Source organism: Thunnus maccoyii, chromosome 12, assembly GCF_910596095.1.
Source record: "Thunnus maccoyii chromosome 12, fThuMac1.1, whole genome shotgun sequence".
Lineage (NCBI taxonomy): Eukaryota > Metazoa > Chordata > Actinopteri > Scombriformes > Scombridae > Thunnus > Thunnus maccoyii.
Genome location: NC_056544.1, coordinates 30,414,365 through 30,483,761, shown reverse-complemented (window position 1 = coordinate 30,483,761; position 69,397 = coordinate 30,414,365). Strand labels below are relative to the sequence as shown.

Below are 69,397 nucleotides of genomic sequence, written 5' to 3'. Positions count from 1 at the left end.
GCTTAATTTTATAAGCTGTAAAGCAAAAAGAAAAAAAAGATAACGCACAGGCGTTTTTGTGTCTTCATACTTACAGACTTGACAAGTTCTTTTTAAGAAAATAGAGGGTCTCTAAAGAGAGAGGTTGGGACATTCAACTTCTCTAATCAGTTTCTTTGAAGGTGATACAACCTATACAGTTGGCTTCATAATTACGTCACCGTACTGTGAGTTCTGAGTTACTGTAATTACCAGTTTTAAACTTGTAAGTAGGATTCACATCAACATCTAACTTGTAGTTACGATGGGGACACATGTTTCAATGAAATATGTTTCCATGACACTCTGAACACGTAACACTTTTATCAGAGAGGTGTTGGGCTGGTTTTGAATACAGGATATGTTTCTCAGTATTTAAAAACATCTGGAGAATCTTTTTTAAAAAGTGATTAGTTTTTATAGTGCAGACCATATTGAACAAAATATTGATAATGAAAGCAGTAAGACCACCTGTATTCTGACTGTTCATGATCATGGTCTCAGATTTAAGCCATCCATACAAAAGCAACACCAAGAGTTGTTCAGCAGATTTCGCCATTTCACTGCATCAAATGCTGCAAAACTGAAACATTTTCAACACAATTGCTTCATATTGTTTCAGTACCTCAGAAAATACACTTTGACATTACTTTTAGTATTTTTGCACTGTTGTGTTGGTACTTTAACTGAGATAAAACATGTGACTTCTTCACCTCTCAGAGGAGCTAAATGTGTCTAAAGACACAAACTTTTTTTTGTCTAAGAGATAATTTAGAGGTGCTTTCTCAAAAACTTTTCTGTCCATCTGGCTCAAGAATTTAACATCTGCAGCACAATAAGATGTTTTTTCAAGTTATTGGTTCTTATTTCCTCAGTCAAACAAAGATGGTCACAAATAGTGACACATCTCCTCACTCTGCTTTAAGGACAGATACACACATGAACACCTTGTAGTAACTAAGACAGGTTCACAGTTTTTGTGTGTCTTTCTAGTGTGTCTTAAACCAACAGTCAGGAGCCCAAATGAACAGTGAAACATGTTTTTCTTGCTGTAATCATTCCTCCTGTTCATACTGACCATTAGAAGATCCCTTCATAATGCACTTACAATGGAAGTGATGGGGGACAAAATCCACATTTGTTGTGCTGTTTCCAAACTGTCAGGTTACATTTCACGGAAATAAGTTTAAAATAATGAACAAGACATCTGGACTTTCTCTATTTAATATAATGATGCAGCAAAAAAAACACATGCAGTCTTAGTCAGTGTAAACATTGACATTTTAACAATGTAAAGTCAATGTAAATGTGTCAGGGTTAGCTCAGTAGTTAATTTGCACCTGCAGTCCTGACACGACTAAAACATGACAAACAGATAAAACACTTCATACATAATAAAGCTGCAATCAATATAAGAGGAAAAGAAAAACTGAAGAAAATGTATCACAACTCTTTGTCCTTAAACAATCTTCAACAATCAATATAATCAAACAGAACTGAGTCAATCTATAAAAACATCATTCATGAGTACATATCATATATAGTTACGTATATAGCTTCATGCACAATATATATGTGATACTGTCAGATTAAGAACTAGTTTAAATCAATAACAATTTAATGTTACAGAAGATGTCAAAGCAAGTAGGAGATTTAATATTTCAAATGTGAAGCATGAGAAAAATGCAGGTGTAGTTTTGATTGTTCATCTGGTGTTGTGTATATATGTGAGATGTATCATTGTATCAGAGTACGTCCACACTGCAGCGGGTACATTTGAAGACGCATCTTTTTCAAATATTACCTGAAATACAAACTGTATCATATTTGATTCATAAATTTTCAACATGATATTAGGACAAAATAAAGTACATAGGCTAATGTTTTTATGCTGCTTCAATCCATTTAATTCTCATCTTAGTGAGTAAGTAAGTAAGTAAAAGTAAGTAAAAATAAAGAAATTGCAAAATAAGTAGCTTGGTAAGTCACGTGAGCTGCAGCTCAGAGGCAGACATCTTGAATTTGGTAAAAAAGGGATCTCTACATCCTGCATTGCTCTGATGATCCACTAGAGGGCAGCTAACATGAGCCTGATTGTAAACAATACATCTTTCAGGTAATCATTGATCTTGTTGATGATGTAGAGGTCTCTGAAACTCATGTATCAAATATGATACAAATGGCTTTATAGGCTTAATTATTTGATGTAATCCTTATTTATTTTCATGGCCTCTGGAGGAGTGTCTCTCCTCTCTCTACTTTAACCATGACCTCTACTTTTTCTCTCATGGCCATCAGAGACTGAACTCGTTGATTCCATCCTGGTTTGGCCTCAGATTTCTCTCCCTCAATAAGCATGTCAATGTACTCTGGAGTGGAGAGAGGATTTGGCTTCAGGGCTATCTCTTTAAGTCTATTTAAACACTTTGCAGACCTCTCCATTAATGTCACCACCTCCACCTGGACACGATCATATTCAGCCTTCAGTTTTTCAAACAAAGCCTGAACAGGCATCTCAGCCTCTGTGACTTTTAGGTACTTTTCTTTCAGCTCTTTCACTGTTCGTTTTTCTTTAACCTCCTTATAGTCCCATCTGTACTTCTGATTAAAATGTACATTCCAATAACATTTGCCGGGGCACTGAGTACAGTATCCACCTGATCCCATTGATGAACAGTGTTTCTTCTCTGCATCATCTGCATAGGCACAAGGATAGTGGCAGGTATAGTGACACTGCTGACAATTGGTGATGTAATTTCTAGTATCAGAAATATCTACTTGAACAGGCTTTTTGATGGTGACTTCAAACGCAAAATTCTCATTTCTGCTGATCGCTGCCTCATGCTCTTTCAGTTTTTCAGTCGTCTCTTTTATCTCCTCAAGCTTGGCTAACCCAAGTTTAACCTGCTTCTGCAAATTTTCAACTGAATTCTCAAGCGGCTCTCTTTCTCTGAGGACCTCCTTCGTCATTTTCAAGCTTTTAGTGTCTATGTCATTCAACGCAACAAAAAACCTCTTCATACTTCTTGTTCCCATGTCCCAAAACATCTGATCAAAGCCTCCATCTTCATCATCTTCGTCTGTGTTTTTAGCTGCAGATGATTTGTTGTCTGCAAATAACGCTGAGTTATTGAATTTGAAGTGAACTGGCAGCCCGTCTTTTGTTTTAGGACATGGGACACCTGAAGCATTTATTGCCTCTAGAACTGGTGGGTGTTGGCCGTCTGCGAATGTCACCAGAACCCTGATGTTTTCTGCCACATCTTTCCCAAAGATTGAAAGCACAGAATCAAACACATACTTCTGTGATAGTGTGAGTTGTGCTAAACCAGCTTGAGCTACAAAACAGACAGCATCAATTTCACTGACACCAAGTGTAGCAGAAAAGAGATTATGTAGCTGCTCTGTGATCTCTCTGTCTCTTTCTATGCCTCTTGCATCTCCAAAGCCTGGAGTGTCCACAATGGTCAGAGAGAAGGGGATTTTAAACCCCTCTTGGTGGTTGATTTTGTACACAGTGACTTCAGAGGTCTGGCTTTCAGCTTGTGATTTTGACTGATCCTCATCAATTAATTTAAATCTGAAATTGTCCTTCCACTCTACACCAACAACATAGTTGATCATTCCATTGATGAGAGTGGACTTTCCTGATCCGGTTGCTCCAAAAAGCATTATATTGCGATTCTGTCTCATGCTTTCTTTGCCGAAGTTATACCTCCGGCAACCATCTATGTTCATATCTTCTTCTTTCAGAGGAAGTTTATAAAGTGAGGGGGATCCAGAATTTATGCTTTCGCTTCCATGTTTGAGGATTTCCGCGAGTCGTGTAAATTTTGTTGTGCAGACATTCACAGCGATGCTTTCTTTGCTTCTGCCACCTCCACCACAATCACACCTGATCCTGACAGCATATTCTGTCTCTGACTGTAGTCCTGAAATTATCCCCTTTTCAGCTCTTGACACCATTTGGTTCCACTGGAGATCTTCATCTTTCACCCCTTTCTCTTTTTGAGCGTACTCCACAATGTAGCTCAAAATTTGGACATCTTGTCCAATCTCAGCAGGTTTCTCCCAGCTAACTGATATCTCACTTGAGTTTGTTTCAAATTGAGGTTTTCCAGGAGGGCTGCAAGGTAAGGTTTTAATGGAGCTGCTGATTTCACTGGCTGGCCCAAAATCATTTGCATAGTGACAATTATCATGGTAGGAATGTTGACACAGCTGACAATTGGTGATGTAATTTCCAGTACCAGAAATATCTACCTGAACAGGCCTTCTGACGGTGAATTCAAACTCAAAATTCTCATTTCTGCTGATCGCTGCCTCATGCTCTTTCAGTTTTTCAGTCATCTCTTTTATTTCCTCAAGTTTGGCTAACCCAAGTTTAACCTGCTTCTGCAATATTTCAACTGAATTCTCAAGCTGCTTTCTTTCTCTGAGGACCTCCTTTGTCATTGTCAAGCTTTTGGTGTCTATGAAATTCAGAGCAATAAAAAAACTCTTCATACTTTTCATTCCCATGTCCCAAAACATCTGATCAAAGCTTTCATCTTCATCATCTCCATCTGTGCTATTTTCTGCAGATGATTTGCTGTCTGCAAATAACACTGAATTATTGAATTTGAAGTGAACTGGCAGCCCGTCTTTTGTTTTAGGACATGGGACACCTGAAGCATTGATTGCCTCTAGAACTGGTGGACGTTGGCCGTCTGCGAATGTCACCAGAACCCTGATGTTTTCTGCCACATCTTTGCCAAAGATTGAAAGCACAGAATCAAACATATACTTCTGTGATGGTGTGAGTCGTGTTAACGCAGCTGAAACTACAAAACACACAGCATCAATTTCACTGACACCAAACTCAGAGGAGAAGAGATTACGCAGCTGCTCTGTGATCTCTTTGTCTCTTTCGATTTGTCTTGTATCCCCTAAGCCTGGAGTGTCCACAATGGTCAGAGAGAAGGGGGTTTTAAACCCGTATTGGTGGTTGATTTTGTACACAGTGACTTCAGAGGTCTGGCTTTCAGCTTGTGATTTTGACTGATCCTCATCAATTAATTTAAATCTGAAATTGTCCTTCCACTCTACACCAACAATGTAGTTGATCATTCCATTGATGAGAGTGGACTTTCCTGAGCCGGTCGCTCCAAAAAACATTATAGTGCGATTTTGTCTCATGCTTTCTTTGCCGAAGTTATACCTCCGGCAACCATCTATGTTCATATCTTCTTCTTTCAGAGGCAGTTTGTAAAGTGAGGGGGATTCAGAATTTATGCTTTCACTTGTGTTCACTTTTGTTGTGCACACATTCACAGTGATGCTTTCTTTGCTAATGCCAGATATACCACAGTCACATCTGACCCTGACAGCATATTCTCTCTTTGAATGAAGCCCTGAAATTATCCCCTTTTCAGCTCTTGACTTCATGTGGTTCCACTGAAGATCTTCTTCTTTCATGTCTTTGTCTGTTTGAGCGTACTCCACGATGTAGTTCAAAATGTGGACACCTTGTCCAATCTCTGCAGGTTTCTCCCAGCTAACTGATATCTCACTTGAGTTTGTTTCAACTTGAGGTTTTCCAGGAGGGCTACAAGGTAAGGTTTTAATGGGACTGCTGACTTCACTGGCTGGCCCAACACCTACTGAGGTCACTGCTCTGCATCTGAATATATACCCTGTGTTAGGAGTCAGACCGCTCATGGTGACTTCTTCAGCTTTTGGTGCTGGTTTTTGTTGCCATCCATCCTCTCCACTGACACAGTACTCTACAGAGTAGGAGGTGATGTTCTCTGCTCCAAATCTTGGTGGACAAATCTTCAGTGTCACACTGTTGTGGGTTACATCACCTGCTGTCACTGTTTCAGGCTTTGAGGGCGGCTCAAAGTTCTCACTGACAGAAAAGCCGTCTTTATAAAGGTAAATGCTTGAACCTTTCTGTGTCTCATTTGTTAAACCTACTGTCAGGAACTTTATGTTCTCCTTCTCCTTGTTGGCCTCTGCAAAATCACTGAAAAGCTTTGCTTTGTCCCTCATTCTATCTGATACTTCTGGTGAGGCGTACCATTGTTCCCTCTCTATGTCATGACAATGTGGATCTTGGAGGTCGTCTGGTTTGGGTGTTTCTTTTAAGTTGTTTGATAAAGCTGAGAGGTACGGTTCAGCACTTCCCAGTGAGGTGAAAACAAAACACACAGCATGTTCTGCACTGACAATGTCCTCATCAAGCCCATTTTGAGATGGGACGATCTTGGTGTTTTTCATCATTTCAGTGTAAGATTTTAAGATGCAGATTTCTCTCTCTTTACAGTCCATCCACTCATGGAGGTTTTTGCTGTTGAAAGGAGAAGAATGTCTCCTCTTCAGGATATCTGCAAGCACAGCCTCCTCTTCCCCTCCTCCCCGGATTGATGGAAGTTTCTTTGCTAAGATTTGCTGGAATTCCAGTTTGAACTCAGAGCAAAATTTTGCAAAATCTTTAAGTTTTTTACCAATCTGTGGGAACTGCTGTGCAGTGGTGGTTCTTATTGTGTCATTGCACCTATTTCCCAGCTCAGTGAAATCCTCCAGGACACTCTGGGATTCCTGCACTAATCTTATACTTATCTGATGGACAAGTTTAGCAGCAGAAGAATCTAAACTCACAAGTGGCATCAGCCAGACCTTTATTGGTACAGCATTTTCTCCATTTGTTCCCAGCAATTGTGGCAGGCTTTGGTAGACTTGTACGGCATCCTGAAAGGATGTTGGAGTTTTCTCCAGTAAAAGGTCTCCATGGAATATGCAGGAGAACTTCTCCACCCTTTCAAAGTCCTTGTCATCCATTTGAGGGAAACCTTCCCCCTCTAGTGTGAGGCAGGGGATTTTCTTGATCATCACCTTCATGTTGCCCTGAATGCCTTCATAACTTTCTTCATCAGACACCTCACAGTCAAAGACAAAGAAGGCTTGTGCCCCATAAAGGATAGCTGTGACTACATGTGTTGCTATTCCTTTATCAAAGACATACGGATGCTTCACATTGTCTCTTCCAAGATGATTCATTGACAGTTCCTTAATCTTTGTGTTTGCTTGGTACTTCAGTGTTACTCTGGCCTGATTTTTGGATGTTTTACTATCATTCAGGTATTTGGCAGATCCTCCAACCTCTACCAGTCCACTAAAGAAACTTGCCTTGAGGGATGCTTCTACATGTAATGCTGAAAATTTATCTGCAATTGATTCAGATGCAACTATGTCAAAATTTTTGTAGTGCTGTGCTCTTTCTTGTATATTCTTTACCAGGTCATCATGGTCCCACAATGCCATGCCTGCAAAAGAAGGGGCAAAAATCAAGATCAGCTTCCTTTAATGAATGAATGAATGTTCTGCCATTTCATGTCCCATCCCTTATGGAATTATAAGACACCTTTAACAGACATACAACAGAGAAGTGGTCACTGCTGATCATGAATCAGTCTAGGTGATCTAATAATAAAAAGCAATAATTGTTCATGCCTTATGTTTTATTCCTGAACTCTCATGCATTCACTAAATAAGTCAATAATTTAAAGGTCTCTTTTTCAAACAACCATCTCAGATCATGGTTGATGACTAGACAATGTGAGTATCTCATATCCAGCAACTCACTTTTATCCTTTATGACACTAAAAAAAAGACAAAAAATTCATCATTTTCTATTTCTTGTAGATCACACACAGGGAAAAATCAACTGTTTTCCTCCAAGGCAGTTTACCAACCCATTTCAATGTTCAGAGTGTTTTGGTTGTTCGTGGTTTTGGTTGTTGGGTAGTATACATTAAGTATTTCTACATGTGAATTCTTACCAGGGATGAGTGAGTCATTGCGGCAGTCATACAGCATCCCGAGGCTAAAAGGCCGGCCGAGTGCTGCCACCTCCATTGTCCCAGCGGCGCCGGAGTCCATTGCTTAGTGTGAACTGGAAAAAATGGACAAGAGCTTGTTAGTTCTCCCTGTTATCTGTCACCTTGTAATGTGGCTGCAACACGAAGGTACTGCAGAATCTATCAACACTAAATAAAATAATAACCATAAACATACACTTATGGGATAAATATTCTTTGAGATATCACAAATACAGAGGGTCTTAGGACTTTCTAAGATTTACAAAAATCCACAGAGATACAGTGGTATGGAAGGCTTCCTAAATGGGTCAGTGGTAACACAAAAGAAAGAAAATGGAGGGGAGCTGTTTGTTACAGAAAATGGAGAAAATGTAATTGGCTCAATGTGTGTGTAAATCCAGACTAGCTGCCCATCACTTTTTGTGTTCCTTGTGCCTTTAAGTTCCTGCATATGTGCTCATGTTGAACAGATAAACTGCTCTGAATCTAATATCTCTAAAAGTATTAATTGGATTGCCATCAAGTTTTGTACAGAAATATGTGCTCCACAGAGGATGATCCTGAGTCCCCTGACTTTTCCTCTAGCACCATAAGAATTGTTGGATGGGTTGTCAAGAAATTAGTTTCACACATTCATGTTCCCCTCAGGATGTAATAACTTTGATCCTGACTTTTCATCTAGTGCCATCATCTGGTAAAAATTTTAATGCGTTTAATACTTTGGTTTATGACAAAATACATGCAAAACTAATGACACTTCCACCAGCAGTTTATTTATTCAAGTGCAGGCCTTAATAGAAGACAGAGAGCAACATAACACTGAAAAATGCCCATCATACTCTAGTATCCCAGAGCACAAGGTGACTTTATCAAATGTCTTGTTTGTCCAACAAACAGTCTAAAACTCAACGATATTCAGCAGCAATCTACCAACACAAGCCATCTGGTGGAAAGTGTTACTTCTTTTTAAGTAAATCTTGTTTATAAAATAAAAAATAACATTATTATCATCATCAGCGATCACTCAAAGTCGAGTATGATGGTCCTCCTAGGGGGTCCTTATTGTGGATCTTCAAATGACTAAAGAGGCCAATTCTGGAACCACAAACTTTCTTGTGGTGTGGGAATTGATGTGAGGTGCTGGCAGTGGAATGTGAGAGAGCCTTTTTGGTGGGGACTCTCTCTTTTCATTGCTGCTGCTTGACTCTGGCAGGTCCTCATGGAAAGTGGCTCCTTCATGTAAACTAGGTCTTCCCAGTTAGAGCTGTTTATGTGGAATTTTTTGAGGTTGTCCTGATGTTGTCCTTGAAACACTTTTTCTGACCTCCAGGTGCTGATTAACGAGCATTGAGTTCTGAGTAGAGGACGTGTTTTGGGAGACATGTATCAGGCATTCATATTAGATGGCCTGTCCATCTTAGCTGGTGTTTAATGATGGTAGTGGCAATGCTGTTGATGTCTGCTCCCTCAAGAACACCAATGTTAGTGTGCTTCTCTTTCCAGTCCAGGTCTCTGCACCATATAAAAGTGTGGACAAGATAACTGCCTTATAGACCAGCAGCTTGGTCTTTGAAAGCAGGTCAGAGATTTGAAAGACTTCTGCAGAGCTTTGCAAAAGTCCCACTGGCACAGCAAATACGATGGTGTGCATCGCTGTCGATGTCTGCCCCTGAGGAGAGGTGACTTCTGTGGTAGGGGAACTGGTCCACATTTTCAAGGCTTACAATAACAATTGTTATTGTTACCAGGGGTGTGGAGGTGGCCGGTGGGGGCTGATGGAGAACCTTGGTCTTTTTTATGTTCATGGTCAAACCAAGGAGTGTGTACATCCTGGCAAAAGCATCAAGCTCACTGAGGATCTTTTTCTGTGTGGGCAACAATGGCTTTATTATTTGTGTATTGCAGCTCCACGATGGATTGAGAAAGATCTTGGAATTGGCCTTGAAACTGTTTAAGTTTAGCAGCTTGCCCTCTGTTCTATAGATGATCTGGACACCAGGGGGTAAACTGTGACCAATTAGGTGGAGAATGGCATCCTTGTTTTACACCAGTTTCTGCCTTGAAAGATTCAGTCTCACTGCCATTGGAGAACTGTTGCTGACATGTCATTGTGAAGAAGCCTCAGAATGCTAACGACATCCACACTTTGATAGGATTGTCTAGAGGCCAGGTGGTTCACAGAGTCAAATGCTTTGGTAAGGTCGATAAAGGCCATGTATAACGGTTGTTTTTGTTCCTTGCATTTTTCTTGTAACTGACTGGCTGTGAAGATCATGTCAGGTGTGCCATAGGCAGGATGGAAACCACACTGGGATTTGTGAAAGAAAATTGAATAGTAAGTTATCATTTTATAAATCTTTTGTATATATGTTACAAACTATAGGGTCAATGTTTGTTATCAGCTGAATGTGATGTAATGCCATTGTCCTTTTGGGGATACATGCTGGTGAAGAAGTCTAGTTGAACTCTTGAACTTGTTTCTATCTGAAGACTGCTTGCTGGCCTCTGGGGTTAGCTAGAGATGTCTTTGTCTGTTTCAGAGACTGTGTGGATCATGAGGTACCTAGACAAGCTAAAGTTGAAGGATGTCCATGTTTGAAGTTATTGATTGACCATGAGGTCTCTGTTAAATTGTATGACTATACTTGTTTGTAAGGAGGTGTAACAGTTTGTGGAAGTGTCCATTTAGGGACCAGACTGTTTTTAGCTTTGCTTCTGGAGAGGTATAAAGCTGTCTAGTTTGGGTTTACAATCTTTAGAGAAAGGACTGGCTTTAGGGAAAGGACCAGTTGAACAACATGATTTCTCTCCAAAAATACAAGATGATTGTATTTTTGTTTGTGTTTGGACATTTGTATAATTGTTACTGATGATGTGATGGATTGTACAGTTGTACAGTGTCTACAACTGCTTCAACAAGTAATAATGTTTAATGCTTTCTTTATGTCTCCATGTGCCTCTTTATGAAAGAAACTTTCCCCAACAGATTCAAGGAGGATTTTTTCAGATAGTGGGAGTAGTTTTTTTAAGAGAATGCGGGCAATAATCCTCCTAGTTGTGGTCTTGTTTTGGGATGTCTGACAGGATGTTGTCTAGACTGGCGAAGAATGCTTCGTTGATGTCCTTTTGTGAGTCCAGAGTGGGAGCATATGCACTCACAACAGTGGCCATCTGGTTGCTGTCCAACTTTAGCTGAACAGTCATTAGGTGTTTGATGATCCCCTGGGGCAATTCCGTAAGATAGCTGATCAGATTATTTCTGATGGCAAAGCGAACCCCATGTATCTTGGATTCAACAGCAGACTTTCCTTTCCAGAAGAAGGTGTATCCTTCCTTTTCCTCCCCCAGTTGTCATTCTTCTGCCAATCTGGTCTCAGATAGGGCTGCAATGTCAATGTTAAACCTCCATAATTCCCTTGTTACAAAGGCTGTTCATCTCTCTGGCCATTAGCTCCTTATTTCCATGCAGTAAATCAAACTTTTCATAAAGCGATAACGTGTCTTTCTATCATAGGCAGAGCAGACGGTCACAATAAGCCTGATAGCATCCTGCTACACAACACAAGAGCCACAGACTCTGAACAAAAACCCACAGTAGCTTGCATCCTGCTAAAGTCTCCTTCTAATCTAACTGACAAACATGAACAGACGTCTTGTGCTGCACCTTAACTTGTTCAACGAGTCACCAAACAAACATTCACTGGGGAAAAGTGCACCGCTAACATCAGTTAGAAGACTAGATAGTTGGGATGTGCAGAGAGCCCAGTATTTGTACTTGTATCTATATTTGTTGAGGTAGCAAAATGATTTATATTTGTAATTGTATTCGAATAAAAGTGGAAATAAGTTTAAAAATACAGTTTTTGTTTTTATTACGCTTTTAATTTCAGGAGACTAAAGTGTTAAAATACGAAGGAGGTCCCCGAACCCGAGTCTCCCAGATCATAGACACCCATAACACAGAGACGGCACAGCATGTAACGTGTAGGGAAGAACTTCAAAGGCAATTATTGCTTCGCACTTTTCATGTATTGCCTATTTTTTTACAACCTAACTTTGTGGAAAGGAGAAGGGGAACAAAAGGTTATGGAGAGTCCCTTGAGAGCACTTTGCTTGTGTCAGTAGCTCAGCTTTATCTCTGGGGAACACCCCCCAACTCTGGGAATGATGTCCAAATAAAGAAATGTGTGTCATGTAGCAGGTGGATGTGACTCCTCTAGTTGAGACCTGCTGATAGACGTAACAGAGGAGCAGAGGAGAGAGACTGAGATAGCGATGTAACCGACCTGCGCACTGAAATTTGACGTTTTTTTTTTCTTCCCGAAAACAAATAATTTAAAAAAATATTTGTTCAAAATAAATGTTTGTGAAAAACCCACTATTTGTGCTTTGCCAGATAACGTATTTGGATTTGGGCCCATCCCCACTAGATGGCTAATTAGCTGCTCAGCTGCAGCACATTAAACAGCATCTAAACATACCTGCAAATGTCACTTCAGCTCTGTTAGATGCTGGTTTGTTACAATGTTACAATTTCATTAATCTGACGCCTTTATCCAAAGCGACCTACATCTGAGAGTTAATACAACACAAGCAAGGATCTAGTCAGGAGAAAATTATGCAAGTAAGTGCCAAAAAGCTAAGTGCACAGTAGCAATGCATGGAGTACATAGAAGCAGATTGTGGAGGTGTTTGCGAAAGGGTCTTTAGCCTTTTCTTAAAGATTGAGAGGGACACTGCAGATCGAATGGAGTTTGGTAACTCATTCCACCATCAGGGAGCTACATAAGAGAAGATTCTGACTAGCGACTTAGGGCTCTGTTGTGGTAGTAGTATCAGGTGCCTTTCATTGGCAGAGTGTCATGAGCGGGAAGGAGTGTAGACCTGAATGAGGGAGTTCAGGTAGGTGGGAGCTGTTTTACTTGCTGTTTTGTGAGCGAGCATCAGGGTTTTAAATTTGATGTGGGCAGCAACTGGGAGCCAGTGGAGGGATATGAACAGCAGGGTGACATGTGCTGTTTTGGGCTGGTTGAAGACCAGACACACTGCCGTGTTCTGGATCATCTGCAGAGGTTTGAACGTGCATGGACACCTGTCAGTGAGGAATTGCAGTAGTGAATGTGTGATATTACCAGAGTCTGCACCAGGAGTTGTGCTGCATGCTCAGACAGGTAGGGTCTGATCTTCCTAATGGTGTACAGTACAAATCAACACAACCAAGCAATCAAGGCCATGTGAACCTTATAGGTTAGTCGTTGCTTTTCAGTACCACTGCTAACAACACACTGTCTGTCCATGCCTTGTAGCTACAGCAGTTTGTTTACTTTGTCTCCATTCCATATGGTGTAATACTGGCACTCAGCATGCTAGCTGCTGTCAATCAAACACAGACACCGAAATGCCCTTCCAGCTCATTTTCTTCCTTTGTAATAATAAAAAACTATTAACAATAAAATAAAATAAAAATGTTATGACATTATTGGGATGTGTAAACAGGATTTCATTTGGACATTAGGAGAGAATTCAACTTCGAGTCTCGGAGAGCATTGCAGTAAGTAATATCTTAGATTTTGTTGCAAAGTTCTCTGATAGGATCAATCTTGGATCAATTTAGCAGCTAAGGTGCAGGATTTGTCATTGATGGTCCCGTAATTCTATTTCAAAACCTAATTTGTCTTTATGACCATCGAAGAGATCATGAATATATAGAAAACATTAACACAGTTTGTCATTTACCTTACATGTATTCTGTAGGCACTGCAGAGCAACATGTTACTATGGAAGTTCAAAGTATCCAAAATCTGATGTTCCTTGATGTCTTCTAATTGGTGTTAACAGCAAAAACCTGCATGGAGTCACAAAAACAGGTCCAGGCATCAGATTATCTCTCATTTACATGCTGTTGTTTTTTTTCTGTTGTAAATTAAATCTTGATTAAAAGACAGTAATGTACCCTGGAGTTAGAATATCTTCCAATTTGCCACTGTCTGAAATTGTCAAATATTACTCTGATTACTATGATAGTGTTACATTTACCATTGTTATCACGGAAAACTACACATGTGCTGTGCTAGAATGGAAAACTTGACATGAATCGCAACAGTAACCGAGTAATTGAGTCAATTCTTTTGTAAATAAACACATTTCACATTTTCTCTTTGGGATCCTGAGAACCTGACAGTTTGGAGATGTAAAGGTTGATTTACTTCAGTCCAGCAGCTGATGGTCATGAAGTACAGAAAGAGTCTGTACATATACTAACAACATTTGCAGTCTGCAACATTTCAGCTTCTCCATTAGGATTTGTTGTACATTAACTTCACTGTTTAATGCTATATTACATTAGAACAGCACTGCAAACTGTAAGCTATAAGAAACCTGAGGCATATTAAAAAATAATACTCTATTAATATTTAAGCTGAATTTCAATTAATGACACTTTAAAGTCTTGTCCATTTTAAAGTTGATGATGATGATGAATGAATAGTTTATTTCGGTCCTACATTACAAGGAACAAAACAACAACTTGTGTTGTTATGCAACTGACAAAACATCATCATAAATCCCACAGATCAAAACCCATCCATTTCACACAATAAAATTCACACAGTCAATGACCTAAGAAGGAATAGGCCAAAGCCCACAGCATATTTTTGCCTATCCTATACAATCTATAAAATAACCCAGAATATCAGCATTTGTAACAAGACGCACACGCACACACACACACACACACACACACACACACACACACACACACACACACAATGTATTAAAGGAGTAGAAAGGAGTGTGCTGGTGAGATTAAAAAACTATGGGCCCATAAAGACATGTCACCAAAAATAAATTAAACAATAACATCTAAAATCAAAGTTTATCAATGAAGAAAAAATATATAACACATAAGCAGAGCTTATAAAAAGAAAATAGCTGAAAAGTGTACCAACATGCATACACACACAAGCGGTGTGCTATAATGCTGTTCCTTAATGAAAACTGATCTAAAGATACAATATGTTCCAAATATGGAACCAGATATTTCACTGGATGTTTTAGTTATAATGTGGCAATCATCAGCAGTTTAAAGTGTCATGTGACATGGTCATTATCTGTTGCTGTTTCCAAATCGCCTTATATTTTTGGTTTTGGCAATTTAATTTGGCCTAATTAAACAATATATTACAAGCTACAGTCCTCTGGAAAAGTGGTTTAGGTCTGTTGATATGGAGACTGAGTGTAGTCAGAAAATCAGGTCAGAGAAAATTAAGTCAATGGACTTTATTAAAGGGACATAAACAGCAACATATTTGTGAGCTCCAAATTATTTAAAATAATGAGATGAAATCAGTAACACCATACATGCAGATACAAGTTTCGATCAAGTTTCATGAAATATAAATAATCTTAGTTTTAATCCATTCAAACAATTAAGACATGATCTTTGAATTTTGCATTGCTGTAAATATATATGATCCAGGGTTAAAAACTGTGATACCTGAATAAACATGGATTTAAATGTACACTGTCTGAAGAGAAGATGAATATCAGTTTCATCTCTGCGTCCAGCATTGGTTTAGCCTAGCTTAGCACTAAGACTGGATCCAGGGGGAAACTGCTAGCCCAGCCCCATCAAAGGAGGACAAATCTACCTTCCAACAACTCCTAAAATGTCTGATTTATATATTGGAACTTTTTATATGACAGGAATTAGGATGAAGCTCAAACTTGGCAACCCCTCTGAGGACAGAACTGTTGAGACGCCGCATGCAGTCACATCACCCAGCAGTTGTTGGCCAACGAATAACATCAAGGTTAACAGCTGCTAAAACCATAATGCCTCCTTTTCACATGTCTATTTCTACAACCATTCAATAAACAAGATGGAACATGTTAATAGTACAACTTTGGAGTTGTTATTTACATTAAGAAAAACAAACTACAAGTGTGCAGATTCTACATCATTAAGACACAATGACTTAAAAAAGTAAAACTTACATAATGTACATAAGATAATAAGTAAGCAGGAAAAAAGAAAATTGTCACAAACATAATTGAATGAGAATAAAAATACAAATTCAAAGTATGAATCACAATATCAATGTAAGAGCATTGTTGCAAAAGACAAAACAAAACAAAACAAAGAAAACCAAAACGTACAGTTAAAATGAATTAACGCCTTTAATTAAGTTCCTAAAAATATAGTGTTGAGCTTCATTTCACGTATTTCTGTGAGATCAGGTTGTGTACGTCAGGATTTATTTGTGACTGAGTGATTGATGATGATTTAAGTCTGTTTTCATGCACTTTGTCGCATTTTGCTCTTATCATTGACTTTACTGCCTCAGCCAAGTGTATTTTTCAGCATTTCCACTCACAAACTGAAGTGTACCTAATGCAACTTGATACCATCGACAAAAAAATATAAAAAATTGAAAGGAATTTGGCTTTTATGTGTTTTATGTGTTATGTGTCATTTGGTAGTATTACATGTTTCAATTGTGTTGACATTTTTGTGATTTTTGTGACAAATCCTGTCTTTAAGTGACAAGAGCAAGAGCTGTATACATTTAGGTTATTTATAGGGTGTATGTATTGTGACATCTGTGGCTGCCCCAACACCTGCTGAGGTCACTGCTCTGCATCTGAATATATACTGTATGGCAGGCTTCAGACTGTTCACTTTAACTTCTGCATTTTTCGCGTCTTCTCCAGCTGTTGATGCTCTTGTTTGTTGCCATTCAGCCTCTCCACTGACACAGTACTCAACAGAGTATGAGATGATGTTCTCTGCTCCATATTTGGGTGGAGAAATTTTCAGTGTCACGCTGTCCTGAGTTATTTCACTTGGTGTTTCTACTTCAGGCTTTGACGGTGGCTCAAAGTCCTCATTGACAGGAAAACCTTCTTTATAAAGGTAGATGCGTGGACCTTTCTGTGCCTCATTTGGTAAACCCACTGTTAGGAACTTAATGGTGTTGTCCTCCTTGTTGGCTTCTGCAAAATCACTGAAGAGCTTTGCTTTACGCCTCACTTCATCATCCATCACTTCATCACCTCTTGAAAAGAACCATTCCTTTTCTGCGTTTTCAGTTTGTGGTTGTTGAGTATAATCTGGGTTGTTTGACAAAGCTGAGAGGTACGGTTCAGCACTTCCCAATAAGGTGAACACAAAACACACAGCATGTTCTGCACCGACAATTTCCTTATACAGGTCATTTTCAGATGGAACGATCTTGGTGTTTTTCATCATGTTGGTGAAAGACATGAAGTTGTAGATTTCTTTCGCTTTACAATCCATCCACTTGTTCAGGTTTGTGTTTTTGAAGAGAGAAGATTGACTTTTTCTCAGGATCTCTGAGAGCGCATCCTCATCTTCCTCTCCTCCCCGGATTGATGGAAGTTTCTTTGCCAAGTCTCGTTGGAATTCCATCTTGAAATCAAAGCAAAGTTCTTTAAACATTTTAAGATTTTTGCCAACCTCTGGGAACTGCTGTGCAATTGTGCTTTTCAGTGCATCATTGCACCTCATTTCCAGCTCAGACATGTCCTCTAAGAGATTCAGCGTTCTGCGTACTAACGGTGCACTTATCTGTCGTACTAGCTGAGTAGCACCTGAATTTAGGCATGTCAATGGCAACAGCCAGACCTTCAGTGGTACAACATTTTCTCTATTTGCATCCAGAAGTTTTGGCAGGCTTTGATAGACTTGTACTGCATCCTGAAAAGACATTGGGTTTTTCTCAAGGAAAAAGTCTCCATGGAATTTGCAGGTGAATTTCTCCATACTTGTACTGTCCTTGTCTTCCATATGTAGGTTCCCTTCACCTTCTATCGAAAGGCTGGGAATCTTCTTGATTGTCAACTTCAATTTGCCTTGAATGTCTTGAAGATCCTCCTCTTTAGACACCTCACGGTCGAAGACAAAGAAGGCTTGTGCCCCATAAAGGATAGCTGTGACTACATGTGTTGCTACTCCTTTATCAAAGACATATTGATGCTTCACATTGCCTCTTCCAAGATGATTCATCGAAAGTTCCTGGAACTTTGTGGTAGCTTCATACTTCAGTGTTACTCTGACTTGATTTTTGGATGTCTTATGATTCTTCAGGTATTTGGCAGATCCTTCAACCTCTACCAGTCCAGTCATGAAACTTGCCTTCAGGGATGCATCAACATTAAGTGCTGAAGATTTGCCCTCAGTTGATTCAGATGTAACTACCTCAAAGTCATTGTGGAAGTGAGGTCTTTCTCCTATATGTTCTAACAGATCATTGTGGTCCCACAATGATATGCCTGCAAGAAAAGAGAAAATCTTATCTTTCTTTCTTAACTGTAGACAATGAGAAAATCTTTTACATGCCAATGAGCCAAAAATGTGAAGATAACTTGTACTACTATAACAATCTAATCTGGTTCATACAGGCAGCAATTTAGTTGATAGTCACTATGAACTTATTTAGATGCTAATTGTAATGTTTGGAAATAAGAAGTGATAATTTGTGAAGCATACAAATAATAGGTAATAACTTATTAACCTGCATCATCATCCTGATGAGTTATCATCAGAGCTCTATAAAGTTTTTGTGTTACAGCTTGACGAGCTAGAGGGCAACTGCCACTTAGAACCAGAGCCGAAGCCCAGCCTGCTATTTGGAGAGAGACACACTGAGAGCAGGCTGAGCAGGCAGAGAGTGGGAGAGTTTCTGCCAAAAACAAGCACCAATACCCAGGGAGACATGAGAGCAGCTGCTCACTAACAGCTCTGTGTGTTTACAGCAGAGAGAAGGAGGGAGGACAGACGTCTCACTCCACTACTCTGTGCCGCTACTCTGCTGCTGCTGCTGCTGCTGCTACAGTTACGGAGCAGACACTTTCAGTTTATAATTGTCCAACTAAGTATTGATAACAAGCTTGGTATTTTACAAATTAGAGTTTTTTTATTTGATGAACGTGGGCACTAATACACAAAAATAAACTAAATGGGTTGTAGGAACATCCACATTTATTAATAAACCTTGTGATAGGGACACCACCTCCCAGGTTATTTTTCTTAATTGTGCTGGGAGGAAACACAGACACAGTTTTTTTATCAATCTCACATCTGAAGTAGTGTGTCATGATACAGGGATCTAATTCTCTGCTTTAAATTGAAGCCACAGACAATGCCCTGCTGATAAATCCATATTTATTTAACTGAAATGGTTAACAAGTGAATAAATGAAGTATCACTGCAAACAGCTAAATGAATAGTCAACTAGAATGAGGGTAATATGTTCTAAACAGTGTATTATAAGTTGTAATTATTCCATGGTCTGGGTGAATACTGTTTTCTGATTGGCCGGCAGGTGTCCATTATAACCGTTTAATGCACACGTTGTTCAGCTCAAGTTTAATCACCTTCTAAATTCATCCGCTACCCAACCCACAACCATAGCCACATTAAAGAGCACAGCTGTCAAGTTTTGAAGAATGGGACGCAGCAGAGGGAAAAGAAATGGAGACGAAAAAAGAAACCAAGCAAAAAATGGCAAAAGGGACTGACACCTAAAGAGCTTAAATTGATAGAGGAAGAGAACGATGAGATTAATACAGAAAAGGCAACAAAATAGGCAGTTAATATACTGAGAGACTTTCTCTACCAAAAACAAAGAAACACTGATTTTGAGACATATGCTGCGGTTATGCTTAATGACACCTTAAATGAATTTTATGCCTCAGTCCAGGCTGGTGGCCAGTACACTGTGGCAAGTTGCTTCATTACCTTTCGAATTTGAGTGCAAAACTTTCACCAAAAATGTGCGAATGCTTTTACTTTACATTGTTGGCAAATGACCATGGTATAAGCAGGATAATCAGCTTGATAATCAACTTCACATTGGGTGGTTCTTGGCCTCCATATTGTGCCATAAAACCATTTAACGCACACCAACTCATTGATTATACCTTACATGACTAATGATGAAATGTCAATGATAATGTCACTGAAAGTTAGATGAGGCTGAGGTAATTTAACGGACCAACTTCTCTAAGAATAAAACTGGAGAGGTCAATTCAAAAGACACAAACTAGTAGTACCAAAAGTTGTGACTTATGACTTAAATATTCAAAGTTTCAAAGTACATTTAGTATCTTTACATGTCAGTTCTTACCAGGGACGAGTGAGTCATTGCGGCAGTCATACAGCATCCCAATGTTAAAAGGCCGTCCAAGCGCAGCAACACTTATCGTCTTGTTGTGTTCAAAGTCCATGGCTTATTCGTAACTGGAGAAAACTGACAACAAAGAGTTAATGTTTTACTGTCTGGTGTATCACCTTGTAACATTGCTGCAACACAGAGGAGCTCCAGTGAGGTCAAGAGTAAATCAAAACATTTTCTTACTCCAGTGAGTTAAAATAAATCTCTCGCCTTTTATTATGTGTTTCCTTAACCCACCAGAAAAAGAAAAAAATGTCTCGAAATTATGATAAGTGACATTTTCAACTTTAATAGTTTGTGCAGTGACCACTGAGCTACCGTGGGGTATGTCATAAAATATTTATGAAAACAACTACAATATCTGCCTGCAATGAAATCACAATGGGAGCCAATTGATCAAAGAACTAATATTTAAACCTCATATAGTGAAAACATTTTAATCAATCAATCAATCACTATTTGTCTATATTTCTGTCTAAAAGTCTATGCTGAAAATGACCCTCCTACTGGACTTCAGCTCAGGTGGAAATTGTATTCCACTCAATCCAAAATATTTAAATCTAGTGGTTTATTGAAATGTTTCTCAAATTGTAATCAATCCCTGTTTCCATACCAATGTTTCCCTTGTTGGTTGTATTTATACTGTGGGAAATGACTGAGGTGACTGCTTCCATTCCAAGCAATAGGCAAGTTGGGCATCGACTGTCCCACCTCACAGAAAGACAAGGGTGAAATGTAGTGTTTCAGTGGCCCAATCCAATAAGAATCTGAATGGTTACCCTGCTCACAGCTTATCAAGCAGAGCTTCTGAAATGTAACGCCTTCTGGATAGAGATTCTCCCAGTCTTTATATGTATGTAAATATATGTCTTTACAGATCTCATTCTCTTTCTGTCTAAAGGTGCTGTTCAGGGATAAATAAGTTTATTTATATTGTACCTTGCAAGAGCAGAATATCACAAAGTTTTTCAATATAAAAACAAAGCCACAGGCATACAACACTGACTTAAGAGGAGTAAAAATATAAATTGATAAAGATGACTACACAAAGGAAAGTCTAAACAAGTGGGTCCTGTATGAGTTCTGAAGTTCAGGAGGAGCAAGGAGCAACCAACAAACCCCGATAAGAGGAACTTGGGGACGTACTGGTGACATAGAGCTGCATTATATCTCTCATGTAGACACATACCTGATCATGCAGAGTTTTACAAGTGCTCACAAGAACTGAATTTGATGTGGAACAAGTGAAAAGAAATCAAGATCCATGCCATTTGAGACCTTTTTGATGACCTGGTCAAAGGCTTCGCAGCAGCATTGTAGGATACTTGTTAGTTGTCCAGGCATGTAACAGTGCATTATGTAATAACACCACATGATGTAATAACTTGGAAAAATGTAAAAATGTTCACTTCTTTATGTAATAACACCTGCATTTTGTAATAGTCTCCAGTTTTTATAATACACAGCTTGAATACAGAATATAATAAATTTCCCTGCACTTGGGGTCCACCAGTGTGGACATCTGTCTCTATCTCAGCTTGAGACACAAAGGGCTGGAGTTTAGCAATGTTACTCAGCTAGAAGAAAACAGAAACAGGACTGGACCGAATAACTATTTAATTCAGACTGGGAAAAATATTTAACAGCAATCTGACCCAGACACCTTTAGACTGACACATCACTATCACGTCACTTCAGCTGTCATCAATCAACCACTAGTTGTCACAGTTAGCAAGGCTGTTGTCAGATGTACAAATTCCACTTAATAAAGTAAAATGGCTTTTTCAAAACTAAAAAAGAAATATTGAAAACCATGCATTTAAGGATAAAAGGACTGAGAAATATATGTTAATTTTGCCTGAGGGAAATACAAGACCATTGTGCCTTATTTGCAATGAAACAGTGTCCATAATGAAGAGTGGGAATGCAAAACACCACTACGACACCAAACATGCCTGTTTTAAACAAAACTATCCCAAAAACATGGAGATAAAAACCACAAAACTACATCAGCTGAAGTTGTGATATCAAGACTCCAGCAGAATAATTGTAAGATCAAACATTTTCAACACTGAATGTAGTGAAGAAATCATTAATGAGCACTCACACCAGTGTCTCCTGTTCATCGCACCTTTTATGCTCAAGTTTAGGGATTCCGTTACAGAAAAAAGGTGTCACTTCCCTCATTAATGCACAAATGCTGTTCGTGTGCAGAGTTCTGTTTTTTCTGAGTTTTTGTTCTGAAATATCATCATGTAATGCACCCTTACACATAATTATCAGCAGCAGCTGAGAGACTCAGAGAGGTTGGAAAAGAACCACTCCAAGACTGACCCAGAGTTGGGACTTTGATTAATAGCCAGAGTGGGCCATTGGGACCTGAAATTCATTGGCTGGTGTTTGTATATTTTATGGAGTAATAAAAAATAATAATTTATCTTTCAAATTGAGTACTGCAAAGATTTTTGGTGCCAAATATCAATATAATTGTGTAAAAATAACAAAAAACTCGAGGCTCATGAGATAGTAAATAGCATTTTATTAACCCATGCATACAGTAATAGACATACTGCAGTAGTAATATCCTGAAGATCTGTGGTAACATCATGATCATGATCATGAGCTCTTGTATAATTTCCCTAAGAAAATTCCAGTTTTCTAATACGGTGGAAATTCTATATTAATTACAAAAGCATGGCCTGTAAATTGAGGAAGTGGTTCTTACCTCACAATAATTTCCACCAAACAGGCGGAGGAAAATGCAGAGGAAAATACTTATTCATTTTTAAAAAATGCCTGTAAATTTATGAAGCACCCCTTAGCTCACAATTACACAATAATTTCCACTAAACAAGCAACAATTTTTTAACATTTACTCAACATTTACCTTTAATTACCTTCAATTGTACAGGAATTCTCTCTACACAATTACCAACAGTATACTATTGTGCAAATATAATTTAATTAACCAGGCATGGCCTCTAGATTTCAAAAGTAAAGTAAAAAGAGCTGATAAAGATTTATCATTACTTGTATTATGTAATGCAATGCACTTCACTTTGGAGGACAGGTGGGGATGGACACTAGCACCTCAGCTCTGTGCAGACCAGGATGACTGTAGTTTCTGCACAGGGGGTCTGCCTTAAATAAAAACTAAAAAGTGTAGCTTTTTCCAACCTGCTATATAAATCAGTCATAACCAGTGACAGGGGGTATAAATTTAAGTGAGGCCAGATGCCCTGCATATACTACACATTTTATTTTCACTAAAATAATGAAAAAAAAAAAATAAATAAATACAAATAAATGAGTACTTACTCCAGTGGCACTTGGCTCTGTGAAGGTGCCTCTCTGTGTTTTTGTCACACTGACTGTAGGTGGCAGCAAAAGCTCTATTAATGCCCAGAAGCGCATCAGGTGGTCATACCTAGGATGAAAACCTGCATAATACAATTTAATCACCATTTAATCTTCCTTTCTAACAATGCCTTACACAAGTGTTTATTCATTAATCAAAGTCATTGTCAGTGTAGTCTTGACATCTTACCCTTTGAAAAAGTGAATATCCCCGTCTGAGCCAGCAAAACGGTGGATGCCAAACCACTGCTTCAAAATGAGTTCCTCTACCCGTTTCCTCAGCTTGAGGGGGAGAAAAAAACACTGTGGTGCCTGGATGCCTGGTTACAAAAGCTCAGATGTGCACGACAAGATGCTGTGACAGCTTGTGGAGCCTTCAGGCTTGACGTGAAAGACGCGATGATGTCATTTTTGGCGTGCGCACCCTCGTGCCGGGGACACTGCGTTGAGCATAAACCAAGCTTTATTCTTGAATCAGATTATTCAGATTTATATAATAAATTTCCCAATTTTAGACTGTATTTCATTTATTTAGACACTAGGTTTTTGTACGACTGCTTATGATGAGACGGCATTTAACATTTGAGAGCTTTTTCTGTTAAATGAAAAAAAAAAACATTTTGGTAGAAAACATGTTTATATTTCTGAAAGGAAGATATCATTTATTTTGAAACTCAGATACTGTATCAGCATTAATAAAGAAATGTTTAAAACGATGCTACTGTAGGAGTTCTGACAGCACAGCTTTATGGCTTGTACACAGAGGCTGAAAGAAGGGTCTATCTGCAGTCTTGCAGACTTACACTTAATTTCAATAGTGAGCAAATTACTAGGTAATTAAATGAATATTTCTAAATTATTTTGCACTAAGTGATTGCAAGTTCATTTCAATAGTTGACCTATTACTGGGTAATCATTATGTAATTGTACATGTGTACCTGTAATTTACTGGGTTACCAAACTCCACTGCCAAAAATATAAACAAGCATACTGAAAAATGTATAGCTAATAATAACAGTAATGTATATATTTTACTAATGACCATATTAACATATCTTGAAATATTCTGTCTCAGTTGGCTAAAAGATCAACTGGTCTCTGTGGCCACAGGTCAGACCTCAGATTACACAGTACAAAATCTGAATTGATAAAACAATATTAGTGTACTTACAATGAAAAGGTGCGTGCTCCATCGAGACTGCTGTGTGCTCTGTTGAGGCTGCTGTGCTGGTTCACTATTTATATCCTCTCTGCCATGACAGGTGTGACCAGCCTATGACACCATGTATAAGAAATCAGGCTGATTCTCCTCCAAAACTGCAATGATAAGGTGGAGTTTCTCTTTCAGAAAGGATTGTGGCAGAAGTATGGAGGCCCTGAGGTGCTTAACACTACAACATTGGACAAAACAAATACCAAAATACAAAACACCAACATCATTTTTGCTTTTGTGTTTTCTGTTTTGTTAATGTGTTCTTTGCACTTAGGACCACCGTGCTGAAGAGAATCAGGCTGATTTCCCAGAAAGGGTGTGATAGGCTGGTCACACCATTTCACTGCAGATAAGATTTAAAGACTGAGGCTAGCACAGTAACTTCAACGGAGTGCACAGCAGCCTCAACTGAGCACACACACCTTTTCATGTAAGTACATTAATACTGATGTTTTTCACTTCTGATGTTTAAATCTCATTTATACTGCATGTCTTTTTATATTGCCTTGTCTTTGTCTTATGTCATGTCTTAATGTCTTTTTATCACTGAATCACTTTGAATTGCCCTGTTGTTAAAAGGTGGTATATAAACTTGTCTTGTGTTGCCTTAAAAATAAGGTGGATACATGTTTAACTTTCTAAAAGCAAAGTTAGAAAGTGGCGGTGAATTTCAGTGGCTGGAAAGCAGAACAGTCACAAGAGTAAACTAACATGTTGTTGCCTGTGTCCCCATTTCAGATTGAAAGATGGACCCTGATGCCAAACAGACGGTACAGATGGCGGCGCTCGGCCGACCTTTTAATCTTGGGATGCTATATGACTGCCGGAAAGATTCACTCATCCCTAGTAAGGATTCACATGTATACTAAATGCATCACATTAGACTTTCTGCACAGCACATATTTGGACTTTCCACAATATTAATGTGACTCTATTACTGCAATTTTTGCAGTACAATACAGAAATCATTGATATTGTTAGTTACACCTGTGTTTGACAAAAAAAAATATCCGCTGTGAAAAAATTGATAAAATTAAAAGTTTCCCTGTTTAAAGTCATAAGCCACACCATTTGGTAGTTTGGTTTTATTAGATGAGGTTGTAAGATATCCTTCTCTTGCATTTTTACTACCACACCAGTACAGTGGAGGGGAATGGAAATGTATTTTTGATCCTCAAATAATAAAGAAAAAAAAAATACCTCACCATGACTGCTAAGGATCAAAAACAACCATGTGTTAATCACAAACTGAATGTTGAAAACTACACTGAAAAAATGGTACTTTGGACCAAATTTTAAAAATTACTCTAATTTGTTACAGCCAAATTTATTAGTATATCTTAAATTATATCTGTTATTTCTTTGAAACCTTAAATTTAGATTTAATATCAATCAAAAATATTTCTTATGCCAAAGACAAAAATGTACATTCATGCAATGAAAAACAAAACACAGAAAGACCATACAGCATTTTTTACTTGGTTACAACCTAATTTTTTCATGTTAGAATTACCTAATATTTATGTTTACATCTAAGTATAGTTTTTTTTTTACTTTTGAATAAACTAGTTAAAACAATCTAATTTTGTTAGAGGCAATTTTATTAACTGTTTTTGTTAAATGTTTGATTCAGTACAAACTATGATTTTTAATTATACCTTAATCAATACATTTTATTTAGTCACAAGCCAAAATGTTATGTAATGTAGGTCAATACATTAATATCTTTTGCCTTTTTACAACTTAAATTTTTACCATAAACTAAAAAAGCTAAATTTGCTATAATAGAAAAGTATAATTCTCACTTCGGATAAAACTAAAAAGATGTTGTTATAGTCAATGTTTAATTTAGTTTAGTCACTATAAATAAAAACAGAAATATTCTCTTCAAAACCTTTAAGTTTATTGTGATGTCCTTTTAAAATATACATTGCCTTTTCTGTTACGTACTACAAAAAAAGAAAACCACTCCAAAAAATAAATAGAAACCACAGTGATTTTTGCCGCCAGTAAAACTAGCCAGTATGTGTAGTATAAAAGTAAGTATAAAATTAAGTAAATTATTATAATATGCAACCTTTTTGTAACCTTAACCACATAAATTTAACCACATCCGTCCTTTAAAACTTGAGATATATAATCTAATAGCCTTTAAGTATAACAATAGAGTTTCTAACAGTGTTAAAACTTGGCTATCCTTTGATAAAATGACCAGAATGTATGAATGTCACATTATTTTGGACCATTACAAATGCAGATCAAGAGACCAAAAGAACTAACCAGGGAAAAATACAGTTCAATTGCCGGGGGTGCAATTTATGAACAAAGGTTGGTCTTTTATGCATAAGTCAGTTTAATAAAAAAAACATTACCATTACTAGTACTATTGAATTGCTTTAATATCAGTGCCACAATAATTATACCACAGAAAGAATTCTTAACGCCTGGGCCACACAGCCGTCCTCTACCTGAGCAGATCTAGGCGTCGCTGAACTGTGTCCACACAGACAGCTGCTACTACTGCTGCCAGCACTATCGTTCTACATAGAGTTTGACTTTGATGATGGCCATGAAATAGAGTGTTTCATATCATTTCATTATAAATTTCATCTATATTTAGTTCAGATGGTAAAAGGTTAAGAAGCGTGTGCTCAATTGTGAAAAATATATAAATAATATGTGAGTTGAAAGAGGCCTTCTTTCTGATGGGCATGGTGGGTCTGGTTGGGGCTACTTATGTGTCAGCCACATACATGCCTCACACAGGACAGGTTTTTTTTATTGATTATATTGATTATTCCACCAGTTAAACCCCCGCTGTCACTGATCCAAGTGACCAGATGAAACCAAGTTCCCCAAATGAGCCAAACACACTCTAACAAACAAACCTCCAAATTGTCAGGAGAGAAACTGACAACAAATAAGGAAAGTAACAACACCAAATCTCTGCCTGGAAGCAGGTGAAACAACAGGCAGGTGCCCCGTTTTGAACTACTATCACAGAAAGCAAGCAAGCGAGTCAAGAAAAGAACCTCCATGTGTAGGGTTGTGTGGAGACCTTTAGAGGGGCAGGTGCTCAAAGTTAAAAAGGGGCACGTGGAACAAGATTCTAGAACACCATACACCAACATATTTTATAGCATGACCTGTTGAATTATAGCAACTAATATTCAAACAGAATGTAACAAGGGATCTTACAACAAACTGCATCATACTATATCACTGTTCCCCTCCTGATGAAATCAGAGGGGGATAGTGTAGATCATAAACTGTGAGAACTGAGGTTTTGTCTTTATAAGAGCAAATGAATGGCAGGATTAAGGCTTCAGTATTTTTGTCTGAAAGACTCAGTTTATAATGTTTGACTGAACAGCAAGACGTTTAGCATATACATATTGTTTCTAAACAAAGAATATGCTTTTGATATGGCGACAATCTCTGATCCAGAGCATGACATGTAGCTCTTCAAATCCCACAAAGACATGTTAATAAACTACAAGGCATACAACAACTGGGATGGAAAGGGGAGAATCTTTAAAGGCTGTAAAGTACGGCTTCAAATAATGGAGGCAGAGTTCAAAAGTAGTGCAAGAGACAGTTAGACACAATCATGCAGCTATAAAGTCTTATCTTAAAAGACACCGACAAGTTAGATGCAAGCAGCACATGGCTGCCACTTCAAAATTATTTGAAGTTAGATCTTTTTTTCTGCAAAAGTAAAAAAAATATTCTGAGATCCATATTTAATGGCTCAAAGCAACAAGGTGGATAAATATTAATAAATCCTTCGGCACCGTTTGCGGTATTTCAGAAATTGAAATTGATTGGCTGAAATACCTTATTGGATCTGAAGCACGTGAACACGACAACATTGCTTGGCATGTTCTAAAGACCTGCACTGATATTGTAGCTCCTGTGGTCACTATACTCAACCTCTCTCAACCTCTTTAATGAGAAGTCCGTGATTCCCACTTTGACCATGTCCACTAGTATCTGTGTACCAAATAATGCTTCACCAGGCTTCCTGAACAACTACTGCCCTGTATCCTTTATCTCAATGATCATGAAGTGCTTTGAGAAGCTTAATAAAGACTACATCTGCACCTCCATACTAAACACCACATAGCCACTACAGTTTGCTTGTCAACCAACAGATCTATAGCCAACACTACTACTGTACCACCCACATCCACATTTGGAAAACAGGAGGGGGGACTATATAAGATTGTTGTTCATAGACTTAAGTTCTACTGTCAATGCCATAATCCCCACCAGACTGACTGCTAAACTGGGTATAACCTGGGAATAAACCCCTCCCTCTGTGCCTGGATTTTGGACTTCCTGATGAACAGAACTCTGATTGTCAGAGTGGAAAATCACACCTTTAACTCCCTCATCCTCAGCACAGGTGCCTCCCTTAGTTGTAAAATTTGTCTCCTGCTGTACTCCTTGTACAAAGTAGACTGTGGGGATTGGAACAGTTCCAACTCTATTGTCAAACCAATGATAAGCTGTGATAGGCCGGCAATGATGAGAAGGCCTACCCGGAAGAGGTGGGGGACCTGTCACAATGGTGCAAAGATAACAACCTCTTACAACCTTCTTCGTGTGTTCTGCACCTTTCAGGCCATTTAGTGGCAACACTCAGTACTGGAAATCTTGAAATATTCAATACATTTAGAAGTCAGGACCTGGGCATACTAAGACAAATGTCACAAACACTTTCCAGTACTAGTGTATACATTGATAGGTTAACAGTGTTGAAGGTGTTTTTTTATACTTAAAACCATATCATATAACATTCATCATCATACGGTACCTGTTACTCAGACTACATTTTAACTTACCCTTTTTTTACTTTTATTGAATTAAATTTACAAATAGTTTTATTGAGTGAAATTTCTTTAAAGTAACAGTATTTTTATTTGAGTAAAAATATTCTAGTACTCTTTCCATCCCTGTCTATTGTTGGAATGGTGAGGATCCTTTCTAATCCTATTAGCTGTGGTTCTGTACCTTCTACTATTTAAATCCTGCAGATTGGGGAGTGTGGATCCGTTGGTATGTGCAACCAAGCGAACCACTTTCTCTGTAGGGCTCCACGATCTTGAGTAGAGCAGTTTCCATAGTGATGTCTCCTGTTAGGATGTTTTCCACAGCACAATAGTAGAGGGTCTTTAGGGCCCCCAGAGAGGTTTTTAGCATTGCACTTATTGACCGTTCCCCTATCACTTCCAGGCAGGCCTTATTGATGTGTGCAGTGGAGAACACTTGTGCTGCAGATGAGGGGTTTAGAGGTGTGATATACCCACCCTTTTCACCTGATTTTGACTGTCCAGAAGTCCAGAATCGAGACACGGAGGGAGGAGTTTAATCCTACGTCCATTAGGTTCGGAGTCAGTTTGGTGGAGATTATGTTATTGAAAGCTGAACTGAAGTCTATAAACAGCAATCTACCTGTTCAAGTGGGTGAGGGTAGGGTATAGTACCTGGGAGACAGAGTCATCTGTAGATCTGTCAGTAAGCGGTCAGTAAGCAATTTGGGTTGAGGGTGCTAGTATTTTAAATCCTGCATTGTTTAGATCCATGTTGACGAGCATGAAGTTTTCTTCTTCTCTACCTTTGCTGGCACATTGCTGCATTTCTCAATGCATTACCGCTACCTTTAGATCAGTGGAATAGTGTGAAATGACTGGTAGGACTGTGTACTGCATCACCCGCATGCACATGAGTTCAAAAACAATATTGTTCTTCACATAATATATTTTGTGAACAGATTATCTATACTTATAAAATATTATGTCCAATATCCTGTAGAACTGTTAGAGAAATGAAATGGGATTATAATTATAGAATACATGTCTCTTTCCAGCTTTATAGGAATGATTTAAGGTTTTTTAAATTCTGCTAAACTTTTTTTTATTATTATTTTGTTGAACTCTTCTCTTGCAGGCATGACATTGTGGGACCATGATGATCTGTTGAACCATATAGGAGAAAGACCACAGTGCTTCAATGACTTTGAGATAGTTGCATCTGAATCAATAGAGGACAAATCTTCATCACTAAATGTTGATGCATCGCTGAAGCTAAGTGTATTGTTTGGACTTTTAGAGACTAATGGATCTGCCAAATACCTGGAAGACTGTAAGAAATCCAAAAATCAAGCCAGAGTAACACTGAAATATGAAGCTACCACAAAGTTTCGGGAACTATCGATGAATCATCTTGGAGGAGTCAACATAAAGTATCCTGATGTCTTTGATAAAGGAGTAGCGACACATGTGGTCACAGCTATCCTTTATGGGGCACAGGCCTTCTTTGTCTTTGACCGTGAGGTGTCTCAAGAGGAGAATCATCAAGTTGCTGAGGGCAATTTGAAATCCATGATCAAGATGATTCCCTGTATGAAAGGCGATGAGTCCTTGCAATTGAATGATGAGACACTTGCAAAAGTTGAGAAATTCTCCTGCAAATTCCATGGAGACTTTTTCCTTGATAAAAATCCTGTGTCTTATCAGGATGCAGTGCAAGTCTATCAAAGCCTGCCAAAACTTCTGGGTGCAAAGAGAGAAAAAGTTGTACCACTGAAAGTCTGGCTGTTGCCACTGGCATGCTTAGATTCAGGTGCTACTCAACTAGTACGCCAGATAAGTACACTATTTGTACGCAGAGTGCAGACTGTCATAGAGGACTTCTCTGAGCTGGAAATGAGGTGCAATGATGCAATTAAAACCATGATTGCACAGCAGTTCCCAGAGGTTGGCAAAAAGCTTAAAATGTTTAAAAAAGTATGCTTTGACTTTAAAGAGAAATTCCAGCAAGACTTGGCAAAGAAACTTCCATTAATCCGGGGAGGAGAGGAAGAGGAGGTACTTCCGAATCCTTTCAACATGGACAAACTGATGAAGTGGATGGATTGTGCAGAGAAAGAAATCTACATTTTACAATCTTTCATCAACATGATGAAAAACATCAAGATTGTCCCATCTGAAAATGATCTGCATAAGGAAACTCTCAGTGCAGAGCATGCTGTGTGTTTTGTGTTCACCCCATTAGAGAGTGCTGAACCGTATCTCTCAGCTTTACCAACCTACCTAAATGAAACAGACAAACCAGTTCCTCTTGAAACAAAAGAAGTATTGGATGCAATGAGGCATAAAGCAAAACTCTTTGGGGATTTTTCTGAGGCCAACAAGGAGAACAAAAACATTAAGTTCCTGATAGTGGCTTTACCAAATAAGGCACAGAAAGGTTCAAGCATCCACCTTTATAAAGACAGCTTTCCTGTTACTGAGGATTTTGAGCCACCATCAAAGCCTGAAACAGTAAAAGAAAGGCACATAACTCACAACAGTGTGATGGTCAACATTTGCCCACCCCGATTTGGAGCAAAGAACATCACTTCATACTCTGTTGAGTACTGTGTCAGTGGAGAGGATGAATGGCAGGAAACGAGAGCATCAACAGCGCTATATGTCACAGTGAGCAGTCTGAAGCCAGCCACACAGTACATGTTCAGATGCAGAGCAGTGACTTCAGAGGGTGTTGGGCCAGCAAGAGAAGTTCATCATTCAATTAAAACATTACCTTCTGAGGAGCCAGAGACAGAATATGATGCCAACTGTAATTGTGGTATACCTCTAAAAAGTAAAGAAACCATCACTATTCATGTCTGCACAAAAACATGTGAATTTCCGGAGGCAGCACAGAGTGTCCTGGAGGACTTCACCGAGCTGGAAATGAGATGCAACAATGCAATGACAACCACCATTGCACAGCAGTTCCCACAGATTGGCAAAAAGCTTAAAACTTTTAAAGAACTCTGCTCTGTGTTCAAGCTGGAATTCCAACTAACCGTGGCAGAGAAACTTCCATCAATCTTGAAAGGAGGGGAAGAGGAGGTTGTGCTTGCAGACATCTTGAAAAAGAGACATTCTTCTCCTTTTAACAACACAAACCTGAACAAGTGGATGGATTGTAAAGAGAAGGAAATAAGCATCTTAAAGTTTTTCACCAAAATGATGAACAACACCAAGATCATCCAATCTCAAAATGATCTTCATGAGGAAATTGTCAGTGCAGGACATGCTGTGTGTTTTGTTTTCACCTCATTGGGAAGTGCTGAACCGTACCTCTCAGCTTTATCAAACTACTTAATAGAAACACCCAAACCAGACAACCTTCAAGATACACATTGTCAAGACATAGAGAAGGAACAATGGTATGCCTCACCAGAAGTATCAGATGCAATGAGGAACAAAGCAAAGCTATTCAGTGATTTTGCAGAGGCCAACCAAGAGAAGAACATAAAGTTCCTGACAGTAGGTTTAACAAATGAAACACAGAGAGGTTCAAGCATCTACGTTTATAACGATCCCCTTTCTGTCAATGAGAACTTTGAGCCGCCTTCAAAGCCTGAAACAGTGACAGCAAGTGATGTAACCCACAACAGTGTGACACTGAAGATCTCTCCGCCCAGATTTGGAGCAGAGAACATCACCTCCTACTCTGTAGAGTACTGTGTCAGTGGAGAGGATGGATGGCAACAAATACTAGCACCAAAAACTGAAAAAGTCACAGTAAGTGGCCTGACTCCTAACACAGGGTATATATTGAGATGCAGAGCAGTGACCTCAGTAGGTGTTGGGCCAGCCGTTGAAGTCAGCAGTCCCATTAAAGCCTTACCTTGCAGCCCTTTTGGAAAACCTCAAATTGAAACAAGTGAGGAGGTTCTGAAAGAACAAAAGAACCTTGAAGTCATTGAAAGTTTGCAACCACAAGTTAAAGCTGGATTAGCAAAGCTTGAAGAAATGAAGACAACAAAAGAAGAAAATAAAGACCATGAAACAGTCATGACTTCAAATGAAAACATGATTGAGGTGGATATTATTAAACCAGTCCAAAAACAGCTCACAGAGAAAGGAGAGCTTATTGCCAACTGCCAGAAATGTTCAGTAACATGCTGTGCATCAGTGGATGGAACAGGGATGTGCACTGTCTGCCCTGGAAAATGCATTTGGAGTGTGCATTTCAACCAGATATATAAGTTGGAGTATGTTAAGGTAAAAGAGAAGCAGACACTGCAGGAGTTGAAAGACAAGTACGAAAATGCTACTAAAGAAAAGTTGTCTATTCAAGACTTGATTAAGAGGCAAGAAGGCGAGATTGTTCATCTTCAAGACTGGATAGTGTCCCTCATGGATCAGTCAGCTCACTGTATAACTCGTCTGCAAGAGATCGCCCTCAGGCCCAATCCTCTGACCACTCCAGAGTACATTGATATGCTGATTGAAGGAGAAAAGTCAGAGGCAGAAGAGGGTTACCAGGCCCGAATTCAGTCTCTGGAGGCAATGAAGGACAGGGCAAAAATCATCTCCAAAGTAACCAAACGAGATAAGTTTACAAAAACAGAGGAAGAATTGTCTGAAGAAAAACAGGAGAGGAAAGAAACGAAAGGTTTCCTGAATGAAGTTGAAAATTTCTTTGGACTTTAAGAAAAAACAAGACAAAAGGTCTGCAGCCATGTTAGCAGCATTGTTAGATCATAATGCTTGTTAGAACCTAAACAAAACTGGTGGGTTGATGAAAAATTCAGAATTTAAAAGCATAACTGAGCCATGGTATGGCCATTAGTATGTTAAAATAATTGCAATTAATGTATACATTTTATATTATCATAGCAAAATGCTAACATTTTTAACATTTCAAGTTATCATTGTAAAGTTAGCAAGTTAGCATGATATCTTACATGTTACCACTAACACTTCAGGTTTGCATGCTGATTGGAATTCTGTGTCTCTTGAATGTACCAAATGGTTTTGTAATTGGACAAGAATCACACTGACCTGCATGATATGTTTGCAGGACCTGAATGTTTTGTTAAATATGATAAATTGCTTCTTATCTATGTTTTATGTCATTTAATGACCTCCATCAGCAGGAGCATTGGTGCCCTTAGTTGTTGGCAAACAGATGTTTGGAGGAAAATAACAGTGAAATTATTTAGAATATACTTATAATAATTAGCATAATTGTAATTTTATACTAAAAGGTTATGATTAAAGACATTCTGCAGTCACTGTAACTTTTTTGTATTTAAGATGTCAGTGTAGATAAATGCAGTTATACAATTTCTGTTTATTTTACATGAATAAATTCTTGATTTGGTGTAACTTTTGCACATTAAAGCTGCAATCAGATCAACCTGCAGCACAGATGGCAGAGCTTCATGTGTGCACTTTATGAAGTTTCATTGCTGTGTTTAGATGGTAAAGATAATATTAAGCAGGACAAATGAGCTCCAAGTATCAACATTTCTCAGTAGAGTATGGGAAGCATCTCCAACCACTTGCATCAAGAAACTGTCCATTTCTTGCCGATGGTTAATACGGTTAGGGAGGCACGGAGCTCTTAAAGAATCTGAAAGCAACCATATGTTATGACCCATAGTCATTTGTTGTGGTATTTTATTTCTAACAGATCTCTCTCTTCCTCTTGCTCAGCCTGTATATTCAGTGTTTATATGTGTGATGAGCTGCAGGTGGTGTCCTCTGATTGGATCATTTGAAGGGATTGCTGCTGAGGGACAGCTGACAACAACCTCCCCTTCCCCTCTTCCACTTCAACAATGGAGGCTATTCCTCAGCAGTTTGGATTTGTTTATTGTGAGTGATTGTAAGTAGAAGCAGCATGTGTGTCCAGACTAGGAGCTTCTTGTAGACTTATGTTAAGTCATTTTTTGTTCTAAATTTTTAAAATAAATTTCATGGACACTTTCATTGTAAAATGTAAATATTTAATACCAGTAGTAGCAGTTGGTAGGAATGAGAGGCCTAATTCTTTTGCAATCATTTTTCTCATGTTTTCAGTTAGGAGATTAGGTCAGAGCTTTGTCATTTATTTCAATTTTGGTTTTTGTATGGAAGTTTAGGGTTTTGTCTTAGTAAACTTTGATTTGTTGTTTTGGGCATTGCTCATCTCCAAAACTATGTTAAAAAAACATAAACTGCTACTTTTTGAACTTTGATAACTGCATTGCTGGCCAATCTCTATCATACAGGAGAATACACTGATTGAAAGATATTACAGAGTTTATGATTGTCCTATATTTTAACCCATGACACATTTTGGGGTCTCCTTTCACTGCTTTTTGTTGCCCAGTTGTACCTTCAGTACTAGAAATTACATGCAAATAATCACATTGAAATTTGACCATTTAGATATCAGTTCTAGACTGAAATGTTATGTGATTGATATGTGATAATAAAACAGTTTTGTTGGATATGTGTTGTTTCTCTCTTTTGTCTTTATTTTTAGCTCCTCTTTACCTTAAATGAACCTTACTTTTCTTATTGGCTCAGACTGTTTACTGCAGGTAATGTTGATATTTTCAAGTCAGGTAAAGGTTTCATATAAGTTTAGGTTTCACACAGCACAAGTGTAACTATTTTAGACCTTACATGTAATGTTATGATTGCTTTTTGTGATATATGAAATACTTTTAAGTCTGATTACTTAGGTTCATGCATGGGCATTTGTGTGTCTTCGTACAAACAGGCTCTACAAGTCTTTTTTTTTTTTTTTAAAGGGTCTGTAGAGAGGGGTTGGGACAATTATAAGACAGGCTCACAATTTTTCAAGTCTGTCTTTAAACAACAGTCAGGAGCCCAAATGAATTTTGAAACATGTTTTTCTTGCTGTAATCATTCCTCCTGTTCATACTGACCATTAGAAGATCCCTTCATAATGCACTTACAATGTAAGTGATGGAGGACAAAATCCACAGTCCTCCTTCTGTGCAAAACTGTATATAATAGATCTGAAGATAATTTGCAGCTTCAGGGTCCAAATGAGTCAAATCAAGTAGATATCTTTCAGCGTTACAGTCTTTGTAGTCCTTCTTTTTGTTACTATACTTCCACTGGAGCTCAACAAGGAAACACTGTCCGAGGAAACACAAAGAGGGAATTTGATGCTAAAAGGAAGTGAATCTTTTAGCAGGATCCTTCGCCTGAATACATGGCTGACATTGGCGTGCCTCACCCATGGGATAAAGTTTATTGACAATTTCAATATCTTCTGGAACTGTAAAGCCCACTTTAAACCTGATAGGGTTCATCCCAACATCACTGGATCCAGACTCCTTGGCAACAATCTACGTCATGCCCTTCGGACACTAAACACAAACAAAAATGTATGGATAAGTGCGAGGAACAGTGCACACAACAGACAGCCTGTATATCTCCCCCCTGACCTGATAACTGAAAAGAAATTGCACTGTATGTTTTTAGTTGAGACCTGGCTAAACAGCACTACTGGTGTAGCAACACTGATAGAGGTTTGTCCTCCAAACTATCATTTCTATCAGTCAGTAAGTCAAAACAGGAGAGGAGGAAGAATTGAAGCCATTTTCTCTACACAGTTTGTGTGATGACATTTATGTCATTTGAATATCTTGCTGCGGAACTCAAGGAAAACAGAAATATCAGTACTTATCATTAGATTATATCAGCCACCAGGATATTCTTCACTATTCCTGCAGGGATTCTCAGAGCTGATCTCACTTGGTGTCACTAGATATGATGGTTAATCCTGAATGGAGACCTAAACATTCATATTATTAAAAAGAATGAATCCAAACCTGTGGAGCTTATGAATTTAGTGGACAGCTTTGAACTCACCCAGCATGTAAATTAAGCCAAGTAATAACAAAAGGTTTAAACATTGATAATGTTTCAATATTTGAACTACTTATTTCTGACCATCACTGTGTGTTCTTTGACGTCAATGTAACCCTAACAAAGACTAAAAGCTCATTTTTGGTTCAAAAGAGATTCCTAGATGACAAGACTGGAACAATGTTATCTAATATTATGAGATCAGTTGAGCCATATAGTTATGACTGCACTTTAAATGACATGGTTGAAAATTTCAACAACCTTGTTATCTGCTTTAAATCTGTTGCTCAACTAAAAGTAAAAAAAGAGAACTGACAGAATCTCCTCCTGGTTAAACAATAACAGTGTTAATGAGATCAAGAGAATCTGTCGGGCAGCTGAAAGAAAATGGAAGAAAACTAGACTCACAGTTTACTGTAATATATAAAAAGAAGCCCCTCCTTCCTTAGAATTGACTTTATGGTCCTCATCTTTAAATACAAAGCCCTTAATGGACTAGGACTGCGCTACATCGCTAACTCCCTTGTTAACTGCCTTCTGCCCTCAAGAACCCTGTGATCATCTGCTGCTGGTTTATTGCAGATTCCAGCAACAGCCAAAAGAAAATTGGGGATGCAGCCTTTGTCAGTTATGTCCCCAAACTATGGAACACACAACCGATAGATATCAGAGAAGCCAGCTCACTAAATCTTTTTAAAAGAAAGCTAAAAAACGTATCTCTTCACCTCTGCCTTTAACTAGCTTTTGTCCCAGCTTTGCACTTATGCTCTGCTGCACTTCTTTTAAAATGCCGAATTTTACTTGATTTTATACATTCTATGTATTCTATGTTTTAACTTTGTTTTTATTTTATTAATTTTATTTTATTTTTATTTGTAATCTTATTTTATTATGTATTCTATTTTCGCTTTATTTTATCTAATATCAAAATATTTTATTTTACCTCTTACATACATTTACACGTTTTAATGTTCATTTTATGTCTTTTATGTCTTTCTTGATATGAAGCACTTTGTGCATTATTATTATTGTTATCATTGTTATTATTATTATTATTATTAATATTAATATTATAACAATAATAATAATAATAATAATAATAATAATAATAAGTTGTCAAAAACAAAATTCATTGTGTTTGGTAATTGTAAAATCAATTCTGAAATACACATTACATACTCAGTTTGGAAATGGTCTCTTACAGTAAAGTCATTAGACCAGTCTCAGTCCATGTTCAGAATCACATAATAATATACTATTCATACTAATTATGATGTCAGACCCTGCAAACATGAAAGTGAAGGTAAAAATAACCTTCACTCATGCCCATTTTATAATCCCCCACCACATGCCGCCCCACCCACCACAAGATAAGAGAGATAAGATAAAAACTTTATTGTCCATTCACAAGAAAATGTGTCTTGCATCACAGGCTCCAACAATCATCAGAGTAACATAATACATCATGAAAGAACAACATGACCTTTAGCATACGGTTAGGAATAAGTCAGGATTAAAAGTATGAAATGCATTTTTCCTACCAATTTCCTAGACAGGTAAACTTTATTTAAAATGCATATTTTTTCACACAAGTGATGAGACAATGAGTTCAACTTATATCAGAGCCTTTTTTATGTGAACACAGTTGATTAGAAATTTGGGGATTTTAATTTGCTGTTTGTGTAAACTGGCTTGTTGCAGCAGTAAAGGAAACAATGATTTACAGAAAACATTTAAAGATAACATTTAAAGTTTACGGTTCTCCTTTCCATAAAGGATGTCACTGGGTTTGCAGGGGTTTATTAGGTCAAAAAACATATAGAAGTTTCTCAACCAACAGGAGATCAAGTAGTCTTGAAACTTGAAAAATACAAATCATCTAAATTGTCATTATGAGGTTTTCGCCTGTTTTATTTTACTCTTGATTTCAATTTGTTGCAGCAACAAAAGGTGACAGATGACTAACAGTTTGGAAAGCAGGAGAGTCACAGGAGTGAAATAACCAAAGTCCAAATTAAACAACCACATAGGTCGATCTGAACTCCAGAAGGACTCATTGGAGTGTTTTCACAACAATCCTTTGAAGCATAATATGATGCTCTCCAAAACCATTATGAGTCACTGTTAAAAAATAATGATGTTTTATGATGTGATCACACTGTGGTTAAGGTCTGGTTAGGTTTAGGCACAAAAACCACTTGGTTAGGATTTTGTTAAAGATCGTGATTTTGGTGAAAATGATCATTTGAAATGTGGTTAGTACTTTCTTAAATTTAGGCAAACTTTGTCATCATTGCAACAGTACACATCACAATATGGTTTGACACATGACACTCGCAGTTGGAAACAGGAAGCGAACAGTGGTCTCCTGGTCTCTTTCCACTTTTTGCCTTATCAAGGAAGTCTCCTTATATTGAGACACAGGTCATCTGAACTGTGTCTCTTCTCCAAGTTATGATTACTATGGCTGCTAGATGGGGTCTGCCACTCAAATATAACTATAAGTTGTTTTTGGCTGCTGAATTTACAAGCTATATGTTGTTTTTCTTGGGTGGACAGGCTCCAACTAACATTGTTTTCCCTACTTTAGACTTTGAGATGGATCCTGAAGCCAGTAGAATGGAGTTGGCAGCACTTGGCTGGCATTTCAGCCTCTGCACATATATATTGTTCTCTCCAAGCAGCTCCTCTGCCTTAAAATCGCAGCATTTTGATAAGTTCCAGTTTTGTCTCAGGGTTTTGCATAGTATCAAATCAGTTTAATGAAGTTGTCGAAATCTGAACTGTGACCAACTCATGAAAAGATAAGAGAGATAAGATAAAAACTCTCTTACATGTGCCAACAATGATCAGAGCAGCATAATCAATTGAAACTGTCTTCTTACAAAGAGATATTCCTTTGTTATCTGTTGTTTATTTTAACCACTAACATTTATCATTATCACAGAGGTGGAGTACAACTGATAAGTTTTTCCCACCCTGTACATCATGCAGGTCATTTCTGTGAAATCAGCCTGCTTCTCTTCAGTACTGCCTCCTATTCATGAATGGACACAATTTTTAAAACCAATTTGTTGTAACACACCAGTGATGAGACAATCAGTTTAAATTATATTAGAAGCTTTTTTATGTGAACATAGTTGATTATAAATTTGGGAATTTCAATTTGCTGTTTGTGTAAACTGGCTTGTTGCAGCAGGAAATGAAACAATAATTCACCGAAAATATTTAAAGATAACATTTAAAAGTTTACTTTCGATGAAGCAGAAAAATACAATAGTTTTTATAGTATGTCACTGGGTATGCAGGGGTTTATTAGGCCAAACAACATATACCTTTTTTATATGTTTTGTTTTACTCTTGATTTCAGTGGAGTTTTTCTTTGTTGCAGCAATGAAAGGTGACAGAAAACTGACAGTTTGGAAAGCAGGAGAGTCACAGGAGTGAAATAACCAACAACCAACTCCAAATTAAACGACAACATAGGTCAATTGTACCTGCACTCTGGAACGACACCTTGAAACAGCCATTGAAGGTTTGCAACTGCAAGTGAAATCTGGATTAGCAAAGCTTGAAGAAATGAAGACAACAAAAGAGCATGAAACAGTCATGACTTCAAATGAAAACTTTGAGATTGAGGTGGATATCATTAAGCCAGTCAAAAAACAGCTCACAAAGAAAGGAGAGTTCATTACCAATTGCCAGAAATGTTCAGTAACATGCCACTACCCATGTGCAATAGCAAATGTGGCTGTGCATCAATGGATCGAACACGGATGTGCACTGTCTGTCCTGGAAAATGCATTTGGAGTGTACATTTCAACCAGACATACAAGTGGGAGTATGTTAAAGTCAAAGAGAAGCAGACACTGCAGGAGTTAAAAGACAAGTACGAAAATGCTACGAAAGAAAAGTTGACTATTCAAGACTTGATTGAGAGGCAAGAAGGCGAGATTGATCACCTTCAAGAGAGGATAGTGTCCCTCATGGATAAGTCATCCCAATATATAACTCGTCTGCATGAGAACGTGAAATCAAGGGGGCAAAAACAGGAAGGGGTGCTGCATTCAGACAGAATCAAAAAGGTAAAATCAGCAGGGGTCAAAGGCAGAAAAGACACACAGTTGGCATCTTGTTGATCAAGGAGTTGTTCCCAGACATCACTTGATTATCAAGTCTCTACCCAAATGTGTATTTTCTTCTTCAGGAGGAATTGTCTGAAGAAAAACTGAAGAGGAAAGAAAAGAAAAGTTTACTGATTAAAGTTGCAAATTTCTTTGGACTTTAGGAAAAAACAAGACAATGCAGCCATGTTAGCAGCATTGTGAGGTTGTAATGCTTGTCACAACCAGAACAAAACTGATGGGTTGATGAAAAATTCAAAAGTCAAAAGCACAACTGAGCCAATAGTATGTTAAAATTATTACAATATGTAATGTATGCATTTTATATAATAATACTAACATTTTTAAAATTTCAATTATCATGCTTAAGTCAGCATGTTACATGTTACCACTAACACTTCTGTTAACATTAACAAGCTTTGTTGGCCAAATGGAAATATTGACTAGCTGGTGGAAATTAAATAAATTCTTAAGGGATCATGAATGTATCAAATGTCAGGTCAATCCATCCAACAGTTTTGTAATTGGACAAGAAACACAGTGATCTGCATTATATGTTTGCAGGACCTGAATGTTTTGTTAAATATGATAAATTGCTTCTTATCTATGTTTTATGTCATTTGATGACCTCCATTAGCAGGAGCATTGGTGCCATTAGATGTTGGCAAACAGATGTTTGTTGGTAATAGTGAAACTATTTAGAATATACTTATAATAATTAGAATAATGGTAATTATATGCTAAAATATTATGATTATAGACATTTTGCAGTCACTGTAACTTTTTTGTATTTAAGATGTTGGTGTAGATAAATACAGTTATACAATTGCTGTTTATTTTACATGAATAAATTCTTGATTTGGTGTAACTTTTACACATTAAAGCTGCAATCAGATCAAACTGCAGCACAGATGGCAGAGCTTCATGTTTGCACTTTATGAAGTTTCATTGCTGTGTTTAGATGGTAAAGATAATATTAACCAGAACAAATGAGCTCCAATAATTATCAGTATTTCTCAGTAGAATATGTGGAGCATCTCCAACCACTTGCATCAAGAAACTGTCCATTTCTTGCCAATACAGTTAGTTATGACCCATAGTCATTTGTTGTGGTATTTTATTTATCTCTCTCTCTCTTGCTCAGCTTGTATATTCAGTGTTTATATGTGTGATGAGCTGCGGGTGGTGTCCTATGATTGTATCATTTGAAGGGATTGCTGCTGAGGGACAGCTGACAACAACCTCCCCTTCCACTTCAACAATGGAGGCCGTTCCTTAGCAGTTTGGATTTGTGTTTATTGTGAGTGATTGTAAGAAGAAGCAGCATGGGTGTTCAGACTAGGAGCTTCTTGTAGACTTATGTTAAGTCTTTTTTTGTTCTAAAATTAAAAATAACAAATTTCATGGACTAATTCATTGTAAAATGTAAATATTTAATACTAGCAGTAGCAGTTGCCCTTTTCTTTTGCAATCATTTCTCTCATGTTTTCAGTTAGGAGATGAGGTTAGAGCTTTGTCATCTATTTTAATTTTGTGGTTTTTTTTGTGAAGGAAGTTTAGAGTTATGACTGAGTAAACTTTGATTTGTTGTTTTGGGCATTGCTCATCTCTGAAACGTAAAAAATAACTGCTACTATGCTATGTTATGTCAAGGTTTCCACAGACTGGAAACAAAACAAATACATGTAGAAATCATGCAGTGTTGTTTTAACCACACTCTCCCATAAGTTAAGATAAAGTAAGATAAGATAACACTTTTTTGATTCATGGTGTCACAACAGCAAAGATATATAGCAGATAAAAATTACTATCAGCAACAACAAGATAAAGTGCATTAAATAATAAAAATAGTAATAAAAGTAATAAAAACTGTGCAACACAGTCAGAGCTGTCTGATGGCTGTTGGCACAAAGCGAACCGTTCCGTTTTGTAGCTGGGGGGAGTGTGAGCCTCTGGCTGAAGGTGCCACAGCTCCTCATAGAGGATACAAGAGAATACACTGGTTGAACGATACTACAGATTTTATGATTTTATTTTTTTTGCCCAGTTGTACCTTCGATACTAGAAATGACATGCAAATAATCACATTGACATTTGACTATTAAGATATCAGTAGTAGATTGAAATGTTATGTGATTGAGATGTGATAATAAATCAGTTTTGTTCTTTATTTTTCTTATTGGCTCAGACTTTACTGAGCCAATAAGACTTTACTGCAGGTAATGTTGATATTTTCAGGTCAGGTAAAGGTTTCATATTAGTTTAGGTTTCATACAGCACAAGTGCAACTATTTTAGACCTTGTATTGAATGTTATTATTGCTTTTTGTGTTGTTGAAATACTTTTAAGTCTGCATATTTAGGTTCTTGCTTGTATACTTTGTTTTAAATTACTATTTAGTTATTTGCTTGCAAGCTTAATTTTATAAGCTATTAAATAAACATATACAATTGTCCACATAATAACATCACCATACTGCGAGTTCAGAGTTACTGTTATTACTGGTTTTCAACTTGTAGGTAGAATTCACATCAACATCTAACTTGCAGTCATGATGGAGAAACCAACTCACCACTTAATAATCCAGAAGTGCCTGAAAACTAAACATATGTGACGCCTCATGTTGGCAAACGTCCATCTTTCAAGGTTACTGAACCACCTTTAATGAGTTCTAACTTATTGTCAGTGCACAGTATTTTTAAACCTCACATGACCAACTTTGCATTCATAACTGTCTTGAGTTGTTCAATAACATGAACTCTCACAGGCTGTCAACATGAGAAATATGTACTAACTGTACCATCCATCTCATATAATGTGAAGGCAGCATGAGCCCCAAGTAACAAAGCAGACTAGTAGACACAATATTGACCTTTCAAAGCAAATGTGTTATGGAAACACGTTTCAGTGAAACGTGTTTCCATGACACTCTGAACACGTAACACTTTTATCAGAGAGGTGTTGGGCTGGTTTTGAATACAGGAAGTGCTTCTCAGTATTTAAAAACATCTGAAGAATCTTTTTTAAAAAGTGATCAGTTTTTATAGTGTAGACCACATTGAACAAAAGATTAATAATGAAAGCAGTAAGACCACCTGTATTCTGACTGTTCATGATCATGGTCTCAGATTTAAGCCATCCATACAAAAGCAACACCAAGAGTTGTCAGATTTTGCCATTTCACTGCATCAAATGCTGCAAAACTGGAACTTTTTCAACACAATTGCTTCATATTGTTTCAGTGCTTCAAAAGCTACATTTACACTAAACACTTTTACTTGTAGGATTTATACACTGAAATAAAACATGTGACTTCTTCACCTTTCAGAGGAACTAAATGTGTCTAAAGATGGAAACTTTTGTTTGTCTAAGAGATAACTTACAGGTGCTTTCTCAGAAACTCAAAATACTTTTCTGTCAATCTGGCTCAAGAATTATAACATCTGCAGCACAATAAGATGTTTTTTCAAGTTATTGGTTCTTATTTCCTCAGTCAAACAAAGATGGTCACAAATAGTGACACATCTCCTCACTCTGCTTTAAGGACAGATACACACATGAACACCTTGTAGTAATTATAAGATGGGGGACAAAATCCACAGTCCTCCTTCTGTGCAAAAATATATTTAAAAGTTTATCTGAAGCTAATATGAAGCTTCAGTGTCCAAATGAGTCAAATCAAGATGTTATCTCTCAACATTACAGTTTTTCAACAAAGATCAATGTATTTAAAAGTTTTCTTTGAGCCACAGGCTGTTTATAGTGTTTTCATTGTGTTCTGGTGGTGATGTAACAATTGGTAAAGTTGGTTGGTTGGTAAAGTAATATTGTTGTGCTCTTTACTTTAATATAAATGCATTTAGTACCTATACATGTAAACCCTTAGTGGTAGTATGAAGCTGGTGGTAGCTATGGTGATTTCACCAGCTGGCCCAACACCTACTGAGGTCACTGCTCTGCATCTGAACATAAAATAAAAAAAAAATAGCCCCAAAACTAATGCTAGGCCAAGAGCCAGGAGAAATATAGCTAACTACATTAAACACAGGGAAGCTGATAAGATTAACCAAAACCTGAGAAAAACCACTGCTACGCCAAAGACCAGAAGAAGAGATGCTGCTCCAGACACTATCCTGACAGGGGACTCTATAACCAAGCATGTAAAAATGGCAAGAACTGAAAATCTAACTGTGGATAGTACATCTGTCAGGGAGCTAACAGATGCTGCAAACTATCCTCTCTACACATCCAAGTGATATGAACATTATTATACACACTGGATCCTTTGACATTGCGCAAAGGAATACTGACAAACTCTGACAAATATTTATTGAACTGTCCTTGGCCATGGAAATAGGTGAATCTGCATGCTAAAAAAGCCTCAAGTTCATAGGACAGATTGAAAGTCACCCACTTCCTTTCAGAATTCCAACGATGGCTGTGATCCTCTGCAATGAGCCTCAGCAAGCCTTTTCCTGAGAATACAAAAGCAGAAAATATGTATCATGCTCTTAAAAGTACCTGCACACCAACAGGTGTCAACGTTGTTGCCTGTATTTTTTTCAATGTACACAGAAAGGCAACTTTGCCTCCGACCCTCACAGCAGTGGCAGAGGGGAGCCATGAGGCTGGCGCTCTTAAGGAGTGCAGTTTGCCACTTGAACAGGAACTGAGCATGATGAAACTTTGCCTCTTTTAGTGCAGGGACATTAAGGCTTAAGACTGTCTGAAATTAAGGTTGGGGCCAGAACAAGCTGTTCTTTAAATGTGATCAACAAAATCTTAAAACCATTTGTCAGGCGGATATGTTGGATATATATATACAGTAAATCCCATGGAAAAGTCTGTAGACAGTTGCTTGTTATTACTTTCAAATAATGTTTATATGAAGTAATGATTATTGAAATTATGTTTTTGTATGGATAATTCTACGAATTTACAAAAGAATACTGTATATAACAAGCCTTTATTTAAATTAGGTAATTTTAAAGTATTTCTTCGATGTTTTTAATTTTTTTGTGCAGATTTATACATTTCTTTAACACTCTAGCAATATTTTATATCATAAGGCTCGAAGGGGCCACGGCTGGGGGACCTGCACAGGAGCCTCGAGCCTTACCTGCGTCGTCGTCGTTTCTTCGGCCGTCCGTCTGTAGACTTACATGCAAGTGATTTGACTTTCAAGGGTATTTCATAGCTGTTAATTGAAACTCACTGTAGTCTTCACTGTTAGTAGAAGATGGAGAATTTGGGTCTTGTGAGAAAATTTTAAGGAGACCGATTGTTTGGGGGCCAAGGTCAGATTTGTTGTGTGTGGTGCGTTGTGGGCTGTTGCATGAGTGAGGCTAACCCTCATAGAAGACTGGGCCACGTTCAAGGTCCTGCCATCCTGGACCACCACACCCTGCATGCTGCCCTATAGTCGGGACACAGGGGGGCCGCATACTTACCACCTGACCGCCGCAGGCCATTTGTTAACACCGCTAGGTTGCCCTAGCCTGGCCAGTCAGGTCTGAAGATCCTAGGTCTCGTGACTTTTAAAACTGGGTTGTGGAGCCTATGTCGCCTGTGTTCCATACACCTCACGACCGCGGGAATTGCTGGTATTAAGCTAAAAACTAAGCAAAAGTAGTGGTTTTGAAGGCAATTTCCTGTGCCCCGTACACCGCACGACCCCAGGAAATTCATGCTATCTGAGAGAGCCTAATTTGTAGATTAAGATTTTGTAGAAAACTAATTGTTAAAAAGGCAAGATTCTGTGTTCCATACACCGCATGACCCCAGAATTTGCCATTCTAGACCTATGTTAAGAACTTTAAAATGAAAAAGATACTGTTTAAGAGCAATTTCCTGTGCCCCGTACACTGCACGACCCCAGAATATGCCATTATACTTACCATTATACTGCATTAACGGAAATCAGTGTCATGCTGACATTCAGTTTGTAGGTGCCTTTATAAATAGAGCATAAAACTGTTATTTTCTACTTTTACAGCAAAATACTGTTACAAGCAGTGTAAATTAACAGTAGCTTGTGTATTACTGTTAATTTGAACTTTTCACAAGTGGTATATTTACAGATTTTTACCGTAAACAGAAAAATGTATGACATACTACTCGACACACTATTGTGTGACTACTAACAGTGAGTACTACAGTGAGTTTCAACTAACAACAACAACATCTGAATACTCAACAACAAGTTAAATCACTTGCATGTAAGTGCACAGTCTATTGGCAGAAACAAACACATTACTGTTCTTGGTTTCATTACATAATGTTTGTGTGGTACCTGTGTTAGTGAGGAGCTTGGTGGCCTCCAGTAGCTTCTCTGTGTAGACTCCAGGTTCATAATTATCCATTTCAGAAGTGACCGGGTGGAAAACTCTGGCAGCACGGCCTCGAATAGCCCCAGCAGTGCGATCCAAACCGTCGACATCTTTCTCTTGCAGAGCGATGACACTTATTCACGCCCTCTAGCATGTAGTTCTCTGGGACATAAAACAATGATGCAGTTAGTTGTACATGTGTTTTTAGTCAACCACCTTGTTGCAAACATGTCTGCCTGGATACAAAGGTTAGAAGGTAGTGCAGGAATATATTCATTTTTTTAACCTGAGACATGCTTTAACCAAAGATGTCACTGTTGAGTAGATTTGGTTTGTCAAAGACAAACTTTAACTAACTGACTGCTAACAGTGAGGACTGCGGTGAGTTTAAATTTTAAATATTTTTTTCCACAAACCTTGTTACTTGACATAATTACTCAGACAGTATTTACAACAGTGAATAAACAGCCATTTGAATTGTGACTTCAAATGTTAAGACAAATTATAAATCTTCAAAGTGTTTCTTTCAAACCATGTCTCACTTTATTAACATTATAAATGAATGATGCTAAACATTTGTACACAATTATAAAGTAATAGAACAAAGCATGGAGTTTATTCAGGTAGCTAAACATTCAAAAGTCATTTAAAATGTCAATATTCAAACAAGTAGTGTAGTCTGTCTGAACATTGTACACAAATAAAGACAAAATATATCAACATGCTCCTCTAACTGTTGCATGTCAAAAAATGCTGGGACGATTGAACTGGAAAAATGATATGGTTAAAGAACAATGGGACAGCTTTAGTGGGTGTGTGTCAGTAGCGTAAGAATCTGATAGTTTGGTACAGTACATCTGTAATTGTTGCCATGTACTAATGCTCACCACATTACTATGAGTAATCAAGACTAACTCAGTGAGTAACTGAAAAGTGTGGCTAACAGACTGATTGTGTGGGTGGGTGAGAGGGTTCGCTGCCCCATTCAAGAGTCCATTAGTTTCTTTAGGAGACACACAAGGGTTGACTGGTGTCATCTTTCTCCATCTTCAGTGAAAGGACGGGGTGCCTCTCAGTGTTTATCCCTGTGAACCACCTGAAAAACAAAAACAGTGTGTATCATAAACTGTAGTAGTATAAATAGCACACTTCAGTGTTGCATCCATCCGGGAATGCAACACTGAAGGACTGGGATATTGCTGCAAATTGCTGATGTGTTTCATATAGGCCACTAGAGTAATAAATCTACAAGTACACAACACTACACAGACAGCGATGGGATATTATCGACATAAAATTAAGTTATTTGGGCATGTTGTCATATAACACAAAGTAAAATGAAACTCACTGTGTAATTTGGAGCATCAGAATCACAAGTCCAGCTCCGCTCTCAGAAATGTTGACTTGCTGCTGAAACAAGACATTTCAGCAACAGTACAGATGTAGTAGTTAGCAAGACTGATTTCAAAACTTAACTCCAACATCTTCAGTCCTATGCCTTTTACATTTCAACGGAATTAAATTCACTTCAGGAAAACAATTTGAGCAAAAACTCCAAATCGTCAAGATTGGTCAGTAAGTCGGAAAGAATCTCAAAGAACAGATCACAGGCTTAAGGAAAAAAATATATACCGGTAAAATAGCTTTTTGTTTGATGTTGTGATCGGATGACACGGTACCAAATCGTTATCATGACAAAAGCAAGGGCATATAGCACAATTCAAACTGATTGGAAATGTAATGTATTTTGACAATGTTACAAAGCAAAGCAAAAAGGAACTCACCTGGTGATTTGCTGGATGAAGATGGGTGAGAAAAAAAAAAAAAAGTCATACGCCGCTGTCCAGGTGCCGATGTGCCAACTCTACTGAGAGCTGCTGCCGGCTGCTGCTACAATAGTGTGATCACTTGCAGTAATTACACTAATTATCAGCCTTGACATACAGTATTACATACACACATGCTCACACTCACACAGTTTGGACATGGGGATGAAAGGACTGTTTAGTACAACCCCAGAAGTTAAGAGATATTACAGCACCGTAATGTAAAGCTGCCTGTTCCCTTTTACTCAGCATCTACTGATCACTGTCTGTCTCTCACCCCTCCTCTCCCTTTCCCTCCCTCATTTTTTGACCCACTAGTGTTCTGTTTATTTTCTTACATGAATAGGTAATTGGCAAAAAGCAAATCTCTTCATTTACATGCAATACAATTTAAAAGTTCAACCAAGTTTAACCAGAGTCGATGGTTGTAACCGTCATTGTGTTAATAAAATGAAAAACCACAGCGAACAGTGTGGAGGCTGCTGAGCAGAAACCCACACGGCCCGTCTGCTGCAGGAAAGGAAGTGTTGATTCGCTGTCAACAGTTTTATATGAGTCCTAATAACCCGAGTTTTTAGAAAAGGTGCACTTTACAGCTGGGGAGGAATGTAATAAAGTGCAATTGTGAGGTACTTTACATGAGTATTTCCTTTTTATGCTTTTTTATACGTCCACTCCACTACATTTCAGAGGGAGATATTTTACTTTCTACTCCACTACGTTTACTTCACAGCTATAGGTACTAATTACTTTTCAGATTTATATTTTACTAGTAAGGCTGATGATGTATTTTATATTTGAAATACATTTAGATCACTTTGTAGAGATCTATTTTCACTTTGACATATGAGGGTCTTTTCAGTGTACAAAAGGTCACATTAAATCCCCTTTGACTCCATGTTTTGAACAGTGAAACATGTTTTTTCTTGCTGTAATCATTCCTCCTGTTCGTACTGACCATTAGAAGATCTTTTCATAATGCACTTACAATGGAAGTGATGGAGGACAAAATCCACAGTCCTCCTTCTGTGCAAAAATGTATTTAAAAGTTTATCTGAAGCTAATATGAAGCTTCAGCGTCCAAATGAGACAAATCAAGTAGAAATCTTTCAACGTTACAGTCTTTTTAGTGCCAAAGTCCCTCTTTTTGTTACTATACTTCCACTGCAGCTCAACAGGGAAACAATGTCCAAGGAAACACAAAGAAGCAGATATCCACTTGATATGACTAACTCAGACTGATGAAGCCTCATATAAGCTTCAAATCAACTTTTAAATGACTGTGTGGACACATTGTGGATTTTGGCCTCCATCACTTACATTGAAAGCACATTTGAAGTATCTTTTAATATCCAGTATGAACAGGAGGAATGATTACAGCGAGGAAAACCTCTTTCACTGTTCATATGGACACCTAACTGATGTTTTAATACAGAATTAAAAAATTATGAAGCTGTTCTTTAAGTCAGATATGCAAAAATAAATAATTATGTAATATTAAAAGGAAAAAAAATAGACTACAAGGCATAACTTTACAAGAACTTTGCATTCTTACTGATTGTTTTAGAATTTTTCTAGTAGTATATAATATCAGAAAAAAAACCTGAGCCACCACCATTTTATTTAAAAATAAAGTGTCTTAAGTCATTTCAAAGGGCTTTTACAGTGCTTCATTCTTTCTTTCAAGATCAGTATTATGTTGTTTTATCTACTAGATGTCACTCCTGATTGAAGAATTAGAGGAAAAGCATCATGTTGCCATGGTGACCATAGATGGCATTGTCTGGATCCCTTTGTGTTTCATCTGAATGACCACAGGGTGGCGGTCTTTCTCTTTGATTTTTAATTTCAGAAGTCACCATGAGGTACAATAACTACTTGGCCACAACACAGTTCAGTTCCTGTCTCAGTTAAATCCATCACACAGCCATAATGTACACTTCATTTATTGTTCTTATGCCTATTTAAGACTCTAAATAGATGTTGTTGTTTGGTGATAAGTTTGCAACTTCTTGTCAATCTTCTATGACAAGATATTAAGATATTATCAGGACTTTAAGGGCCTTTCATTGGGAAAGATCAAACTGTTCAGAGTTAGTTAAAGTTAGAGTCAGTTCAGAGTAAATATGGGAACTGTTTAGATGATAGAAAAGCAGCAGAACAAACATTTCCTTTAATAACATTAAATGTATCCCAGCTGATTATGAAGCCTCTTAAAGGAACAGTCTGGCTTTTGTCTGGTTTGGTTTCGTGTATTATTCCATTAAAAGTAGATTTGAGAATAACTTTTCAGAAAGATCTAATTAAGCAAATACGCTGCTCTTTGTGTTAATGTAACATGCCATGTTAGATCAAATTAGTTCAACTGATTCAAAATATAAGGCACCACAACACTAAGGTAAATTCCCTAACCCTAACTCCAAAATTGTTAATTAAATAATACAATTAAAATACAATTACTATTATTGATTTCCAAAAGCTGTTTGTGTCAAAGTTAAAAACTTTGAACTTCAGTTCAAAGACTCAGATTGCAATAACAACAAATCAAACTGAAAATAACAAAAATATATATACAAAAAATCTGCACCAAAATGTTTTACATTGTCCAAAAATTGAATTTGATAAAGAAATAATAGACCTTTTCTTCTATTTTCACCTTCTTTTTTGTTTTTTTTTCCTTTATTTGACAGTTGAAAGTGCAGAGAGACAGGAAACAGGGCAGAGAGAGGGGCATGATAGCTGGAATCAAAATGCAGATGTTATGGTTTTGTGCAGTGGTTAGCACTGTCACCTCACAGAAAGAAGCTTCTGGCATCAGACCCGCTGGCTGTTTGAGGTTTTTCTGTGTGGAGTTTGCATAATCTCCCTGCAATGTTCCTTTTCCCCACACAGTCCAAAGTTCACTAAAAATAAACTAACTCTAAATTGCCTGTGAGTCTTAATAGTTGACTCTGTGGGGGCCAAACCATCTGTTGCAGGACTCCTTGTTCTTCTTGTTGCTGAAGATAGTTCTTTATGACTCTGGCTGAATGTTTGGGTTCGTTGTCATGCCTACAAATCCAGAATCTCTGAATCTGTAAATGTTGTTCATTTCTTAAGTTTTCCTGCTGAACATCAGATGTCTCCTCCTTCACTATGAAGTCATTTACAGTGTTTATGTACTGGAGGCTTCAAGTTTCCACATCACACTTGTGTAAGTTGCATATTGGATCATGACTGACTCCAAACTAGGTGTGATGTCATAAATCCTGCTTGTAGGTAAAAGTGTTAAACTGAGATTTAAGGTGATACAGAGAAACTTTCAGAACAAACTCAAACATCCAACTGAAGGAAAAAGAAGAAAACATATTTTTAAGTTGAGGGGGATTTTAAGGTTATTAGTAACAATCTGCTTTTCAAATACAAATCAAAATGTCTACTATGAAAAGGTCTACTGTCAGACAGCAGCCTTATCTGTCCGCCGCAGGGGCTGATTGGAGGTTTGAGGAGCTGTTAGAAACCACGTGGCCCTCGTCTGATCTCACAGCTCGTCCTTGTTTGGCCTCAGCTGCATCAGAGCGCCACTTCTCCCCAGGTTCACCAGAGGAAACATCACTGCACAAAATGCTTTTCCTCCCAGCTGCTGCTCTGTGCTGTCTGTGTTCAGGTGAGTGTTTCCAGCCAATCAGGAGCCCACAAACTCAACCTTTAACAAACACTGTCACACTCACCTTCATCTGTGTGTCTGTTTCTCTACAGCGCTGGTTGCCATGGCAGCAGAGCTGATTCAGGATGATTTAACATTGACCAGGAGAGCTGGTGAAACAGTCTCCTTCAGCTGTGGAGGAACTGACCAGTGTGACAGTGAACGCCCATTTGTATACTGGTTACAGAAGAAAGACACAGAAACATTCACATTTATTCTTGATATTGACATGACGAATGGTAACATAGATAGAAGGTACAATCATCCTCAGAAAGATGATTTCTCAGCTGTAAATAAACAGAACAGCAGTGAGTTGTTGATCCAGACAGTTAAACTCTCACATTCAGCCACCTACTACTGCCTCTGTGAGAAAGATGCTACCCACAGTGAGAAATGATCCCTGCAGCCTGAACAAAAACCTCCAGATGAACAGATGTCAAACAGTGTTTGTGACAGGAAGAGAGCAGTAAACCACAGCCCAGGATCACATATTTCACCTCCATCTCAGCCAGAGTCACAAACAAACTGAGCTGAGGACTAAATGTTTGTCTGTTGGTGTCAGGATTTTGATTTAAACATTATTTTTCATTGATATTATTTATCAGCTATTTCAGCAGGTTTCCTGTTGTTCCACACAGTGAGAACAAAGGAGCAACACAGAAGCACAATGATACAACAAGATGAAGACAAACAAACAAATAAACAACGATATAACACAGATAAAAGAGCCAAATAATGGAGAGATCAAAAGTGAAACTTTATTAACATTTGATTTAATAACAAAAATTGAGAAAATAATAAATAGAAAAAGATGTTTGACAGAGTTGAAAGTTTGAGATGAAGATAAAAATGGTCTTCTTTGACCTGCTGCTGGAATAAAGTTCATTCCTCCTTCACAATAATAATCTGCTGTTCATGAAAACACTTCCTGTGTCTCTTTCACAATAAAAGCCTTCAGGCAGCATTCTTCACATCACATCTTTGAGCAGATTTCAACAGATAATTTCACTTTAGTAAAAGATTCAACACAATTCTTGGATTTATGACAATTTCCCCTCAACAGAAATGTGGTAAATGTAAATGGATTTTGCTCTGTGAGCAGCTGAGACTGTCTTCACAAGAGAAACGACAGCAGACACTGTTTGTTTCTTTTAACACGACCACCATCATTTCCTAACTTTAACCACGTGTTTATTATTGTAACCATGACGATGCAGCTCCCCTCATCTTAAAAAGGAAGTCATTTTAACCCAAACCATGATCTTTACCTAAACCTAACTAAACCTTAACCACAGGTTCTGATGATTACTGTCCATATTCTAAGACAAATGGCTCCACTACAGCATTTACTATTAGAAATTTAATCCTTTATGTGATTCAAAATGTTAAACAACAATTGATTGACAAGAAAACAAAAACTACAGTTCCTATGAAAATGTACCTGCATGGCAGCACAGGTACTAATGTCATCCTAACATTTACTGATGTTTTGTCCACTAGTTTTCATCAGAGACAAGTAGTGACCAACACTGACACATCATCAGCTTTTAAGTTGATATGTTGAACTTGTTAGCAAACACTTGCTTATTTCCACATCCAGCAGTTACGGAGCAACATTATCATTCATTTGGAGTCGTGTTTCTGTCCACCTGGTGAATCTAAGTCCAATATTCACTCTCTTTTAGCTCTGTTTTTACTCTCTACCAACTCCTGAGGGAAATATCTGGCTCTTTAGCTGCTAAATACTCCACTATGTTCAGCAGCTAGTCTACAGCTAACTGTGTCTGTTTGCCGTTTGGTGCTGAGCAGGTAGTGTACAGTGGCTTTTTACAGCCTTTTCTCTGAAAACAGCTGCCTGCTGCGGCCCAAAACGACGCTATAAGAGCGCTGAGAGTGAACCAAAACAGTAAAGTTGCAGCCGGACAGATAAACAATGAGCTGAAACTCACTATAAAGCTCCGTAAAGCCGAGAGGAGCTGCAGAGTCACTGATAATTCTCTGTAGGTTCATCACTACGAGCCACGACCAACACATTACACACTGACACATCATGGTTATTATAAAAATATTGATTATAACAGCTTTAAGTAATTTGCATCATTACAAATGTCAGTTTGTAATGATGCAAATCAGTGGCGCTAGAGGAAAAGTCAGAGGATCAAAGTTATTATAATTCATCCTGAGGGGAACATGAATATTTCTACTAAATTACATGACAATCCATCCAATAGATGAAAAGATATTTCAGTCTAGACCAAACATGTCAACCTGCTGGTGGCGCTAGATTCAAAGTTAGAATCAATCAAGTCAAATAAATAATTGAATCCTCTGGGGACCGTGAACGTCTGCACAACATTTAATGAACAATCCATCCGTCCTTTGATCCACAATCAGATCCAATGGATCTGCACTTAAGTGGTGGACCGACCAACCGACTGACATTAGCATCCATATAGTCACACTGCTAATGTGGCTAAAATCAAATAAAAGAAGAGACAGTCATGTTGATATGAACATTAGAGAAACACATCATGGAGATGAAATATGATACTGGTTCATAATTTGGATTCGTTCACCTCAGCTGACACATTCAACAGCAGACAGGTTTTTGTCACAGTCTCATTCACTGTGGGAGGAAACGAGTTCTACGACATCTTTGGCTCTGGAACTAAACTGTATGTAACAGGTAAGACTAAATTTTCATTTTCCTTCAGTTGTTTTATTGAACAAGTTGAAAATGTGTTTTTAGTTTTAGTTTCTGCTGCTTCAGGCTTTACATCTTAGTTTTTTCATATTTAGTAGAGAATTCTTGATGCAGCCATTCTTCCATAAAACTAATCAATAACTCCTGAAAAGAGCTTCAAATCTCACTGCACACCACAAGTTCTTCTTTATTTATGCATCACATCAAAGTTTGTTTACAGCCAAAAAGTCTGATATCAGTAATGTTACAAATAAACAGTATTTAATAATCTCACTGATTCAGCAGCAGCTCCTGTTTATTAAAAACAAGATGATATATGATGTGAAACATCATTTAATAAATGTTCCTAAATGTAATTTTAGAAGCAAAGAGTGATAAATATATTGTGTGTTAAATATACAGTATATATTTGTAAATGGTAAAATGTATCTCATGATAATTGTGTGTTTATGATGATAAATATGTCTTTTAGTGGAAGATAAATTAATGCATGAAGGCAAACTCATTTTAAATGTGTGATTAAGCTAAATATAATTCATAGATAAAATGTATAATTGCATATCATAATTCACATCTAATATAAATCAAATTGTTATATGAAATCAACATGATGTCAAATATATAATGTCAAAAATATTTTAGAAAGTGTTTGGTAGAAAATATAATGAATCAGATAATTTACATGTTGTCATTTAATTAAGAATATATATTATTATATTATATTTTATTTACATATCTGAACATGTTGTGGTAATTGTGTTTTATATAAAAGCTAAAACTCTTTAAAAAGTTGTTAAAAGTATTGATGTATTGTGTGTCTGATTAGAGTAAAGTATATGCTGGTAAATATACTTCATATAAAACAGTATAATCATTTACAAATGTAATTTAAATATAGTATATTTTAAGCAAGTAATAAAACTATACTTTATATTTTACTGAGACAAATTTTACCTCATTATATTTTATTTTGTTTTTTTTTATTTTATTTTATTTTATTATATTTGACATATCCAAACATGTGGTAATGAGCTTTTATGTATTGAGCTAAAACTCTTATGTTAAAATTAATGATTGATTTTTACTAATTAAAGTATATTGTGGTAAAAACATTTAATATAAAACAGTATAATCATCAGCAAATGTATTTTATATGAGGCTGTTATGTCATGATATATTTTATGTTTTATAAACTCTATTATATTAGTAACTAATGTTGTGGTAAATATTGATAAAGAGTGTTAAATGATGTTTTAATCTTTATATATGACATATGATGAGCTTCCATGATGCTTTAGTTTGATATGATTATTGATACAGTGTCCAGTAGATGATGTTTGTGGTGTATTGATGAGTAGTTTAGTGATCATGTAGTTTCCAGGATCAGACTGAATGCAGTGCAGTGCTGTAAGCTGCTGTTGACTGTGTGAATGTGTGTCTATGCTGCTTGTTGCTGCTGTCAAACTTCAGATGAGCAGGTAGTGAAGCCCGTGGTGAGCGTGTACCCAGCAGCCCACCTGGAGGGGAAGAGCTCCCTGCTGTGTCTGGCCTCAGCCATGTCTCCTCCTGTGGTCCAGTTCTCCTGGAGAAGACAGAAGAAGAACGGCCCGCTGGAGGATCTGACCCCTGCTGAGGGAGAGCAGCTGGAGCTCAGAGAGCCGGGACGCACCGCCTCCATCCTGCTGCTCCATCGGCAAGAGAACAGCACATATAAATACCACTGCTACGTCAAGCATGAGGGGATAACAGTGGAGGCCCAAACAGAACAAGGTAATGAAGGCTTGGTGACTGTGTTCAGCAGTGATTCAGCTTCATCTGAAGATGCTCTCAGAGAAAGCAGAGGAGCAGAGCACTGACATTTGTTTTTTTCCTGTTTCAGAGGTTTCTGCTCTTCCTCCACCTGTCCCGTCTCAGTACCAGGTGAAGCTGCTCTGTGTGCTGTACACAGTGCTGATAGTGAAGAGTCTGGTGTACTGCTGTGGACTCTCTCTGCTGATGATCCTCAGAAACAAGGGACCGTCCACCAACTGCACACATGCTGACTGACTGTTTTCTGCTCGCCTTTTCTCACCATCACATGTCATCAATTCATCTCATTTATCACTTTGATCAGTGTTCAGAAATACCAGTAATGATATGTTGTGGTTGGTTTTACATTTTCTCACTGAAAATAGTTAAGACACATTTGTCCTGAAAACATAAATACATATATAAACATATACAGTATATTTGCAATTACTAAGTATACATTCTGTAGAATATTAATATCTTTATGCTCTAGTTTAATTCCACTTTTAATCGTGACTTATATAATAGTGTAAAATGAAGTTGAATCATTAGCTACCTGGTAGATATTTAAGTGCTTACAATATTTTTTCTTTCTTGTTTATTTTCTTTTTAATACATTATGCAGAGGGTGGCAGGTTTGTGAAAGTCATTCAGAGAAACATTCTCAATAAACTGAAACATCACAGTTTCTGTCTTCTATAATCATCCATGTTTTCATTGATCCCAGTTTGGCTTCAAATAATGTAAATCATCGGACACAGAATCCACTATATTGGCCAAGTTTGTTGATACCTACAAGTAATTTGACTCTTGTCGTCAGTAGATCTCAGTAAACTTTCACATAGTGCTAAAAACAAATATACAGGAAGATACAAAGAAAAGCTTACTGCTGAACAGAAACAACACAGTAAAGGGAAGCAAACATAAACATAAAGTTATTAAATGCAAGCAAGTAGGTGTGGTGTGCCAACAGGTTCAGTATCATCTTGTAATATAGTTTCAGCGTGGATGTACGACTCTACGCTGATGAAACTGTTGTTTACACACATGAAGAAACAGCAGAGAGCTGCTTTGAAGAGCTGCTATAAAAATGATCACACAGCGGCTTGATTAGTCTGCACTGAAGCCTGAATGTTGTCAAAATGATGGGTGTGTTTTTTGATTTCTTTCTAAACCACCAAAATACTGATCAGCTCTTGCAGTTTTATCAAGACAAAATTGATTGGTACATTTCCCTATAATATGAATATAAGAAAACTAAGTTCATTTAGATTTATACAACAGAAAGAAATAGAAAAGTGATTCAGTGTAGAAAAGATGACTTGTTTGTCTCGGTGTGGTTTGTGTTCTGCTGCTCTGATTGATGATAACAAATGTAGGATGTATGTTTTAAAACGTTGAAGAGAGGAAGTGAATGTTAAAAATGTTCTTACAGTGTGAATTTAAACACTCTGCAGGCAAAAACCTCAATTTAGAAGAAGATGAAAGATTTCAGAAACACCACAATTTTAAAATTGGTTTGTTTTATTAACAAAAACAACTTCATAAGAGACACTGATATTAAAACAAACAGCAACAAGAAAGTAAAACAAATATTGATTATAAAATCAATATTATTAAATAATCTATATTAATTATTAAATTAGTACAAGTAATTATGTACAATATTAATAGTATTATTAATTTGGGTTTTGTTATTTAATGAGTTATTTATTGTAATTAAGGTGGAATATGTGAGAAAATGAACTTTGTTCACACCAACATACGTATATGTGTATATGTGCACTTGTATTTTTGCCAAATGAGAAACATTTCTTTGCTCTCTTCATTAAAAATGAACAGGAGAGGGTTTTCTTTTTTACATACATCTGATGTTTATGTTGTGTTGTAAATACATATCACATATGCTTGTTTGTGTTTGGTATTCAATAAAAGTATAAAAAATATGATTTAAGTTGGGTTCCTAGTATCAAAAGTATTACAAAAAGTATTATTAGTACTATCTATTAGGACTATTACTATTCAACTATTTTATTTTTATCTATTTGTTTAAACTTATTGAGTAATGTATTTGTCTGAACTCAGTACAGACTGTGGGACCTGAGCAGACTGCAGGAGTTTGAACGTCTCCCTTTATTTAATGATGTCAGTTTCTCAGCTCTGAGTTTAGGATTTCAGCTGCTTCTCTCACACATTAATAACACAGATGAAAACTGAGACAGTGAGCGCTGAATTCATACTGAAGTTCCTGGAACGATACTTTAACCACAGTCGATGGTTTTAACCAACATTGTGTTAATAAAATGAAAAACCACAGCGAACAGTGTGGAGGCTGCTGAGCAGAAACCCACACGGCCCGTCTGCTGCAGGAAAGGAAGTGTTGATTCGCTGTCAACAGTTTTATATGAGTCCTAATAACCCGAGTTTTTAGCAAAGGTACACTTTACAGCAGGGGAGGAATGTAATAAAGTGCAATTGTGAGGTACTTTACATGAGTATTTCCATTTTATGGGAAGATATTTTAGGGAGATATTTTACTTTCTACTCCACTACATTTACTTCACAGCTATAGGTACTAATTACTTTTCAGATTTATATTTTACTAGTAAGGCTGATGATGTATTTTATATTTGAAATACATTTAGATCACTTTGTAGAGATCTATTTTCACTTTGACATATAAGGGTCTTTTCAGTGTACAAAAGGTCACATTAAATCCCCTTTGACTCCATGTTTTGAACAGTGAAACATGTTTTTTCTTGCTGTAATCATTCCTCCTGTACATACTGACCATTAGAAGATCTCTTCATAATGCACTTACAATGTAAGTGATGGAGGACAAAATCCACAGTCCTCTGTGCAAAAATGTATTTAAAAGTTTATCTGAAGCTAATATGAAGCTTCAGTGTCCAAATGAGACAAATCAAGTAGATATCTTTCAACGTTACAGTCTTTTTAGTGCCAAAGTCCCTCTTTTTGTTACTATACTTCCACCTGCAGCTCAACTGGGAAACAATGTCCAAGGAAACACAAAGAAGCAGATATCCACTTGATATGACTGACTCAGACTGCTGAAGCCTCATATAAGCTTCACATCAACTTTTAAATGACTGTGTGGACACACTGTGGATTTTGGCCTCCATCACTTACATTGAAAGCACATTTTAAGGATCTTTTAATATCCAGTATGAACAGGAGGAATGATTACAGCGAGGAAAACCTCTTTCACTGTTCATATGGACACCTGACTGATGTTTTAATACAGAATTAAAAAATTATGAAGCTGTTCTTTAAGTCAGATATGCAAAAATAAATAGTTATGTAATATTAAAAAGAAAAAAAATAGACTACAAGGCATAACTTTACAAGAACTTTGCATTCTTACTGATTGTTTTAGAATTTTTCTAGTAGTATATAATATCTGAGAAAAAAAACCTGAGCCACCATTTTATTTAGAAATAAAGTGTCTTAAATCATTTCAAAGGGCTTTTACAGTGCTTCATTCTTCCTTTCTAAATCAGTATTATGTTGTTTTATCCACTAGATGTCACTCCTGATTGAAGAATTAGAGGAAAAGCATCATGTTGCCATGCTGACAATAGATGGCATGGTTTTGTGTTTCCTCTGAATGACCACAGGGTGGCGGTCTTTCTCTTTGATTTTTAATTTCAGAACTCACCATGAGGTACAGTAACTACTCAGCCACAACACAGTTCAGTTCCTGTCTCAGTTAAATCCATCACACAGCCATAATGTACTCTTCATTTATTGTTGTTAATAAATAAGACTGTAAATAGACGTTGTTGTTTGGTGATGAGGTTGCAACTTCTTGTCACTCTTCTATGACAAGATATTAAGATATTATCAGGACTTTAAGGGCCTTTCATTGGGAAAGATCAAACTGTTCAGAATTAGTTAAAGTTAGAGTCAGTTCAGAGTAAATATGGGTACTGTTTAGATGATTTAAAAGCTTGGCAGCAGAACAAACATTTCTTAAAATAACATTAAATGTATCCCAGCTGATTATGAAGCTTCTTAAGGGAACAGTCTGGCTTTTGTCTGGTTTGGTTTTATGTATTATTCCATTAAAAGTAGATTTGAGAATAACTTTTCAGAAAGATCTAATTAAGCAAATATGCTGCTCTTTGTGTTAATGTAACGTGCCATGTTAGATCAAATTAGTTCAACTAATTCAAAATATAAAGACAACTTGTATTATTATTATTGGCAGCTCTTCTTACTTAGAATTTATTTGACATATTTTATACTGTAAATTTCTTTCTTTTTTATGTTATTCAGGATTACTTAATTCTGTGTATATTTTTGACTGTTAGGCACCACAACACTGAGGTAAATTCCTTGTATGTACAAACCTGCTTGGCATTAAACCTGGTTCTTATTTTGATTTTGATGAAAGCAACTCCAAAACAGTTAATTAAACAATACATTTAAAATACTATTACTATTATAAATTTACAAAAGCTGTTTTGTGTCAAACAAAGTTAAAATGAACTTCAGTTCAAAGATTCAGATTGCAACAAAAACAAAATGTACACAAGATTCAAACTGTAAATAAATAAAACTAAAAATATATATAAAAAAATCTGCACCAAAAAGTTTCACTTTGTACAAAAAGCGACAATAAATAAATAAATAAATAATAGACCTTTTTATTCTTTTTACACCTTCTTTTTTGGGCATTTTTTTCCTTTATTTGACAGTTGGAAGTGCAGAGAGACAGGAAACAGGGCAGAGAGAGGGGCATGATAGCTGGAATCAAAATGCAGATGGTATGGTTTTGTGCAGTGGTTAGCACTGTCACCTCACAGAAAGAAACTTCTGGCATCAGACCCGCTGGCTGATCAAGGTTTTTCTGTGTGGAGTTTGCATAATCTCCCTCCAATGTTCCTTTTCCCCACACAGTCCAAAGTTCACTAAAAACAAACTAACTCTAAATTGCCTGTGAGTCTTAATAGTTGACTCTGTTGGGGCCAAACCATCTGTTGCAGGACTCCTTGTTCTTCTTGTTGCTGAAGATAGTTCTTTATGACTCTGGCTGGATGTTTGGGCTCGTTGTCATGCCTCCAAATCCAGAATTTCTGAATCTGTATATTGTTCATTTCTGAAGTTTTCCTGCTGAACACAAGATGTCTCCTCCTTCACTATGAAGTCATTCTCAGTGTTTATATACTGGAGGCTTCAAGTTTCCACATCACACTTGTGTAAGTTGCATATTGGACCATGATTGACTCCAAACTAGGTGTGATGTCATAAATCCTGCTTGTAGGTAAAAGTGTTAAACTGAGATTTAAGGTGATACAGAGAAACTTTCAGAACAAACTCAAACATCCAACTGAAGGAAAAAGAAGAAAAACATATTTTTAAGTTGAGGGGGATTTTAAGGTTATTAGTAACAATCTGCTTTTAAAAGACAATTCAAAATGTCTACTATGAAAAGGTCTACTGTCAGACAGCAGCAGCAGCCTTATCTGTCCGCCGCAGGGGCTGATGGGAGGTTTGCGGAGCTGTTAGAAACCACGTGGCCCTCGTCTGATCTCACAGCACGTCCTTGTTTGGCCTCAGCTGCATCAGAGCGCCACTTCTCCCCAGGTTCACCAGAGGAAACACCACTGCACAAAATGCTTTTCCTCCCAGCTGCTGCTCTGTGCTGTCTGTGTTCAGGTGAGTGTTTCCAGCCAATCAGGAGCCAACAAACTCAATCTTTAACAAACACTGTCACACTCACCTTCATCTGTGTGTCTGTTTCTCTACAGCGCTGGTTGCCATGGCAGCAGAGCTGATTCAGGATGATTTAACATTGACCAGGAGAGCTGGTGAAAAAGTCTCCTTCAGCTGTGGAACTGACCAGTGTATCAGTGAACGCCCATTTGTATACTGGTACCAGAAGAAAGACACAGAAACATTCACATATATTCTTGATATTGACATGACGAATGGTATCGTAGATAGAAGTTCCAGTCATCCTCAGAAAGATGATTTCTCATTTGTAAATAAAGGGAACAGCTGGGAGTTGTTGATCCAGACAGTTAAACTCTCACATTCAGCCACCTACTACTGCTCCTGTACTACAGTTGATACCCACAGTGAGAAATGATTCCTGCAGCCTGAACAAAAACCTCCAGATGAACAGATGTCAAACAGTGTTTGTGACAGGAAGAGAGCAGTAAACCACAGCCCAGGTTCACATATTTCACCTCCATCTCAGCCAGAGTCACTAACAAACTGAGCTGAGGACTAAATGTTTGTCTGTTGGTGTCAGGATTTTGATTTAAACATTATATTTCATTGATATTATTTATCAGCTATTTCAGCAGGTTTCCTGTTGTTCCACACAGTGAGAACAAAGGAGCAACACAGAAGCACAATGATACAACAAGATGAAGACAAACAAACAAAAAAACAACAATATAACACAGAAAAAAGAGCCAAATAATGGAGAGATCAAAAGTGAAACTTTATTAACATTTGATTTAATAACAAAAATTGAGAAAATAATAAATAGAAAAAGATGTTCGACAGAGTTGAAAGTTTGAGATGAAGATAAAAATGGTCTTCTTTGACCTGCTGCTGGAATAAAGTTCATTCCTCCTTCACAATAATAATCTGCTGTTAATTAAAACACTTCCTGTGGCTCTTTCACAATAAAAGCCTTCAGGCAGCATTCTTCATGTCACATCTTTGAGCAGATTTCAACAGATAATTTCACTTTAGTAAAAGATTCAACACAATTCTTGGATTTATGACAATTTCCCCTCAACAGAAATGTGGTAAATGTAAATGGATTTTGCTCTGTGAGCAGCTGAGACTGTCTTCACAAGAGAAACGACAGCAGACACTGTTTTTTTTTTTTTTTAACACGACCACCATCATTTCCTAACTTTAACCACACGTTTATTATTGTAACCATGACGACGCAGCTCCCCTCATCTTAAGGAGGAAGTCATTTTAACCCAAACCATGATCTTTACCTAAACCTCACTAAACCTTAACCACAGGTTCTGATGTTTACTGTCCATATTCTAAGACAAATGGCTCCACTACAGCATTTACTATTAGAAATTTAATCCTTTATGTGATTCAAAATGTTAAACATCAATTGATTGACAAACAAGCAAAAACTACAGCTCCTATGAAAATGTACCTGCATGGCAGCACAGGTACTAATGTCATCCTAACTTGGTTTAGTTCATAATACTCAACAAATCTCCTCAAATGTGAACTTTACAACTTTTGAACTTAGATCAACAGGAATAATATTTTATTTTAGTCCATCATTCTTATCTAAACATCTGGAGTGAACCACACAACATACTGTTGTAATGTTAAGTTGTAGGGAAGGATTTTACACCTGCATTTACTGATGTTTTGTCCACTAGTTTTCATCAGAGACAAGTAGTGACCAACACTGACACATCATCAGCTTTTAAGCTGATATGTTGAACTTGTTAGCAAACATTTGCTTATTTCCACATCCAGCAGTTACGGAGCAACATTATCATTCATTTGGAGTCGTGTTTCTGTCCACCTGGTGAATGTAAGTCCAATATTCACTCTCTTTTAGCTCTGTTTTTACTCTCTACCAACTCCTGAGGGAAATATCTGGCTCTTTAGCTGCTAAATGCTCCACTATGTTCAGCAGCTAGTCTACAGCTAACTGTGTCTGTTTGCCGTTTGGTGCTGAGCAGGTAGTGTACAGTGGCTTTTCACAGCTTTTTCTCTGAAAACAGCTGCCTGCTGCGGCCCAAAACGACGCTATGAGAGCGCTGAGAGTGAACCAAAACAGTAAAGTTGCAGCCGGACAGATAAACAATGAGCTGAAACTCATTATAAAGCTCGGTAAAGCCGAGAGGAGCTGCACAGTCACTGATGATTCTCTGTAGGTTCATCACTACGAGCCACAACCAACACATTACACACTGACACATCATGGTTATTATAAAAATATTGATTATAACAGCTTTAAGTAATTTGCATCATTACAAATGTCAGTTTGATTTTAAATGAGTTCTTAGTTTAGTTTAAATGTTGACCTGATGGTGGCGCTACAGGAAAAGTCAGAGGATCAAAGTTATTATAATTCATCCTGAGGGGAACATGAATATTTCTACTAAATTACATGACAATCCATCCAATAGATGAAAAGATATTTCAGTCTGGACCAAACATGTCAACCTGCTGGTGGCGCTAGATTCAAAGTTAGAATCAATCAAGTCAAATAAATAATTGAATCCTCTGGGGACCGTGAACGTCTGCACAACATTTAATGAACAATCCATCCGTCCTTTGATCCACAATCAGATCCAATGGATCTGCACTTAAGTGGTGGACCGACCAACCGACTGACATTAGCATCCATATAGTCACACTGCTAATGTGGCTAAAATCAAATAAAAGAAGAGACAGTCATGTTGATATGAACATTAGAGAAACACATCATGGAGATGAAATATGATACTGGTTCATAATTTGGATTCGTTCACCTCAGCTGACACATTCAACAGCAGACAGGTTTTTGTCACAGTCTCATTCACTGTGGGTGGAACAGACTGGTACTACAAGTTTGGCTCTGGAACTAAACTGTATGTAGGTAAGACTAAACTTTCATTTTCCTTCAGTTGTTTTATTGAACAAGTTGAAAATGTGTTTTTAGTTTTAGTTTCTGCTGCTTCAGGCTTTACATGTTAGTTTTTTCATATTTAGTAGAGAATTCTTGATGCAGCCATTCTACCATAAAACAAATCAATAACTCCTGAAAAGAGCTTCAAATCTCACTGCACACCACAAGTTCTTCTTTATTTATGCATCACATCAAAGTTTGTTTACAGCCAAAAAGTCTGATATCAGTAATGTTACAAATAAACAGTATTTAATAATCTCACTGATTCAGCAGCAGCTCCTGTTTATTAAAAACAAGATGATATATGATGTGAAACATCATTTAATAAATGTTCCTAAATGTCATTTTAGAAGCAAATAGTGATAAATATATTGTGTGTTAAATATACAGTATATATTTGTAAATGGTAAAATGTATCTCATGATAATTGTGTGTTTATGATGATAAATATGTCTTTTAGTGGAAGATAAATTAATGCATGACGACAAACTCATTTTAAATGTGTGATGAAGCTAAACATAATTTATAGATAAAATGTATAATTGTATATCTTAATCCATATTTAATATAAATCAAATTGTTATATGAAATCAACATGATGTCAAATATATAATGTCAAAAATATTTTAGAAAGTGTTTGGTAGAAAATATAATGAATCAGATAATTTACATGTTGTAATTTAATTATATTTATATTATTATGTTATATTTTATTTACATATCTGAACATGTTGTGGTAATTGTGTTTTATATAAAAGCTAAAACTCTTTAAAAAGTTGTTAAAAGTATTGATGTATTGTGTGTCTGATTAGAGTATATGCTGGTAAATATACTTCATATAAAACAGTATAATCATTTACAAATGTAACATAAATATAATATATTTTAACCAAGTAATAAAACTATACTTTAAATTTTACTGAGACAAATGTCATCACATTATATTATATTATTATATTATATTATATTATATTATATTATATTATATTATATTATATTATATTATATTATATTATATTATATTATATTATATTATATTATATTATATTTGAAATATCCAAACATATTGTGGTAATTGGCTTTTATGTAAAAGACAAAGCTCTTAAGTTATAATAATTGATTGATTCTTACTTATTAAAGTATATGGTGGTAAATACATTTGATATAAAACACTATAATCATCAGCAAATGTATTTTATATGAGGCTGTTATGTCATGATATATTTTATACTTTATAAACTCTATTATATTAGTAACTAATGTTGTGGTAAATATTGATAAAGTGGTAAATGATGTTTTAATCTTTATATATGACATATGTTGAGCTTCCATGATGCTTTAGTTTGATATGATTATTGATACAGTGTCCAGTAGATGATGTTTGTGGTGTATTGATGAGTAGTTTAGTGATCATGTAGTTTCCAGGATCAGACTGAATGCAGTGCAGTGCTGTAAGCTGCTGTTGACTGTGTGAATGTGTGTCTATGCTGCTTGTTGCTGCTGTCAAACTTCAGATGAGCAGGTAGTGAAGCCCGTAGTGAGCGTGTACCCAGCAGCCCACCTGGAGGGGAAGAGCTCCCTGCTGTGTCTGGCCTCAGCCATGTCTCCTCCTGTGGTCCAGTTCTCCTGGAGAAGACAGAAGAAGAACGGCCCGCTGGAGGATCTGCCCCTTGCTGAGGGAGAGCAGCTGGAGCTCAGAGAGCCGGGACGCACCGCCTCCATCCTGCTGCTCCATCGGCAAGAGAACAGCACATATAAATACCACTGCTACGTCAAGCATGAGGGGATAACAGTGGAGGCCCAAACAGAACAAGGTAATGAAGGCTTGGTGACTGTGTTCAGCAGTGATTCAGCTTCATCTGAAGATGCTCTCAGAGAGAGCAGAGGAGCAGAGCACTGACATTTGTTTTTTTCCTGTTTCAGAGGTTTCTGCTCTTCCTCCACCTGTCCCGTCTCAGTACCAGGTGAAGCTGCTCTGTGTGCTGTACACAGTGCTGATAGTGAAGAGTCTGGTGTACTGCTGTGGACTCTCTCTGCTGATGATCCTCAGAAACAAGGGACCGTCCACCAACTGCACACATGCTGACTGACTGTTTTCTGCTCGCCTTTTCTCACCATCACATCTCATCAATTCATCTCATTTATCACTTTGATCAGTGTTCAGAAATGTCAGTAATGATGTGTTGTGCTTGGTTTTACATTTTCTCATTGAAAACACACACACTGTGTTAAGACACAGTTGTCCTGAAAACATAAATACATATATAAACATATACAGTATCTTTGCAGTTACTAAGTATACATTCCGTAGAATATTAATATCTTGATGCTCTAGTTTAATTCCACTTTTAATCGTGACTTGTGTAATAGTGTAAAATGAAGTTGAATCATTAGCTACCTGGTAGATATTTAAGTGCTTACAATATTTTTTCTTTCTTGTGTATTTTCTTTTTAATACTTTATGCAGAGGGTGGCAGGTTTGTCAAAGTCATTCAGAGTAACATTCTCAATAAACTGAAACATCACAGTTTCTGTCTTTTATAATCGTCCATGTTTTCATTGATCTCAGTTTGGCTTCAAATAATGTAAATCATCGGACACAGAATCCACTATATTGGCCAAGTTTGTTGATACCTATAAGTAAGTTGACTCTTGTCATCAGTAGATCTAAGTAAACTTTCACATAGTGCTAAAAACAAATATACAGGAAGATACAAAGAAAAGCTTACAGCTGAACAGAAACAACACAGTAAAGAGAAGCAAACATAAACAAAAAGTTATTAAATACAAGCAAGTAGGTGTGGTGTGCCAACAGGTTCAATATCATCTTGTAATATAGTTTCAGTGTGGATGTACAACTCTACGCTGATGAAACTGTTGTTTACACACATGAAGAATCAGCAGAGAGCTGCTTTGAAGCTACAGCTGCTATAAAAATGATCACACAGCGGCTTCATTAGTCTGCACTGAAGCCTG

At 37.2% G+C, this 69,397-nt stretch overlaps 3 protein-coding genes and 1 long non-coding RNA gene across 4 annotated transcripts; 2 read left to right on the top strand and 2 right to left on the bottom strand.

Annotated features, from left to right (window-relative positions):
- Positions 1-10,931: 10,931 nt before the first annotated feature.
- Positions 10,932-20,129, bottom strand: LOC121908385 (stonustoxin subunit alpha-like). The gene is made up of 3 exons (XM_042428343.1): positions 20,030-20,129; positions 16,636-18,173; positions 10,932-11,102 (listed from the first exon to the last, which is right to left on the bottom strand). Exons 1-3 carry the CDS (start codon positions 20,127-20,129, stop codon positions 10,932-10,934), a joined length of 1,809 nt encoding a protein of 602 aa, XP_042284277.1.
- Positions 20,130-48,815: 28,686 nt separating this feature from the next.
- Positions 48,816-49,592, bottom strand: LOC121908089. The gene is made up of 3 exons (XR_006099171.1): positions 49,565-49,592; positions 49,129-49,187; positions 48,816-48,876 (listed from the first exon to the last, which is right to left on the bottom strand). It is a non-coding gene; the product is annotated as an uncharacterized LOC121908089 (long non-coding RNA).
- A 1,799-nt stretch (positions 49,593-51,391) lies between these two features.
- On the top strand, positions 51,392-58,126 carry LOC121908084. The gene is made up of 6 exons (XM_042427780.1): positions 51,392-51,471; positions 53,073-53,252; positions 53,345-53,677; positions 55,909-55,977; positions 57,466-57,765; positions 57,875-58,126. The coding sequence occupies exons 2-6, from the start codon at positions 53,210-53,212 to the stop codon at positions 58,039-58,041; spliced, it is 912 nt and encodes a 303-aa protein (XP_042283714.1). The 5' UTR covers positions 51,392-51,471; positions 53,073-53,209; the 3' UTR covers positions 58,042-58,126.
- Positions 58,127-63,334: 5,208 nt separating this feature from the next.
- Positions 63,335-68,596, top strand: LOC121908080. The gene is made up of 5 exons (XM_042427776.1): positions 63,335-63,465; positions 63,558-63,887; positions 66,350-66,391; positions 67,936-68,235; positions 68,345-68,596. Exons 1-5 carry the CDS (start codon positions 63,423-63,425, stop codon positions 68,509-68,511), a joined length of 882 nt encoding a protein of 293 aa, XP_042283710.1. The 5' UTR covers positions 63,335-63,422; the 3' UTR covers positions 68,512-68,596.
- Positions 68,597-69,397: the final 801 nt, after the last annotated feature.

Coding starts and splice junctions, on each gene's coding strand:
- LOC121908385 (XM_042428343.1), bottom strand. CDS start 20,129: ATGGACTTTGAACACAACAAGACGATAAGTGTTGCTGCGCTTGGACGG. Junction 18,174..20,029: donor CAATGACTCACTCGTCCCTG/GTAAGAACTGAC, acceptor CTTTTCTTGCAG/GCATATCATTGTGGGACCAC. Junction 11,103..16,635: donor CATACTCTGTTGAGTACTGT/GTCAGTGGAGAG, acceptor GAATTGCCCCAG/GGGATCATCAAACACCTAAT.
- LOC121908080 (XM_042427776.1), top strand. CDS start 63,423: ATGCTTTTCCTCCCAGCTGCTGCTCTGTGCTGTCTGTGTTCAG. Junction 63,888..66,349: donor TACTACAGTTGATACCCACA/GTGAGAAATGAT, acceptor TGGGTGGAACAG/ACTGGTACTACAAGTTTGGC. Junction 66,392..67,935: donor TGGAACTAAACTGTATGTAG/GTAAGACTAAAC, acceptor GTCAAACTTCAG/ATGAGCAGGTAGTGAAGCCC.
- LOC121908084 (XM_042427780.1), top strand. CDS start 53,210: ATGCTTTTCCTCCCAGCTGCTGCTCTGTGCTGTCTGTGTTCAG. Junction 53,678..55,908: donor TGAGAAAGATGCTACCCACA/GTGAGAAATGAT, acceptor TTTTTGTCACAG/TCTCATTCACTGTGGGAGGA. Junction 57,766..57,874: donor GGAGGCCCAAACAGAACAAG/GTAATGAAGGCT, acceptor TTCCTGTTTCAG/AGGTTTCTGCTCTTCCTCCA.